The 72,089-nt window shown below is 37.6% G+C and overlaps 4 protein-coding genes across 4 annotated transcripts; 1 reads left to right on the top strand and 3 right to left on the bottom strand.

The window, feature by feature from the left end:
- Positions 1-16,342: 16,342 nt before the first annotated feature.
- Positions 16,343-21,957, bottom strand: LOC138884988 (uncharacterized). Its single transcript, XM_070165869.1, has 5 exons — positions 21,877-21,957; positions 21,684-21,804; positions 21,341-21,537; positions 20,248-20,776; positions 16,343-16,872 (listed from the first exon to the last, which is right to left on the bottom strand). Exons 1-5 carry the CDS (start codon positions 21,955-21,957, stop codon positions 16,343-16,345), a joined length of 1,458 nt encoding a protein of 485 aa, XP_070021970.1.
- A 972-nt stretch (positions 21,958-22,929) lies between these two features.
- On the top strand, positions 22,930-25,921 carry LOC104247764 (probable zinc transporter 10). Its single transcript, XM_009803858.2, has 3 exons — positions 22,930-23,583; positions 24,483-24,632; positions 25,406-25,921. Exons 1-3 carry the CDS (start codon positions 22,972-22,974, stop codon positions 25,709-25,711), a joined length of 1,068 nt encoding a protein of 355 aa, XP_009802160.1. The 5' UTR covers positions 22,930-22,971; the 3' UTR covers positions 25,712-25,921.
- A 7,642-nt stretch (positions 25,922-33,563) lies between these two features.
- LOC138884989 (probable zinc transporter 10) lies at positions 33,564-54,146 on the bottom strand. The gene is made up of 4 exons (XM_070165870.1): positions 54,107-54,146; positions 52,146-52,390; positions 44,791-45,040; positions 33,564-33,721 (listed from the first exon to the last, which is right to left on the bottom strand). The coding sequence occupies exons 1-4, from the start codon at positions 54,144-54,146 to the stop codon at positions 33,564-33,566; spliced, it is 693 nt and encodes a 230-aa protein (XP_070021971.1).
- A 537-nt stretch (positions 54,147-54,683) lies between these two features.
- Positions 54,684-57,302, bottom strand: LOC104223184 (probable zinc transporter 10). Its single transcript, XM_009774558.2, has 3 exons — positions 56,639-57,302; positions 55,216-55,365; positions 54,684-55,135 (listed from the first exon to the last, which is right to left on the bottom strand). Exons 1-3 carry the CDS (start codon positions 57,263-57,265, stop codon positions 54,830-54,832), a joined length of 1,083 nt encoding a protein of 360 aa, XP_009772860.1. The 5' UTR covers positions 57,266-57,302; the 3' UTR covers positions 54,684-54,829.
- Between the last annotated feature and the right edge of the window lie 14,787 nt (positions 57,303-72,089).

The raw sequence follows: 72,089 nt of genomic DNA on the forward strand, positions 1-72,089 counted from the left end.
GGTCGAAAATGCTCCTGATTTGGATGCAACGAGCATCTTTGACGAGGCTCATCGACTCTTGAGTCAGGTAAGCCTTAGCTCAATATTAATTTTGTCTTTTTGTTTTTCTCTTGTCTGACTTTCCTTTCTTTCTTCATAGGCTTCGACGCTTTATCGGGAAGCATTTTCAAAATCCCGAATGGATCTGGATCAGTGCGAGTCCGAGCTCAAGAGGCTCACTGAGGAGAAAATTTCCCTCGAACTTCTTAGTAGGCAGAGAGAAAAAGATCAAGGGCCTCTGAGCTGAATTGGTAGTACCTCACAAAGAACACACAGTCTTGATGGAGCAGGTAGTAAGAAACGTTTATAAATTTTATGTGCCCATTCGGAGATAATGACTCACACCTTCGATTCTACAGGTTAAGTAACTTCTTGAGGCAGCCAAGGTGAAAGAGGCGGAGACTTTGGAGTGGAAGCAGAACATGAACCGCCTTGCCTCCGAGAAGGATGCCGCTCGAGCTCAACTATCTTCGGTTGAGCATCAGCTCCAGAGCATGAAAGAGGAAAACTTGGTCGGAACCAAGAAGATCGAGGAGCTTGAGGCTCAATTGTCCATCGAACTTACAAAGACCTCATCTGAGGCAAGAAGGGTAAAGGCCAATACGGAGAAAGTTGTGGCTGTCTACCGAGTTGATGCTGAAGCTGCTCATGCTCTAGCAAAGGAGATCTCCGATTTTTCTCAGGCTCGGGCACTTTGAGTTGCTGAGCACGCCGAATGTCAATATCGGAGAAAGATCTCGAGAAGATCCACGCTTGTGGCTTTGACCTTGCTACTGAGATCGAGAAAGCGAAGGAGATAGAAGCCGAGGATGAAGCTTTGTCTCCGACGATAGTGACTCCGAGAGCGCGAGCGGATCTGAGAATGGAGAAGATGAAGAGTAGGCACTTAGGATTTTTTTTTCTTTTTTCTATTTTTGTGTAAGGCCCTTGCCGGTCCTTTGTACATGTTTTTTCATATAAAGAAATCTCTTTTTTAAATGCCTTTTTCAAACTTTGTTTCCAATCATGTTTCGTGCTTTGCAAAATTTCAGCACATTTTTATGCTTTGAATGATACGTTCGAGACTTTGACTTGATCAAAGTCATAATATTACCGCTTTTATAGCCGGGTTCGAGTGAAACCCGAATTCGGAGCCAAAGATAATGGACCCTCGCTCCGTAGCCGAGTAGGTTCTTGTTCGAATCCGAGATAGTGAGATCCTTAGGTTCAAATCGAGTGAGAATATGTTCTCAGACACAAAGTATGTTGGCCCTTAGGCTCATTTAATTGGGCCGGTATGGCATCAAAAGAGTGGCTTTTTTCCCCCTTTTCGGCTAAAAAAATTTAATTTATTATGCCTTAGCAAGAGATAACTCATTAGGATTTTCAAGGTTCAAAGTTATCGAAGCTTTGTTATGCCTTGACACAAGTTTGTTCGAGAGTTTGAACAATTTAGTACCCCTTAAGGTTTTCGAGGGTTGATATTATCGAAACCCATTGTAATTTTGTCGAGAGTAGCCTTGTTTAACCGGTTTTTCAAAGAATTCGAAGGCCTATGTTTATAGCGGGATTCGGACGTCTTCGAGCCGTATTAATTTGACCATAGCCTTTGGCTATTCCTCTTGGGCTTATTTCCCAATAACACTTTGAACTTGTTCAAAGTGTTAGTCCCCGAGAATGGTGGCCTTGGCCTATAGATCAAGGGGTGCCTCTTTGGGGTCTTATGAATTTGAGTTTAGATAACTCGAATATGTCGATTGTTGACGGCAGTCCCCGAGTGTTCGATGCGTGTTTGTGCTTGTCTCTTGAGCCATTTCTCACAAAATCATAAGTATGGAGCTTGTATAGTAGAAAATTTTCTTTGAGACACAAGATGTTTGATATAGAAAGAATGCTTCTTTGAATAGTTTATACATGTGTACATGTTTGCCATCGGGGTTCAACTAATCTATATGCGCACAGTTCATTCGACTGTTTGGCCCGTTACAAAGTTTTCCTATCGAGACCCTTTGACACGAAGTAGTACTTTCCTCGAAAATATAACATTCGAGGTTGATGCCCCCCAGTATTCAAGGTTGATTGTAAAGAAGCCCTGGATACTATTGAATTTTCCTTAGGTAGCACATAATTGTTGCCTTGTTAAAAACCTCACCAAAAAAATCCATTTGGGATAAAAATCGATCTTAAGGGAAAAAGAGTTCAACGCGTGCTTTCAAAGCTAAGGTCCTCGTGTCGAAGAGCTTCTTCGATTGAATATCTGCAATAAGTTAGTACAAAATACAAATGGAAAAGGGAGAAAGTCATACCTTAGTAATAATATCATTTGAGGAGTCAAATATTCCAATTATTTGGCAATTGTTCACCATCCATCTTGCTAAGCTTATAAGATCCCTTTCCAATGATGTTGAGGAATCGGTAAGGTCCTTCCCAACTTGGGCCGAGCTTCCCTTCATTAGGATCTCGAGTGTTGATGGTGACCTTCCTTAGGACTAAGTCCCCGACTCTAAAGTGGCGAAGGTTGGTCTCCTATTGTAGTATCTTTCGATTCGTTGCTTTTGTGCGTCCATTCGAACGATTGCGGCTTCTCATTTTTCATCCAATAACTCGAGGCTAGTATTCATAGTCTCATGATTTGATTCTTCTGTGGTATGCCAAAATCTGGTGCTAGGTTCCTCGACTTCGACTAGAATCAAGGCCTCAGAGCCATATACTAAAGAGAACGGAGGTTCCCCCGTACTGAACTTCGATGTTGTTCGGTACACCCAAAGGACCTCGGGTAGAATTTCTCTCCATTTTCCCTTGGCATCGTTCAACCTTTTCTATAGATTTAGAATGATAGTTTTGTTTGTTGACTCAGCCTGTCCATTTTCACTTGGGTGATATGGTGTCGAAAAGATCCTTTTTATTTTATGCTCTTCGAGAAACTTCGTTACCTTGCTGCCAATGAACTGCTTTCTGTTGTCGCATATGATCTCGGTGGGCATCCCGAATCGGCATGCGATATGATCCCATATGAAGTCTATAACTTCTTTTTCTCAGAGTTTATCGAAGGCATGTGCTTCCACCTATTTAGAGAAGTAGTCGGTCATAAACAAAATGAATTTAGCTTTACTTGGGTCGATGGTAGAGGGACGACGATGTCCATCCCCCATTTCATGAATGGCCATGGGGACAGGACTGAATGAAGTTGTCCTCCGGGCTGATGGATCATTGGTGTGAACCTTTGACATTTGTCACATTTTCGAACCAACTCCTTAGTGTCTTTTTTCAAGCTATCCCAGTAGTATCCTACTCTGATGGCCTTGTGAACTAGTGATTCGGTGCTAGAATGGTTCCCACAATTGCCTTCATGGACCTCTCGTAAAACGTAATCGGTGTCTCCTGGTCCTAAGCATACTGCCAATGGTCCATCGAATGTCCTTCTATATAGTGGTCCATCTTCATCCAATATGAATTGAGCGGCTTTAGTTCGTAGGGCCCTCGACTCTTTGGGGTCAGATGGGAGCTTTCCACTCTTCAAGTATTCAATATATTTATTCCTCCAATCTCAGGTTAAGCTTGTAGAGTTTATCTTGGCATGACCTTCCTCGATCACTGATCTCGAGAGTTGAATGACAGTCCCTGAGCTGATCTCATCTTCCTCGACCGATGACCCCATATTTGCAAGTGCATCGGCCTTACTATTTTGTTTCGAGGTACGTGTTGTAAAGTTTATTCCTTGAAACAGTGCAAAGTTACTTGCATTTTGTCCAAATATCTTTACATTTTATCCTCTCGAACTTCAAAGGTTTTGTTTACTTGGTTTACCACCAGTAAAGAGTCGCACTTGGCTTTAATGACTTCTGCTCCTAAGCTTTTAGCTAGCTCGAGGCCTGCAATCATGGCCTCATACTCGGCCTCGTTGCTATTTAACCTAGAAGTTTTGATATATTGCCTAATAGTGCTACCCATGGGCGGCTTCAAAATGATGCCTAGCATGTACCCCTTCACGTTCGCAGCACCGTCTGTGAAAAGGGGTCCATACCCCCAATGATGTGCCCGATTTTAACACAAGTTCCTTTTTAGCTTTGGGTATGAGGGTTGGCGTGAAATCGGCCACAAAGTCCGCTAGAATTTGAGACTTGATGGTCGTTCGGGGTTGATACTCGATATCATACCCACTGAGTTCGACGACCCATTTGGCCAATCGGACCGATAGTTCGGGCTTGTGTGGAATATTACAAAGTGGGTAAGTGGTTAACACGCATACGGGGTGACATTTAAAGTATGGTTTTAACTTCCTAGAAGCACTTATCAGTGCAAGTGCCAATTTCTATAAGTGTGGATATCTAGTTTCTGCTTCTTCTAAGGTTCGACTTACATAATAAACGGGAAATTGTATACCTTGATCTTCTCGAACTAGTACATCATTTACTGTGATTTTTGATACCATCAAGTACAAGTAAAGTTTTTCATCTGCTTTTGGAGTGTGAAGTAGTGGTGGGCTCGACATGTATCGCTTTAATTCATCCAATTTCTATTGCCATTTCGGGGTCCAGACAAAATCGTTCTTCTTTTTTAGTAGAGAGAAAATTCTGTGGCTTCGATCCGACGACCTCGAGATGAATCGGCCCAAAGCAGCTATCTATCTAGTCAGCCTCTGTACGACTTTTATACTTTCCATGATGGTGATGTCTTCGATGGCCTTGATTTTATCGGGGTTGATCTCGATCCCCTGATTTGATACCATGAAGCCCATGAACTTGCCCGAACTGACCCTGAAAGCCCATTTCTAGAGGTTGAGCTTCATGTTATATTTCCTCAAAATCTTGAACGTTTCCTGCAAATGAGTCAAATGGTACTCCGCGTGCAGGGACTTAACTAACATGTCATCGAAATAAACTTCTATTGATTACCTATTTGTTCTTTGAACATTTTATTTACTAGGTGTTGGTAATTAGCTCCTGCATTTTTTTAGCCTGAAGGGCATTACATTATAACAATAAGTTCCATACTTGGTGATAAATGAGGTATTTTCCTGGTTTTCCGGGTTCATTTGAATTTGATTGTGCCCGGAAAAGGTATCGAGAAAGGTAAGGATCTCGTGTCCAGCCGTGGTGTCGATCGTGCGATCGATGTTAGGCAGTGGAAAATAATCTTTGGGGCATGCCTTGTTTAAATCTTTATAATCTATATATATTCTAAGTTTGTTCCCTTTTTTAGGGACTACGACTATATTAGCTAATTATTCAAGATATTTTACTTCCTGAATGGACCCTATTTTGAGAAGTTTAGTTACCTCGTCCTTTATGAATGTGTGCTTTACCTCGAAATGGGCTATTCTTTTTTGCTTCACCCTTTTAAACCTAGGGTCCACGCTTAGCCGATGCATTGTTATCTCCGATAAGATCCATGTCATGTCTAAAGGGGACCAAGAAAAACAATCTATGTTATCAATAAAAATTTTAATATGCTTTTTCTTGAGTTCGGGGGTTAATCTCGTTCCCAGGTACCTTTCGCTAGGGCAGGTACTCGATCAATATAACCTGGTCCAGCTCTTCGATCGTTGATTTGGTGGCGTCAGAATCTTCGAGAACAATAAAAGTTCAAGGGATCAGAAAATCCTCCTCTTCTTCTTCTTCTATCTCCTGCTTCCCTGATTCGGTAGAGACTGATGGTTGTGATTGCTATTTGGCTTCTTGTTTATCTTTGGTGATCGGCTTTTCCGAGGTTGATAATGTCGATATCTGTGTTACCTCTTCGACTGCAAACAGTTCCTTTGCAGCATGCTTCTCCCCGTATACCATTTTAACACCGTCTAGCGTCGGGAATTTCATCATTTGGTGGAGAGTTGATAGGACGACCCTTGTATTGTGGATCCAATGCCTTCTAAGTAGGGCATTGTACCTTATGTCACCTTCGATTACGTGGAAATTGGTATCTTGAATGGTTCTAACCACGTTAATTAGTAGAATAATTTCCCCTTTAGTTGTTTCACTGGCCATATTAAAGCCGTTTAAGACCCGAGCTACGGGCACGATTTGATTTTGTAGGTCGAGTTTCTCCACAACCCTCAATTAGATGATATTTTCCAAGCTACCTGGATCCACTAAAACACGCTTAACTTGAACTTTATTCAATAAGATAAAAATTACCAGAGCGTCATTGTGGGGCTAAGAAATGTCTTTCGCTTCTTCTTCGTTGAATGATAAGGAGTCTTTTGGCACATAATCTCAGGTCCGTTTCTCCCTAGTAATTGATACCTTAGTGCGTTTGAATACAGGCCCTTGTGAAATATCGACCCCTCTGACGATCATATGAATTACATATTGCGGCTCCTCCTGCTCATTTTTCCTGTTGGCGTCCCTTTCCTTGAAATGACTCTGTTCTCGATCACTTAAGAATTCTCGAAGGTGGCCCTCATTGAACAAACAGGCTGCCTCCTCTCTCAATTGCCTGCAGTCCTCGGTCTTTTGACCATGCGTACCATGATATTTACACATTAGATTGGGGTTCCTTTGGGAAGGATCGGTCTGTATAGTCCTGGGCCATTTGGTATCTTTGATTCTTCTAATTGCCGATACAATGCCTGAGGCATCGACATTAAAATTATACTCCGACAATCGAGGTGCCTCTACGGGATGGGCATACTTATCAAAACCACTTTTTCTCATGAATCCTCGAGGATTCTGTCCTCGATCGTTTCTTCGATCATTCCGTGCGGAATTGTATCCTAGACCACTCTTCCTGTGATCTGAAGTGTACGGTTGATATAGATCTTTGTTTGACCTAGGCTCTCTGTCGATGTCCCTCTGATTTTTGGTTGCTGACCTGTTCGAGTGTACCGAACCGAAATGGGCTCCTAATTGGTCATCCTCGAACATGATCTTTAATTGATATCGATTGTGCACCTCTGCCCAAATTATAGTTGGATGCTCGATCAAATTTTGTTTCAACTGGCGTATTGTTATCGAGCTCTACTCATTCAACCCTTGGGTGAAAGCCTGAACGGACCAATCATCCATGACCGGTGGCAACTCCATGCGTTCTATTTGAAATCGGGACACGAACTCTCTCAACATTTCATTATCCCTTTGTTTTACTTGAAAAGGTCTGATTTCCTTGTTGCAACTTTTATGGGCTCGGCGTGTGCCTTTAAGAAAGAATCTGCTAACATAGCAAATGAATCAATGGAACTCGGTGGCAGGTTGTGATACCAAATTATTGCTCCCTTCGAAATGGTCTCTCCGAACTTTTTCAACAGCACAAATTCGATTTCATCATCTTCTATATCATTACCTTTGATGGCGCATGTATATGAAGTAACATGCTCATTGGGATCGGTGGTCCCATTGTATTTAGGTATGTCCGGCATACGAAACTTCTTTGGAATAAGTTTTGGGGTCGCACTCGGAGGGAATGACTTTTGTGCAAATTTCTTTGAATCCATCCCTTTCAAGATTGGTGGTGACCCCGGTATCTGATCAACTCGAGAGTTGTATGTTTCCACTTTTTTATCGTTAGCTTCAATTTTCTTCTCCCCTGACTCGATTCTTTTGGTGAGCTCCTCGAACATTTTCATTATTGCAAGATCGATCCCCGATCCGTATCATTCGACCTTTCTGGCACTGACTCAGTATGGCGAGTGACTTCTGGACCAACCCCACTCGGAGTCCTATGCTGATTTTGTAGCTGAGCAATAGCGGCTTGTTGAACCTGTATCATCTCGAATATAAGTTGGAGACTAACTCCTTCGTCTCCTCCGCCCTGTGTACCTTGGCCACTAGATCGGTCTTCTCTGCGTACGCTCCCTTTAGGGTCTGAGTTCAAAGCAACGCGCGAACTGACATCGACTAGGTTGACAATCGGTGCTCCCCCGAGATTAGACGGTGGTACTTCGACCCCTGGAGCAATTACATTGTCGTTTTTCCCGTGAAACTCGAGGCCATTGTCATCATGTATGGGTGTGTTTTGTGATTTTGACATGCTTTAACCTGAGAGCAAAAATACTTGACAAGAACAAGCGTGAAATAATGTGTGTTATCAGAATCAGCACTGAACAATCACTATTAACCTTAGCCCCACGGTGGACGCCAAACTGTTTACCCAAAAATTCGAGTAACAATTAAACTTATTTTGAATTTAAGGATATGTGATTTAATCCAATGCCAATAGATAAATAAGGAATTAAATAGATAAATTAACTCAAACAAGTGTGCAAGCCAAATCTCTACCTCGACCTATGATAGTCTCGAGGTATGATAATAGGAATAGAAAATGATAATGCAACTTTGATGAACAGTAAGTGGAATAGCAAGAAAGTAATGAACGTGTATTTTCTTATCAGTGAATAATGATCCTTCCAAATGAATGGAATTCTTCTTTATATAATAGATGAGTCCTAATTAAGGTACACTTCTAACTATAGTAGAAAATCACGTTTACAACTGATTAACCGTCATAGATTGAACCGTTCCGAGATTTACGCTACGATCCTCGAGCAATCACGGATATCTCGCCCTTTCCGTTATAAAACCGACCCCGATGTTATTCGGAGTTCGTCCCTTTCTGTACTCAATTGATATCGACCTCGATTTAAAAAGAGGCTTCGATCTCGGACGCAATGCGCTAGCTCTTCGACGTGCCATTCTTATCTCGACCAAATAGTAAAATCGATATCCCCAATTTCTACCGTATACATACTCAAAATCATATATAAATTCAATTGTTATATGTTTTTAAGGGTAAACAATTGCATATTTGCACTTTAAGGATCCGTTGTCTTTTCAAATATCTTAAGAGGTGAAAGGGACGAAAATCAAGACATGCAATGCTAGAATAGGCTAGTGCCTAAAATTATGGGCGTGACCAAAGAAAAGTACTTAAAGCTCAAAATGGTACAGTAGGAATTGGGATGAGGCACGTGAATGTCTTTCATGCTCAAGAAATATAATGCTAACGGTCAAAAGTTTCCTAGCTTATCGCTACAAGGTGCGGGGCACGGGATTCGCCCTGTGTGATGGTAGGTCAGGAACTCACATTTTTTATTATATTCTGTATTATATTGATGATATTTTAATTGTGTTTGAGCTTAATTGCTAGTATTTTTTATTTATTATGTGTTATATTGTGTAGGATATAGTTCCGAGTTAAGAAACAATTTTGGAGCTAAAACTGATGAATGTGAGCTTTGAAGTATGAGTAGAAGCTCAAAGTATAAAATCAGGATCGTGTTCAGAGTTCCAGTACCAAGTTTGAATATAAAAAACTGAAGAAAAATCCGAAGCGTATAAAATTATACTACCGCGTCGCACCGGCTCTGAAATTTTGCAATGTGGCACATGGTGGCGCATGGTATTCCGCGCCTGTGCAATATTACCGCTCAGTTTTTTCACTTCAGCTTAGAGGGGTAATTTGGTCCGGATCTGTTTCTACTTGGTATAAATATACTCAAAATACGTTTTTCAATGGACTTCTGACCTATGAAAGATTGAGAGAGCATTGGAGACCTCAAGATACAAGAATTCATCATCCTTCCATCAATCCAATACGCGAGTTTAGATCGTAATGTTGGATTAATATTTTCTTATTTTACAACTTCATATGTGATGATTTCTCCTACTGTTATGGAATAGATTACTTTAAGGTTTGACATGGTTTGATGACTTGATTGTTATTTATGGATTTGATCATTATTTAATTGCTTGAATTTGTTGGAGGAGCTTTAATTTTATTTGTGATTTTATTCATTATCGTGTATAATTGAAAGAGGAATAGTAAATATTATCACAACACATACGTTAATTTATTTTAGTAGTTCTTTAAAATAATCGAAAGAGCTTTGTGATTCACTATTTGAATTAAGATTGAGAAATATTCGCGAGACATTTCTCTTAGACTATTCTTATAAATTACACGGCTTGGGTTTAATTGAGAGAGGGATCTAAGTTAGAAGAATAAAATAATAACCTATTGTATTCATGAGAATCAATAGAACCTATTCAAATCCAGGATAGCAATCTTGCACTTATCATGCCATGACCCTTATTTCTCATATTGATAATAACATGTTTAGCTCAACTCTGTAGTTTTTCTGTGATCGAATTTGCCAATCACAGTTTTAGCTTAATAATTATAGTTAGTAATCATTCAAAATTAAAGTGTTGATCATCTTGAATAGTATTTAAGCAAGAGATTTACTTGAATATTATTTAATCAAATCCCTATTATGACGATAAATAATTTATATTATCTTTGGCCAGCGTACTTAGCTTTGACATATACTGATTTTGTGCTAGTCAGTGGGTGATCAATCAAGTTCTAATTCTGGAAGGGTGAAAGTACTTGGTTATAACTATAACGCTGATGGTTTACTTTTTACTAATTAAGCCAACCTCCTACCAAAAATAGAGAAAGAGAATTCAACTATACTAAGATTAAAAATGTGTTATTTGGATGAGTTTAAAGATTCGTTGACTCCACATATTGTTCCGTGCGTGCTAATATGAAAGGTCCTTTTCTTTCTTTTGCCTTGATGTTATGAATTGTACTAGTTGATTTACACTATGCTCCTTAATCTCTACAGTAGACTGTAGATTTCCGTTTTGTATTTGATAGGACTTAGGAGTTGAATAGTTTATTTAATTAGCTGTATATTTTATGTTATGTTCTGGATTATGATGAGCATTATGGAAAGGGATTTTAAGCAGTAAGCATGTTGTGTTGAATTATTTATAAGGTTATGGAACGAGTTTAGATTGGACATATTAAGTTGATTCGACTAGTAGATAAACCCACTACGTACCGGTTTTTCGATGCGACGTAAATCAGGTAAAGTAGTCGTTTATCTATTTTAGCATTCATCTCTTAATATCGATACTAAATGTAACCTCATAATCATTAATTAAATGCTTGTATTGTTTTCGTTGCTGCTTCCAGTTGCATTTTGTTTTAATAATGAAAAGGTTGTATTTTGTAAAGTCCTCTTACTATAGGGATATACCAAGTCAACATCAAACCTCGTTCCAAACACGTGCCTGCCTAATTCAGCTGAACTGAAAACTCAGTTCATCACTTCACTAGTTATCAGCTTGTTTGGATTGTTGTTGTATCGTTTTGTATTGTTATTCTAAAATAATATTTATTTTGATTATTTTATTAAAATTGATTGTATTGTATTGTTAAATCTATTGTTTCGGAACAATAAAAAGTCTTATTTTTTGAAACAATCAATTTGGTGTGGTGGAATTGTTTTCTATTTTTCTTTCCAATTATGCCCTAACTTATTACTCCGTAATTTTATTTTACCCTTTTCCTTTTTTTTTAATATTTTTAAAATATTTTAACTCCAAATCCCTCACCTATAACCCAGTTTGTCTTCATTCCTTTTTTTCTAGAACTTCTGTCACTTCCAACTCCAACGTAAAATTGCTAATTTTGTTAGAATTTGCATGAATTTAATTGCTTAATCTATTTACAAGACATATTTGGTGATGAATTAGTAGAAAGGGGTTTCTTAAATTATTTTTATGCGTACAAATTTAATATTTAAGCAATTGAGGGTATTTTAGTAAACTTACCAATTACAGTACAGTACGATACAGTACTATTTAACAACAAAATATTATCCAAACGTTATATTCATAAAACGATACAATACAATATATTTTATAATGATGGCTAACAACCATCCAAACAAGCTGTAAATAAAAGCACAACTTAAATTAGAGTTTGGATAAACATGTTGTTCGTATTTGTAAGTACAATGTCCACTTGTACTGATTTAAGTTTATAGAAAACTATGGTCCAGTTCATGCCTTAATTTGCTAATAGCGTTTACTTTTATTTTTCTGTTACAGAAAACTAACTAATTTTGGCTAAGTTATTGAATTGCATCATTTTAACATACTCTATTAAATTGTTTATAAGGTTATGGAATGAGAATGATTGGGCATGTTCATCACATTCGCATAGTCGGTGAACCCACTTAATGCTGATATTTCTCTTGTGACATAAATTAATCAGATAGACTAGTTTATCTATTTTAGCATTAATCATTTGTGGATATTGAATGCAATTTCACAATCATCAAACTAAATATTGGTTTTATTTCAATCTAATAGAATAGTAATTGCATACAAGATTGAATCCTAGAATCTAGAGAATTCAGAGAAGAAGAAGATGAAGAAGGAAGAAGAAAATTTTCATTTCATTTTTTGTTAATCCCTGTTACAAGACTTGAACAGTATTTAACAAAATAACCGACCTACACATGACTCTCACGTGTGGGTATGTATTGATTAAAATGCCCTCACTTAACTAACTTAACTCTCAATACTCTTCCTTAAGCTGGAGGGTGGAAGATGTCTAACACACCAAGCTTGGACACTAGAAAAGAATGTTGTGCTGTAGTGAGTCCTTTTGTTAGAAGATTTGCTAGTTGTAAGGAGGAAGAAACATGACATGGAGTAACAAGCCCTGTCTTGATTTTCTCTCCGACAAAGTGGCAATCGATCTCTATATGCTTTGTCTGCTCATGGAATATTGGATTCCCTACTATTTGTATTGCAGCCTTATTGTCACAGAACAATGTAACAAGTGTAGACACTTTAACTCCTAAGTCCTCCAGCAATCCTGTTAACCATGTGATCTCAGCAGTTGCAGCAACCATACTTTTGTATTCAGCTTCTGCTGAACTCTTGCTTACTGTAGGTTGCTTTTTTTATTTCCATGATATCAAAGAATTACCTAATTTAACAATAAATCCTGTCATAGATTTTCTTGTATTAAGGCATGATGCCCAGTCTGAATCACAGTAAGCAGTTAGATGATCAATAGGTCCTGCTTCCATCAGCAATCCCATGTCTGGTGCTCCTTTGACGTATCTCACTATTCTCAATGCTGCCTCCATATATGACTGTTCGGGTCTTTGCATGAACTGGCTCAAAGTTTGCACTGCAAAACTTATATCAGGTCTGGTGATAGTTAAGTAAAACAACCTTCCTATCAATCTTTGATAAGCTAAATTATCTTTCAGCTCTAAATCTCCTGTCTTCCCAACACATGTATCATACTCCACAGTTGTCAATTTTTTATTCAACTCTATAGGAGTTGCAACTGGTTTTGCACCACTTAAGCTACCTCTAAAATTAATTTCAAAGCATACTTACTTTGATTGAGCAAGATTCCTTTCTTTGATCTTGATACTTCAATTACTAGAAAATATCTCAGCTTGCCTAAATCCTTAACTTTGAATTTATTGTGTAGAATTTTCTTGGTATTATTGACTAAGTTGGAGGAGCTACCAGCAATCATCAAATCATCTACATACACAAGTATAATGACTATCTATCCCCTCTTTGCTGCTTTGTGAATAAGGAATGATCAAAAGGACTTTGTTTGTAACCACTCTGAACAAGTGCATCAGTGAGTTTTATGTTCCACTGCCTAGAAGCTTGTTTAAGACCATAAAGGGATTTCATAAGCATGTTGTCACGACCCGAATTTTCCACCCTCGAGAGTCGTGATGACGCCTACTAGTGAAATCTAGGCAAGCCAACCATTTGAATTATTTACCTTTTTCCCAATTTTAATCCTTTAACAATTAAGAACCAACATTATATAATCAACATACTTTAATAAACGGAAGACTGATTTATAATATTTTAATAAAGATGTCAGTACCAATCCATACATACGCTACGAACGACTAGTGTCACAATTTTACAGACTATCTAAGAGTTCTACAAACAAGGTCCAAAAGATTTATTACAATACTGTCTCTGAAATACATAAAAGAAACAGAATAAAAGGATATAAGGAGACGCTAATGCCTGCGGACGCTTGCAGGACTACCTCGGATCTCTGAATGGACTGAAGACAGCAACCCCAAAGCTAAGGTCCGAAAGCTGCTGCACTGGGATATGCACACAGTGCAGAGTGTAGTATCAGCACAACCGACCCATGTGCTGGTAAGTGCCTAGCCTAACCTCCGCGAAGTAGTGACGAGGCTAGGACCAGACTACCAAATAAATCTGTGCAGTAAATCATATACAGCAAAAAATAAAAGCAAGAATGTACAGTTAAGGATAGAAGGGGGAAATCAATAAGGGCAAGGAAATCAACAAATTTACGATTAAATCCCGGCAAGGGAACAATAGTACAACAGTTATATCCCGGCAAGGGAAAACAATATCAACAATAACATCCCGGCAAGGGAGACAACATTAAACACCAACATCCCGACAAGGGAGACAATATCATAATCCTCTTTTCTATTTCACCTTTACTTCACAACTCGATTCACAATTTGAACCAATGCTCTATAAGGTTCAATTTTCAATTATACTTCCACAAATCACTTTATAACTTGAGCCAACACTCTTCAATGTTCAAATACAAATATCACTTCCACAAGTCTTGCTCAACAATAGAAATCATCACATAAAGCATAAACAATACAAACGGAGTCACATTAATCATAATATAAGACTCATGGGCATGCATGACACCAACGTATAGATACCTGTCACCATGCCTATACGTCGTACTCAACAACTAGCACATAGCAAATAGGACACAACTCCTAATCCCTCAAGCTAAGGTTACACCAAAGACTTACCTCGATGCCACGAACACAATTCAAGCCTCAACTACCGCTTTACCTCTTGATTCCACCACCAATTCGCTCGTATCTAGCCACAAGTTACTTAACTATATCAATAAATGCTAAATGAATCAATTCTAATGCATGAAAATAGGTTTTCTAAAAAATTTCCCAAAAAGTCAAAAATTTCCCCCAGTCCCACATGGTCAAAACCCGAGGTTCGAACCAAAACCCAATTACTCATTCCCACACGAACCCAAATATATAATTTATTTTTAAATCGGACGTCAAATCGAGGTCTAAATCCCCAAAATTTGAAAAACCTAGGTTCTACCCAAAACACCCAATTTCCCGCATGAAAAACCCTTGATTTTGAGTTGAAATCATGTGAAAAGATGTTAAATATTGAAGAAAACGAGTTAGAAATGACTTATAATCGATTTGGAGAAGAACTTTTCTTTAGAAAATCGCCCAAGAGAGTTTATGTTTTGAAAGGGTTTGAAAAATGAAAGATTTTCGGCTAAGTCATGAATTTGCAAGTCGCAGATGTCGCAATTGCGACCAGGGTTCGCAAATGCGAACCCTTCAGAACCTGCTAACTTCGCAAATGTGAATATTTTGACGCATTTGCGACACTGAAGGAAATCCGGTCCATATCGCATTTGCGATGGACGTTTCGCATTTGTGATATCGCATTTGCGATGAACAGGTCGCATTTGCGACCAAGGCAGCCCAGGTCTTCTTCGCATTTGCGAGCCAGGCTTCACAAATGACCTGCAACATACTAGCTGAAAACCTGCAACTTTCGAAGTTCAATTCCACTCTGTGGCCTATCCAAAACTCACCTGAGCCCTCAGGGCTCCAAACCAAACATGTACACTAACCCAAAAATATCATACGGACTTGCTCGTGCAATAAAATCATCAAAATAACATCAACAACTATGAATTTAGCATCAAAATCAAAGAAATCTCAAGAACGTTCAAAGTTTCAAATTTTACAACTAAGGTTCTGAATCACGTCATATGACCTCCGTTTCTTACCAAACTTTACAGGCTCAACTTAAATCACATATAAGACTTATACCGGGCTCCAGAACCAAAATACGGGCCCGATACCATAAAATTCCAAACACATTTCATTTCCAAAACCTCATATATATTCCAGAAAATAATTTTCATTAAAAAATTTATTTCTCGGGCTTGGGACCTCGAAATTCGATTCCGGGCATACGCCCAAGTCCCATATTTTTCTACGGACCCTCTAGGACTATCAAATCACGGGTCCGGGTCTGTTTACCTAAAATGTTGACCGAAGTCAACTTAAATTTATTTTAAAAGCAAATTTATCGTTTTTCACAGATTTTTGCATAATGGCTGTCTTGATAAGTGCCCGGACTACGCACACAAATCGAGGTGAGACAGAAAAAGGTTTTAAGGCCTCGAAATATAGAATTTATTTCTAAAATAAGTAATGACCTTTTGGGTCATCACACTTGCACATTTGCAACTCCCCCTGTTTATGAAATCCTTGAGGCAACAGTATATAAACTTCTTCATAGAGATCCCCTTTTAAGAAAGCATTACTAACATCTATTTGAGATAAAGGCCGACCCCTGGCAGCTACTATGCTGATAATGGTCCTGACTGTGACCATCTTTGCTATAGGTGAGAATGTGTCATGGTAGTCCAGCCCTTCCTTTTGATTATAGCCCTTAGCAATCAGCCTTGCCTTGTATCTTTATACCTCTCCATTAGCCTTGTATTTGATCTTGTATACCCACTTGGAACTAATAGCTTGCTTCCCTGCTGGTAAGTCCACTATCTCCCAAATATGATTATTTTCAAGAGCTTGGATCTCCTGTTGCATAGTTGTAACCCATCTGCTATCAGTGGAAGCCTGCTGAAAAGTAGTAGGTTTAACTTCAGCTGAAAAAACCTGCAAGTATGTATGATAACCTGCTGTGAGATTAGCATAAGTAAGGGTGTCAGTTAATAGATATAAGCATTGGCTAGAGAACTTCTGAGTAGTTTGGTAGTCTTTCAACCAAACTGGAGGTTTAGATGTCGTAGTAGTCTTCCTAGGCTCTTGATCACTTCTAATCACAGGTATGCTATTGTCTGGAGTAACATTTATCTCTGACTCAGTGTTTGGAACTAAGTCAGTGTAGGTATCTTGCTTATCATGCTCAACCTCTGTTGTTTCTATGTTTTGATCTTTGTGATCAAGGTGTTGGACATTTGTAATAGGTGTATTGGTGTTCTTTGTGACTGAAATATTATATGTAGGTGGAATGTGAGGGTCTGTGGATGTAGGCAATGAGGAATCAGGATATGGTGGTGTCACGACCCTAAACCCGGATTCGGTCGTGATGGCGCCTCTCGCGAAGACAAGGTCAGCCGACACTTTTCCATTTCAGTTTTAAGCAGTTAAACAATAAGATTGATGTCTAAAACATAGTAAATAATCCAAGAGTAAGCAGTGAACGTTACAGTTTGCGGAAATAAAACCCAACACAGCCCAATATCGGGGTGTCACTAGTCACGAGCATCTACCAATTCAAATACAAGTCTGAAAAGTCTACAAAGCTATTAAAAAGCCACTAATAAGAGAAAAGAAATGAGATAAAGGGGGAGAAGCACGGGACTGCGGACGCCAAGTAGCTACCTCGTGAACTTCGAAGTCTACCAGGAGCTCTCAACTCGCGCTAGCAGGATCAGCAATGCCTGAATCTGCACACTAGGTGTATGGAGTAAAGTGAGTACTCCAACTCAGTGAGTAATAATCATAAATAAAGACTGAAAGCAAGAAATCACGTAAGACACATTACATGCTATAATGAAGCAGTAAAAGTCGGTAAAACAGTGAAGTAGTAAAGATGTGCAAAATTACTGAGTTCAGTTTAAAACTACATAAAAGGCCTTTTTAATAATTAAGCAGGTAAATAATAGGCAATAAAGAAGATAAGCACATAAAGGTTCGCCCCTCGAGTACAATGTCAACAAATCCGCCACTCGGGCAATATCTCAGAACAATATCAGCCCCTCAGGCTATATCTCACATCATAATGGTTACCCGCGCTCACTAAGGGTGTGCAGACTCCTAGAGGGGCTCCTTATGGCCCAAGCGCAATATCAAGCCATCTCGTGGCATCACTACTAGGCTCTCGGACTCATATCATCAAGCCACCTCGTGGCGCACAAATATCAGGCCCTCGGCCTCATAATCACAATTAGTGTTTCCTCACAATATAAGCCCTCGGCCTTACTCAATCAAAATCTCAAAGTCACTCGGGCAATAGTAAAATATGATGCTTAGCCCAAAATATCATTTAAAAATTATTATTTAAGTGTTAAAGCAGAGTAAACATGGGTGAGTCATACAAACAGTAGAATATAGCATGACTGAATTCAGGTATAAAGTCAAAACAGTGAGAAAATATCAATAAAACCCCCAAGGGTTCAAATGGTTGGCACGAAGCCCAAATATGGCATTCAGCCCAAAACATGATGATAGCAAAGAGTTTTCAGTCAAATACGCGATAAAACAGTCATTCGGGATGGACTAAGTCACAATCCCCAATAGTGCACGACCCCACGCTCATCATCTAGCGTGTGTCACCTCAATATAGCACAACGATGTGCAATCCGGGGTTTCATACCCTCAGGGCATCATTTACAATCATTACTCACCTTAATCCAGTCAAATCTCTAGCCCGCGATGCCTTTGCCCCTTGAATTGGACTCCACTCACGTCGAATCTATCCAACATCAGAATCACGACATCAAAATATGCTAAGGAAACGAAGCCTAAGGGAAAATAATCAATTTACAACTTAAATCCCGAAATTACCAAAACCTGACCCCCAGGCCCATGTCTCGAAATTCGATAAAATTCACATCAATAGATTGCTCATCTCCCCGCGAGTTCATACATATCAAAAGTACCAAAATCCGACCACAAATGGTCCCTCAAATCTTCAAGTATAGGTCTCCAATACCAAGCCCTAGTTTTCCCAATTTTAACCCTTAAATTCCATTAACTATAGCTCTAATCCGTGAAATAATACCATAGGAACGAGTTTTAGGTCCAAAATCCTTACCTCAATGAAGTTCCCTTGAAACCTTCTTCAAAATTGTCCAAAAAGCTCCAAAGCCGACTTAGAAATGGTGGAATAGCTCAAAAATCGTGAAAGAAACAATTTATATGTTCTGGCCCAGGGTTTTTGCATATGCGACCCAATTCCCGCTTCTGCGGTACCGTATTTGCGGTCAACGAACTGCTTCTGCGGTTTTCACTTATGTTACCAATATCGCATTTGCGATGCACTAACCGTACCTGCACCATCGCAGGTGCGGTTCACTAACCGCTTCTGTGGTCACAACCCTTCCATCCTATCTCCGTTTTTGCGACCAATCATCTGCATATGCGATGTCGCACCTGCGGTCCCCACTCCGTAGGTGCGAAAAAAACAGAAGTAGCAAATCTGCAGCTTCACCAAAATTCCAAGCTTCTCCATCAACCATCCGAAATCACCCTTAGGCCCCCGGAACCTCCACCAAAAATACAAACATACCCCATAACCCTATTCAAACTTATACCAATCTTCAAAACACCTCAAACAACATCGAATCAACCGAAATACATCGGATTCAAGCCTAAGTTTCCAAAATCTTTTGAATTCCGCTTTTGATCAAAAACCCAACCAAACCACGTCCGAATGACCTGAAATTTTGCACACACATCCCAAATGATACAACGGAACTACTGTAACTCTCAGAATTCCCTTACGACCTATCAAAATCTCACCTATGAACCAGAAAATGCCAAAAATCCAATTTCGCCAATTCAAGCCTTAATCTATTCCGGACCTCCAAAACACATTCCGATCATGCTCCTAAGTCCCAAATCACCTCCCGAAGCTATTCGAATCATCGGAACTCACATTTGATCCCTCTAATACCTAAGTCAACATCCGGTTAACTTTTCCAACTTAAGCTTCCTCAAAAGAGACTAAGTGTCTCAAGCCTTACCTAATCCTTTCCGAACTCGAGCCACCTAACCCGATCACACAAAGAACCAAAGACAAAGCAATAAGAAGAAGAAATGGGGGAATCGGAGCGGTAACTCATGAGACGACTGGTCGGGTCGTCGCAGGTTGATAGAAGCTTGTGTGGGAAATGGATCTTGTGGAATGGTTACATTTTCCTTAAAAGGGAAAGTATGTTCTCTAAAGCTAACATCCCTACTTACAAAGATAGTTTTAGTTTCTAAGTCAAACAATCTATATCTCTTTTGAACTTCTGAGTAACCTATGAGGACTAATTTTCTTGCTCTCTTTGCAAACTTGTCTCCGTTTGGTAGGTTGCTAGAGAAACATAAGCATCCAAACACCTTTAAATGATCAATAACAGGTGTTTTATTATACAAAACTTCATAAGGAGATTTTCCTTGCAGTATGGGTGTAGGCCACATGTTGATGAGGTAAATAATTGTCTTGATGCTATCTCCCCAAAATTTACTAGGAACATAACTCTGAAATTGCAATGCTCTAGCCACTTCAAGTATATGTATGTGCTTTCTTTCCACCACCTCATTCTGTTGGGGTGCAGCTGCTTTGATGCACAATGCCTAAGAATGCTAACAGTTCATTACAGTTGAATTAAAAAACTCTCTTCCATTATTAGATCTTAACACTTTCACATTCATGTCAAACTGAGTCTTTACCATTATAAGAAAGTCTTTCAACACTGTTACAACTTCACATTTAGACTGCAACAAGCACACCCAGGTATATCTACTAAAGGCATCCATAATTGTAAGAAAATAATGTTTCCTATAATATGTAGGAAGCTTGTGAGAACCCCAAACATCAAGATGAATAAGCTGAAAAATACACTCAATCTTACTGCCACTGAGAGGAAATTTCAATCTACTTTGCTTAGCTAAAGGACATACTTCACAGTTATGCTGTAAACTATCCACTACTTTATTTTTTAAGGCAAATATATGATTCATTGCCATTATTGATGGATGTCCCAATCTTATATGCCAAAGACTACACTCATCAGTATCCTTGGTGACCAATGCTGCTACTGGATTGTCTCTCCATTTCAGAATATAAAGTCCACAGTTCTCTCTACCAATCCCCATCACCTTTCCATTATAAAGGCCCTGCAATACACAAAAATCAGGGAAGAATAGAGCACAACACAACAGCTCCTTGGTCAGTTTGGAAACTGACAATAGATTGAACTTAAAATCTGGAATATATAACACATCTTTTAGTTCATATTCCTGGAGAATTGAAGTATTTCCTTTGTGTGTTACTGAACATTTGCTACCTGTTGGAACCTATACTTTATGATTCTTGTGTTGCTCAATGTTCTCTATGTTAGATAAAATTTCTTTATGACATGTGATATGGTGAGATGCTACTGTGTCTACTACCCATTCACATAAAGATGCATCAGACAACAATGTGGTTATACCTGCCATTAGTGTATGACAATCACCTGCAGATGTTTTGTTTAGAAGCTCCAGTATGTGTTTATCAGTGAACAGTTGTCCCATCTGTTGGCCTTGAGATGAGCTTGTAGTTTCTTCTGTCATCATGGTAGCATAATTTTTGTATCCTTGTCCTTGTTGTTTCTTCTTACTCTTGAAGTCAGGAGGCTATCCTATAATTTTGTAGCAGTTTTCCTTGAGGTGTCCATTATACCCACAGTGTTCACAAACAATCCCAATCTTCTTAGCCTTATATCCTTGATTTTGTCGTGCCATCATAGTTAAAAGTTCCCTAGTTATCTCAAGCGCACTTAGTTCACGATGGCTTTCTTCTTCAATGACCAAAGCATAGGCCTGATTTACAGTCAATACTGGCGTCTTAAGCAATATCTGACTTCTCACCTGACTATAGCTTTCATTAAGCCCAACTAGTAATTGTAACAAACGTAAATTCTTAAATTGTTCAATGAAAGGTCTAGTTTCTTCATAGTTACAACCAGGCCCTGGAACTAATAGGTCAATTTCATCTAGAGGCCTTCCATTTTCGTATAATATGATGTAACAGAATCAGTACCTTGCTTTAATGATCCAATTTGTATCCATAAAAAGTAAGAACGAGTGAGATTAGATTTATCAAACCTCTCCTTGAATTCCTTCCATATTGTTTTTGCATTTGAAGCATAAATGATGCTCGACTGCAATTATGCAGATACTGTACGTCTTATCCATGAAAGAACAACTGCGTTACATCTTTCTCATTGATTCGCCAATTCTCCTTTGTAAGAGCTTTTCAAGCAAGTTCCTTCTATGAAACCTAGCTTGTTCTTCACCAAAAGTGCCATCCGCATCGATCTACTCCACAAACCATAATTTTCAGGTCCGGTGAGCTTGATATCGTGCAAAGCAACTCCAAGTGTATCTGTAGCTGCTAAAAAACAGAGGATGATTGTGATCAATTGGTAGATTTCCTATTTCCGCCATGGTTGATGAAATCAAAGCTTCTAATCAGTGTTCGATGTTCAGATCTTGCAGAATTTCAACTCGATTGCAACAACCTGCTCTGATACCATGATAGAATTGGAATTGCATGCAAGATTGAACCCTAGAATCTAGAGAATTCAGAGAAGAAGAAGATGAAGAAGGAAGAAGAAAATTTTCATTTCATTTTCTGTTAATCCCAGGGATAAAAGACTTGAACAGTATTTAACAAAATAACCGACCTACACATGCCTCTCACACACGTGTATTGACTAAAATGCCCTCACTTAACTGACTTAACTCTCAATACAATCATTCATCCTTTCTTTCAGTTGCATTTTAATTTATTAATCATGAAATGGTTGTATTTTGTAAATTCCACGCACGACTTGAAACCACAAAGTCAACATCAAAACTCGTTGCAAACACGTGCCTTCGTAATTCAGCACAACAAACAACTCCTTAAAAACACAAACCCTTTGTCCGTATTTATAAGTATAAACTCCATTTGTACTGAATTAAGTTTATAACACATTTAGGTGCAGTTCGTGCCTTCCCTGATATAGCGTTTACTTCTATTTCTCTATTGTAAAAATATTCTTGTGGCTGATGTCAACTATGGCATGCCATTTTCATGCCGCCACATGATTTGGGTGAAGAAGTGTTATACTTTCAAGTTTCTTTTTCGCCTCTTGATTTTAACAAAAATATTTGGATACTGAATATTCAATATGATTTTCTTTCTGCTTAACTAATTAATTCCATTAATTTTTAATCCTAGCACACGAAATCAAAAACTTCTACTTATATATATAGTTGCTCCCATAACTCATAACACCAAAAAAAGAAAAACACATTATTCACTCAAACCAAGTAAGAAAACAATGGCTTGTTATAAGCACAATATTGCCATAATCTTCATTCTCATCTCAATTTTCACACCTCGAGCTTTATCAGTAGTAGAAGATTGTGGAGCAGAAGAAGACAACTCATGTGTCAACAAATCAAAAGCGTTTAGCTTAAAAATCATAGCCATAGTCTCTATCTTAATCACAAGTATGATCGGAGTATGTCTTCCACTGGTCACACGTTCAATTCCGGCCCTAAGCCCAGAACGTAGCCTTTTTGTGATCGTCAAGGCATTTGCTGCCGGAATTATTCTAGCCACCGGTTTCATGCACGTGCTTCCCGATTCATTTGACATGTTGTCGTCCAGTTGCTTGAAAGAGAACCCTTGGCATAAGTTTCCCTTCACTGGATTTGTTGCAATGTTGTCTGCTATTTTTACTTTGGCTATTGACTCCATGGCTACTAGTTTGTATAGCAAGAAAAACAAAGCTGGTGTAATTCCAGAAAGTCAAAGTCAAGATGGAGATCAGGAAATGGGAGCGGTAAATGCTGGAAACCATGTTCATTCCCATCATCACCATGGTTCCTTTTCGACTAAAGATGGAGTTGATGGCGCGAAACTACTTCGATACAGAGTGATTGCCATGGTTAGTTTTTTATTCTGTTACTCCCTCCATCCCATTTTATTATGTGATATATTTTACCTTTTAGAATGTCCAAAAAATAATTTAACTTTAAACTTTTTATTTTACCTGTTAATATAATTTATAGTGGCTACAAAAATATCACGGTAAGATCAAAAATTTCAAAAATCTTTAGCTTCACTGAACGGAAGGAGTACTGATAATTAATTTGCTTTATGTCATTTTTAATTTCAACATGGTAGAAATTTTGAAGCATGTCGTCACAATAGTTTGGAGATAATTAACTAACTTATCAAAGTGTAAATAAACTAAAGGGAATTAGAAAAGATTGGATTCGTTTGTAAACTCTTTGAATATGTTATTATGTTTTGATAGAAACCAACTTAATTATTGTTCACTGTGTTGCTACGTTGTTGACGTTAGATTGTTATGTTATTTTAATTAGAATATTAAAACAGATTGATATCATCGAACTAGACAGTGAAGGATGGGAGAAAAACGAACACGGATATTGTTATCTAAGCCATGTGGATCGACTCAATGTAGGATGGTCGTTTTAAATATTTTCCGTATTAAGTCCAGTTGTCTTATGAAAATAATACTCCCATTCGATCGATATTCATAAAATATCCACACTCAAAAAAAACAGCTAGTTGGTTATTTGACCCTTGGGAATTGAAATGGCTCCACTAGCATGAGATAGGAGTATATTTTCATTCAGTAGCACTCTAATGTGTGAGTGATTTGTGTTCAAAGGATAACAATAGTATGTCAATTATTATGGTACAGATAAATAATTGACAACTAATGCCTTATTCTTGAAACATTTTATGCCAACATTTTCTTATAGTTATGTTGAGTTCCGCTAAATAATTTAAAATTGCGGAAACGTTTTTTGGCAGGTATTAGAGCTGGGAATCATTGTGCACTCAATAGTGATAGGACTATCTCTAGGTGCTTCAAACAATACTTGCACAATTAAAGGACTTGTCGCTGCACTTTGCTTTCACCAAATGTTTGAAGGAATGGGACTTGGTGGTTGCATTCTCCAGGCAAGTTTTCATTTCATGACATAGAATTAAAATAATCCTCAGTCAATTTCAGCAATTCATGTTTATATTCACTAATTCATATACTCTTCAAGGGGTGGCAAATGGGCGGGGCGGGTCAAATATGGTTCTGATCGAAAACGGGTAATGAAAAAACGGATCAACTATCCGACTCGATCCATATTTACTACGGATAAAAAACGAGTTAACTGACGGATAATATGGGTAACCATATTATCCATGACTTCTTGCATGTGATCACTTTTGGGAGAATTCTTAGCTACGTTTGGCCATAGATTTTCAAATTTATTTTGAAAAATCTGATTTGGGTGAAGTTTGGTTTGAAGATGAAAATGTGTTTGGACATATATTTTCAAAACATATTTCCCAAATTTATTTTGGAAAAACATGTATATTATTAGTGTTTGTAAAGATTTTGGCCCAAAACCCGCTATTGAGCTGGTTTGGGGATTTTGCCAAAATATAGACAAAATCTATGGCCAAACATGTGTTTGCCAAATAAAACCCAAATTTATATTGGCAAAATCTATGGGCAGACGGGTCCTTAGTCTCCCTAACTTGAGGAACCTCCAATTTGAGACTTTACAAATGTAAAAGTTAGACACATTGGTTATCCATTTTCTAAATAGATAATATGATTCTTATCTTTTTAAAAAGTTCATTATCCAACATATTTTTTAATGGATAATATGGGTGGTTAACTAACTGTTTTCTTTTAACCATTTTGCCACCACTATACTCTTGTTTTAATTCAGGCTGAGTACAAGTTCTTGAAGAAGGCAATAATGGCATTCTTCTTCGCAATAACAACTCCATTCGGTATAGCACTTGGGATAGCACTTTCAAGCACTTACGAGGAGAACAGCCCTCGGGCATTAATAACCGTTGGATTGCTCAATGCGTCATCTGCTGGCCTTCTGATCTATATGGCTTTAGTAGATCTTCTTGCTGCAGATTTTATGGGTGACAAGTTACAAGGCAGTATTAAGCTACAGATCAAGTCTTACATGGCTGTTCTTCTTGGTGCCGGTGGCATGTCTCTTATGGCCAAATGGGCCTAAGATTCGTTTCCTTGATTGTTTTAGGAAATAAGTTTTTGTGTGAATCCTCCCCTTTTTTCCCTCCCTCCTTTCCTCCAATTTTAAAATTGTAATTTGGTATCCTTTTCAATTTCGTGACTCATTGTGAGCTTCAAAATATTGTGTAAAATATGCCCTCTCTTTTTTCCTATAATGTTTATCAGTGGCAAAATCGACATATCTTATATAAGACTTTCTAGCGAGTGAATCTTAACAATATATACTCTTTAGAAAGCACAAGAAAAAGTCTACTATTTAACTCGTAACATCTCCTAGCTACATAACAATGCAGCCCCTTTTTGTATGGTGTTATGCGCACCTGGTCCTAGATCATCAATAATCTCTTTTAATATTTGTCTTCTAGGTTAAGTATTATATGTTTCCCTCTATTATACTTATTCTTGCGATCTATATCACATCAGGCCAGCATAGCCCGGTTGAATGGTTTATAACAAAAAAAAAAAAAAAAAAATCCTAACAATATTTCCCTTGTGTATTTCTTAGGTTTAGAAATGGAGGGTACACCAAAAATTTGCCCATCAACTTTTCCAATTCCTCTAAAATTGGGGAAGGAAAAAAGAAGAAGTGGTAAAGTTATTTATTTAAATTCTTCCCAAGTGATAGTGTTAGTTTATGTTTAGTCAACAATGACATGTCAATTGGAAGAGTTGGTATGGATGCTAGGAGGAAACTTCCTCCTTTGATGTCACCTATGACATCAAGAGGAGGTAGTTTGATGTCACTAATGATATCAAGAGGCTTTACCTCTATAAATAGATGCACTCCTTCATTTGTAGAAACCATCCCAAAAATAATACAATACATTGTAGTGAGTAAAGAGTTAAGAGAGAAATTCTCTTAAGTGTAATTGGGAACCCTCCCCTTCCTTTGTTAATAATAAAAAGGCAACTATTCTTTAGTGACGTAGGATTATTTTGATCCGAACCACGTTAAATCTTGTGTTCTTTCTTTTACGTTTCCGCTAACAATTGGTATCAGAGCAACAGGATTCTTTAACGATCCAAGGAGGAAGAACAAGCAAAGATGAGTTCCATGAAGTTTGAAATTGATAGATTCAGTGGACGCAACAACTTCAATATCTGGAAGATCCAGATGATGGCGTTACTGCGGAGGGAAGGTTCAATCCATGCTATTGACGGAAAGTACGTCATGTTCCTGATTTTAAGAAGAATTTGATCTCCCTGAGTACTCTGGATGAATAAGGCTACAGGTACATGAGCGAAGCAGGAACTATAAAGGTGACTAAAGGTTCTTTAGTCATGCTGAAAGGCAAGCTGGAGAACGACCTTTACACATTGGCCGGAAGCACCATTGTTGGCTCTGCAAATGCATCTACAGTGCAGTTATCTAATGATGACAAGGCAAGACTATGGCACATGAGACTAGGTCATATGAGCGCACGTGGACTGGAGATATTGAGCAATCGTAACCTTTTGGAAGATGAGAAGATCATCACACTTGACTTATGTAAGCACTGTGTTCTAGGGAAGCAGATGAAGGTCAACTTCAGCACTGGCAAACACAAGACAAGAAGAGTGTTAGACTACATCCATTCAGATTTATGGGGTCCCTCTAAACTTCCATCGAAGTTCAGAAAGAGGTATCTTCTCACTTTTATTGATGATTTTTCACATAAGGTTTGGGTGCATTTTTTGAAGGCAAAAAGTGATGCTTTTGAAGCATTTAAAGAGTGGAAGATTTTGGTTGAAAATCAAATGGAGCGGAAAATCAAGTATCTTCGCACAGACAATGGCTTGGAGTTTTGCAATGAAGAGTTTAATGAATTCTGCAAGGTTCATGGGATCTCAAGACATAGGACTGTCAGGCATACCCCACAGCAGAATGGAGTTGCCGAGAGAATGAACAGAACTCTTCTTGAAAAGGCTCGTTGTATGCTCCTACAAGCCAAAATGTCCAAAGTATTTTGGGCTGAAGCAGTTCACACTGCTGCTCATATTGTCAATCGATCTCCAGCATCGGCAATTGACTTTAAGACTCCGAATGAGGTATGGTCAGGTGAACCCTCTAACTATTCATACTTACGAGTATTTGGGTGTCCAGCTTATTATCACGTTAATGAAGGAAAGCTTGAACCAAGGGCTAAGAAGGCCATATTCGTAGGGTATGTGGATGGAGTAAAAGGGTACAAACTTTGGTGTTTGTCTTTACTCAAATTTATAGTTAGTAGAGATGTCACCTTCGATGAATCCTCTATACTTGATCCCCGTAAAGTTTCCGTGGAGTTTTCAGGAAACAAGAACAACGAGCAGGTGGAGCTTCCGGTGGAGCTTGCCAAGGAAAAGGATCAAGAGACTCAGGTTAAAGATGAGTCAGAAGATGTAGGCGTTGAAGAACTTGCTGTCAATGAACCATACACAATTGCGAAGGGGAGGGAGAAGAGGCAGACACGAGAACCGGAACGCCTTATAAATCAAGCAAACTTGATTGCATATGCGTTCGTAGCTGCACAAGAAGAGATTAAAGATCTGGAGCCCTCCTCGTATATTGAAGCAACTTCTTGCAAGGATGCCGCACAATGGCGGTTAGCCATGACTGAAGAGATGGAGTCTCTTCACAAGAATCAGACATGGGTCTTAGTGAAAAGACAAAAGGGGAAGAGGACAGTTGGATGCAAGTGGGTCTACCGAAAGAAAGAGGGAATTCCTGAAGTGGAAGATGCTAGGTTCAAGGCGAGATTGGTTGCAAAAGGATTCAGTCAGAAGGAGGGAATTGACTACAATGAGATTTTCTCTCCAGTCGTGAAGCATAGCTCAATTCGCGTGCTACTAGCATTGGTTGCCCAATTTGACTTGGAGCTTCAACAGCTTGATGTCAAAACTGCTTTCTTACACGGTGATCTAGAAGAGACAATCTATATGGATCAGCCTGAAGGTTTCCTAGCTGAGGGAAAAGAAGATCACGTATGCCAACTAAAGAAGTCTTTGTATGGTTTGAAGCAATCCCCTAGACAGTGGTACAAGAGGTTTGATGCATTCATGACTACACATGAATTCTCAAGGAGTGCATTTGATAGTTGTGTGTATCACAAGAAGATGTCTGGTAACTCAATGATTTATTTACTGTTGTATGTTGATGATATGCTTATTGCTGCTAACAACATTACAGAGATAAATGCTTTGAAGAAACTGTTGAGTAAGGAATTTGACATGAAGGATTTAGGAGCTGCAAAGAAAATCCTTGGTATGGAGATTTCAAGAGAAGACGGTGTTGTACATCTTTCTCAGAAGAGGTATATTGAAAGGGTTCTCGAGAGATTCAATATGCATACGTGCAAGCCTGTAAGTACACCATTAGCTCCTCATTTTAAACTTTCAGAGTTACAAATGCCTCAGTCCAAGAATGAGGTGGAGCATATGTCAAAGATTCCTTATGCCAGTGCAGTCGGTAGCATTATGTATGCTATGGTATGCACACGTCCAGATATTGCTCAATCTACAAGTGTGGTAAGTAAATACATGTCCAGCCCAGAAAAGAGGCATTGGGAAGCTGTCAAGTGGATATTGAGATATCTCAAAGGAGCTTCTGCTGTTGGTCTGACCTTTCGAAAAAGTGGTGGAGGTATTTCAATTCTCGGTTATGTAGATTCTAACTTTGTAGGATATCTTGACAAAAGAAGGTCCACAAATGGATACATCTTTACCCTCGTTAGCAGTGACGTTAGTTGGAAGTCGACTCTGCAGTCGATTGTCGCTTTATCTACGATAGAAGCAGAATAATGGCAGCAGCGGAGGCGGTGAAGGAAGCTATATGGTTGAAAGGTTTAGTAGCGGAATTGAGTTTGGTTAAGTTGGAATCAACTCTTAGATATGATAGTTAGAGTGCTATTCATCTAATGAAAAATCAGAGATTTCATGAGCGCACTAAACACATTGATGTCAGATTTCATTTTATTCGAGATGTTGTTGAAGAGGGAACTATCAAGGTCGTTAAGGTTATCACAGACGATCATGCTGCAGACATGTTGTCCAAGATAGTCCCGCTCGCTAAGTTTGCACACTGCAAGGACTTGGCGGGGGTGTGCATCAACTGATGCAACTCCGAAGAGAACAATTGTTAGGTAGAGGTGGTATGTCCAACAATGGTTTGATTCTTCTTGTTTCTTACAACGGGGTTGCCCAGTAAGCTTAGAAGTTTTGGCCAGAGTTGTTCACACGCACGCTCGAAACGCAAACCAAAGTGGAGATTGAAAGTGTTGGTTTATGTTTAGTCAACTATGACATGACAATTGGAAGAGTTGGTGGAAAGAGTTGGTGTGTATGCTAGGAAAAAGCTTCCTCCTTTGATGTCACCCATGACATCAAGAGGAGGTAGTTTGATGTAACCAATGACATCAAGAGGAGGTATTTACCTCTTTAAATAGATGCACTTCTTCATTTTTAGAAACCATCCCAAAAATAATACAATGCATTGTAGTGAGTAGAGCGTTAACACAGAAATTCTCTTAAGTGTAATTGGGAACTCTCCCCTTCCTTTGTTAATAATAAAAAGGCAACTGTTCTCTGGTGGACGTAGGATTATTTTGATCCGAACCACGTTAAATCTTGTGTTCTTTCTTTTACGTTTCCGCTAATACCAAGTATGAACGAAAAGAAAAACAAGTACACTATTCAATGAAGGTATGTAAAAAATTCGTCTCTCATTAATTAATCTTATATTCATCTTTTAGTTCAATGATTGAAGAACCAATTACCGATCAAGAAGCAATAAACTCAGTCAAAGGGAAAAAGTATATGTGTGGGACTTGAAGGCTATTTGGCATCTGGGCCTCGGCAGAAATAGGCCCAGTTGTGTATAAGTTAATTGTATAGGCTTTTATTTTGTTAAGCTTTGGTTTATAATTTCCGGGTTTAAGACATTTGGCCCAATGTATATATAGTATAGTTTGTACACATTTGGACGGTTTTGCCATTCGAATATACAGAAACATCTAAAGCTCTCTTTCTCTCTCATTTTTGTTCTCACGAACCCTAGTTAGATTTTCATGGCGATTTGGCTTATATTCAAAGTTATCATGGTATCAGAGCATGCTAGTTCTAATACTCAGTCTGCTTCCCCTTAATCTCTGAGGAGGTCTACTAGGGATCATAATCCTCCTGCATATTTGAAAGATTATCAATGTACTTTTTCTTCATCTCTTTCTTGTTCCACTTCTATTTTTAAGCATGTTGAATTTGAACCTAGTACCTATTCTCAGGCAGCCTCTATTCCAGCTTGGCAAGATGCCATGAGAAAGGAATTTGAGGCTTTAGAAGCTAATCACACTTGGGATATTGTAGAGTTACCTAAAGGCAAGAAGCCTATTGTATGTAAATGGGTTTATAAGGTGAAATACAAGGCTGATGGTAGTGTAGAGAGGTATAAGGCCAGACTTGTAATTAGGGGTGATACACAAGTGGAAGGTGTTGATTTTAATGAGACTTTTTCCCCTGTTCTGAAGTTGTCCACCATAAAATGTTTAATAGCAGTTACTGTTAAAAGACAATGACCCTTGTTTCAATTAGATGTTAATAATGCTTTCCTCCATGGTGATTTAGATGAGGAAGTCTATATGAAATTACCTCATGGTCTTTCGGTTTCTGGTTGTTCTTCTTCAGCTCCTCCAGTGCGCAAATTACAGAAGTCTCTTTATGGTCTTCGGCAGGCATCAAGACAATGGTATGTCAAGTTATCTCAAGCCTTATGTTCTAAGGATTTCTCTCCCTCTGTAAATGATTATTCTCTGTTTGTTAAGGGTTCCCCTGGTTCTTTGACTATATTAGCCGTTTATGTTGATGATATCATACTAACAGGGGATAATGCAGTTGATATCCTTGATTTGAAATAATTTTTAGATACTCAATTTAGAATCAAAGATCTGGGTACTTTGCACTACTTTTTGGGCATTGAGGTTTCTTATTTTTCCTCTGGTGTTCTTTTGAATCAAAAAAAGTTTGTTTCTGATTTGTTATCAGCATACCATTTTTCTGATGTTTCTTCTGTGGTGTGCCCTCTCGAACTTCATGATAAATTGTCGGTTGATTCTGGTGATATTTTGGACAACCTTGAGGCTTATAGGTCTTTGATTGGTAAATTGTTGTTTCTCACACACACTCGACATGATATTTGCTTTGCAGTCCAGCATCTTAGCTAGTTTTTAAAGTATCCCCAGTCTCCTCATATGTCTGATGCTTTACACATTTTGAGGTATCTTAAGGGTACTTTTGATGTTGGCTTATTTTACTCCAATTCTCTTGATCTCAAAGTGACTGCCTATAGTGATAGGGATTGGGTTGCTTGCGTTGATACCAGACGCTCTGTCACTGAGTTTTGTATTTTTTTTGGGTGATAGTTTAATTAGCTGGAAATCTAAAAAGCAGCCCATTATGTCCCTTTCTTCGGCTGAGGTTAAATACCGAGCTATCAGTAAAGTTGTGGCGGAATTGACTTGGCTAGTCCGGATTTTCTCTGATTTGCACGTTCCTGTTTCCCTTCCTATCTCTGTATTTTGTGATAATCAGGCCGCTATTCACATTGCCAAGAATCCAATTTTTCATGAGCGTACCAAGCATATAGAGATGTATTGTTACTTTATTCGGGCTAAGTTGGCTGACGGACTGATTTATTTATCTCATGTCTCTACTCTTAAACAGTTTACTGATGTCCTCACCAAGCCATTAACTGGGTAGCTTCATCATCAGTTTCTCTCCAAGTTGCAGGTGGTTTCCCCCTCCAACTTGAGGGGGGTTGTTGGACTTGAAGGCTATTTGGCATCTGAGCCTCGGCAGAAATAGGCTCAGTTGTGTATAAGTTAATTGTATAAACTTTTATTTGTTAAGTTTTGGTTTATAATTTCCGAGTTTAAGATATTTGGCCCAATGTATATATAGTATAGTTTATACACATTTGGATGGTTTTTCCATTCGAATATACAGAAACATATCTGAAGCTCTCTTTCTCTCTTATTTTTGTTCTCATGAACCCTAGTTAGATTCTCATGGCGATTTAGCTTATATTCAAAGTTATCAATATGAATGATAAAAATGATAGTATAACAATAATTAACAAATTATGTTGCTTGTAAACAAATAAGACCAGATCCCAACTATGCAACTTATTGAATCACTATCAGGCAAGTCTCTAATTCAGCCATGGTGCTTGAATCACTATCAGGAAAGTACACCAAATAATTGATCGTTTGACTTTCACCTTCTTGAACGGTTTCTTTTCTTAAAAATGATGAATGCATGCAAGATTATTTATTATATTAGGATCCATAAGTTATCATGGACAACTATTTGCCACTCCATTTTATCTGATATAGTTTTTTCCTGTCATTTTTAAATACTTGATACGTTACCATTATTTATAAATGATGACACGATAATGATAAAAACAAGATAATCATCATCATCAATAAATAAGTAAATAGATAAAAATAAATGAATTAGACGAGTAATGATAATGAAAAATACGACCACGAGAACAACGATTAAGTGGTTCGCTATATATCGAAACATACTGCCGATATATTCAACAAGTTTTCAAAGTAATCCAGTCTTTTCTTTCCTATTTCAACTAGATATTTCAAATAAGATTATTTAATTATCTTCAAAATATTTGTGAGTGCTTAGCCAAACTTCTACCACAATAATATTAATTAAAATTATGATTTAATTTGTGTACACCAACCGCGTAAAAAAATTAATAGCATGTAACTTTATTTTTTAGGTTATTACTAATTTTACAAGCAATTCTACTTGTGAGGGATAGGGCATAGATGTTAAAAGAAAATAAGAGAGAAAAGTCATGACCACTAATAGATCGAAGAGAAAACTAACCATGGCATCACTCTGTATCGCAGTAATTTCGTGCCATCAACTCCAACTTTAGTCGAAAATGATCCATGGTGATGATGGTCATGAACATGATTTCCAGTATTCACCGATCCCATTTCCTGATCACCAGCTTTACCTTTGTTTAACCAAAAATCTGACTCTTTGGTCAAGGCTAAAAAGAAATTCGGGTTACTGATAATCAGGAGACGAAAACAAAATACTTTTAAGAATGATAGTAAAGCAGTAAATAGTTTTGTATTTCAGTAAGATCCCAATAATATTTCGTCTCCTTACAGATGGTGAGTTCTTCTCCTTTTATAGCTAATCCTAGGAGAAGAGGTAATGTCTTTGTCTTAATGAGGCAATTATTAGCAATAAATGACATTAAAAGAAACGTTACACAATCATTTCTTTTTAAAACAAATATTCTAACGTATTTGATATTTAATGCTATATTTAAACTCTTTTACGTCATCATATTCGTATCTTCAACTTCTTCCGATCTTCGGTCTTTAGATGACTTGGATAGGTACGAGACTCGTACCTATTTTAGTAACGGTCTGCACCAATGTTGCTTTCTTTTTCCCTTATCTGTTGTCACCCGTGCCTCTTGGCTATTTATTGTGTTTTGACCGTTTGACCAGTCCACGTGTCATGCCACGTCACCTACAATGTAAATTCAGTTTTTTCCCAATACAGATAGTCCCCCCACTTTCCATTTATTTATCAAGTAAATAATTGGGAAGTGGATTTTCATAAAAAAGGAATTTTTGCCGTAATTAATATTATGACAAATACTGACGCTTCAATTGTCCCTTCCATTTAATGATTTACATACGTGTCACCTTCTGATTGATTCTGCAATTCTACCCCCTTTTTTCGAGACTTCTTCATTCATACTATTCACGAAATGATAGTTGCCTTTATTATAGGCTTTCCTTCATTGCACTTCTAAGTTTGATGGTTGTTAATATAAGTATTTTTAACCCTCTTTCGTTTACCTTCTTCTTCATAAATCTTCAACAATCAATTTCTTACTTACTTGTATTTTCTCTCCCTTTTAGTACATCTTTCTTCAACAATGTCATCTCCAAACCCTAACCCTAGAAAAGTTCCAATTCTTGATCACTTCCCCAATGCCCCTAGAAGACATAGGAGAGACAGAGGAGGTAGGCTTCGGATCTTGGGCCTAGGGTCCGCTCGTGATGGTTTATCTGGTCCTGCTTCTTCTTCTCCTAATATCGGGAGTTCTATTCCGAAGACCCCTTCTTCTAAAGGTAAAGAAATCCTTGATTCTTCTCAAGAACCTTTAGTCGATGAAATTGTTCCAAGTGATTTGTCTTTTGGGAGTGATAGAACGTCTCTTCAAAGGCAAATTGCAAATTTAGAAAAAGCTGACACTTATCCTTCATTAGTAACCGAGCTTACAATCCCTACCATCAGAAGGGATTGTAACTGGAGCAATAGTCTACGAATGTCAATTCCTTCCCCAAATCAAAGAGTTTCTTCCTTTAGAAATGGTTATTCTTTCGTTTATACTTACCCATTTACTTTGGGTTTTAATCCTCCGGTTGACCTAGTCATTATTAACTTTTGTAGTTTCTTTAAAATCAGTTTTGCCCAAGTTGGTCCCCTAGTGTGGAGAGTAGTGGCTTGTCTGAGATACTTATCTGCCAAAGCCAATGTCGACTTCACCCTTTCTCACCTTATTCATTTATACCATCCCAATTTAATGCGCCATGGGGTTTTTACCTTAACTGCAAGAAGCAAAAAGGTTTTGGTAAACCCTGAAGATGACAGGGATCGTGGATGGTACACCCGTTACGTTGTTGTACGTACGGTGGAGTTGCTTGGTGAAACAAATATTCTCTTCCCTGAGAAGTGGAATTTTGCACGTAAGTTTTCTTTTATTTACCGCACCTATTTTTGAGAATTCTGATTTTTTTTCTCACTTCGTCTCTTTTTGGTTTTTTGTAGCAACCATGGGAGATGTGGAACTTATTCCTAACTTCCGTGGTTGGGTAGATTCAATTTTGAAGATTACTCCTAAGGATCAAAGAACTTGGAAATCAATTTCTTCTTTACATGGCTGGAAGGTGAAAACACATGGTATGTCCCTTTTTACACGTTTTGTTTACATGCCAAGCACCTTTTTCTCAATGTTGATTATGTATCCTTCTTTTGATCAGGATTTGGTGTTAGAGGAATGACAACTGAAGTAGCTATGGCCATTCGCATGTCTGCTAATGCTTCACTTGATTTGAACAAAGCTCGAGCTTCGCTTCCCAAAAGGAAAGCTATAGGAGAAAGTTCTGAGAATGAGGAAGAGGAAGATACCTCTTTAATTGCCAGGCCAAGAGTTAGGAGACAAGTCACTAATAATGATGAAATTGAGGATACCCCTGCTCAAACTTCGTCCACCGAGCCTGTTTTGATTCATTCTGACGAGGACACTGTGCCAAAAGATACTAATGAATTAACTCAGCGTCTTTTTGATAGTGGTTTTGAGAGTGGCGAGCCCGGCCCTGTTTTTGATGAAGCTCCTCTTTCCTCATTCGTTCCTAGTTCCTCCATTCCTTTGCCAGTTTCAACTGCACTTGCTTCCCTTCCTGTGTCAGTTTCTTCATCTTCTCCTTCCATCCCTTCTTTGACTCTTATGGCTCCTGCTGCTGTGTTTTCCTTTTCTACTACTCCTCCTTCCATGGATCCTCCTCCCTTCGTTCAGCATACAGAGGCGGGTTCTAGCAGTAGAACCATGGCTATGAGAAGTGTTACTCTTGAAGTTCCTGCCAACCATAGCCTTTTGAGAAAGACTGGTAGAGCTGATGTTTGGCTCGAGCCTCTAATTGGTGATATTGAGAAGAAGAATATGGAGAGCCACAACTGCCTGACTCTGATGAATGACATAGTTCATTCTACTTTGAAGGTATTTTTCCTTTACCAACAAGTTTTTTATTTTCGATCTACAAATCCTCATTTCTATGAGTTGTCTCTGTAGGCTAACCTTATTGGTACCGAATTGATGGGAAGAATTTCCCTTCTGGAAAGAAAAACCCGTGAGTCTGAAAAATCCATCCATGAGGCCGAGGAAATAGCCAGGGGAGCCCAGCTTGAAGCAGCTAATTGGAAAGAACAGTTTGAGAATGCTCAGGGGACCATAGAGGAGTTGCAAGAAAGTAGAAATATCCTGGAGCAGCAAAAGCGTGGTTTGACTTCTGAACTAGCGACTGCCAAGGCTTCTTCAAGCCAATTTAAAAGAGATAAAGAGCTTTTGGAGTGCTCAATATCAGAACAATTATCAAAGGCTAGTGAAGAAGTCAGGGAGCTTAAGGCACTTTTAGCCAAGAAAGAAGAATATGCAGGAGAGTTAGTGCAAAGCTTGACTCAAGCTCAAGCTAACTTACATACCTCCTCTGACGAGATTCGAGCTTTGAAGAGCTCTCATGCCTCCCTTGAAGCTTCCCTTGATTCCCATTTAGCTGAACATCAAATATTGAAGAATGATCTTGCTATTTGGGAAAGGGAGTATGGACTTCTAGAGGAGAACTTCAACATAGAGGTGAGTTGGGCTTTCCTGAAATCTCGCCGTGATGCTCTGATGGAAGCTGCTCAGGAAAGCTTCGATTTGCAATCTGAATTAGCCAAAGTCTTAGACACTATCGAGAAAAGTCAACAACCTGTTGATATTCCTTCTCCTGCACTTGAAGCTCCTGGAACGGAAGAGCTTTTAAATGAAGAAGTGGCTACTGCAACAATTGAGGTTGCAATTCCGACTCCCGAGGGTGAAACTTCTATGACACATTCCATGGAAGCTGAAGCTCCTGTGATTCTTGCTCCCCTCGGTGATTTCAATATTCCAAGCCCAATTAAAATTGCTCTTGAAAATGAAATTGCAACTTCTGATGTTCCAACCCCTTCAGTGACTAGCTGAAAATGAAATTGTTGTTTTTGTTTTTATTAATTGGTGGTGTTATCCCTTGGCAACTTTAAGGGATCTTTTGACGAAATCCCCAGTTATCATAATGGGGAATTTGTAAAAAACAAATATTTTGCTGACTAAGTTTGTACTTAGTCTTTTATATTAAGAAGTTTTTATTGGTACTTCCGTATATTTTATTCTTGCCCATTTATCTAGGACTTATAGAATAGATTAGCATTTTTGTTCTTTTAAAATGCTTTATGATTCTTCTCATGGATTATCAATATGAGGCTTATAAAAGAGGACCCTTTTATTTTATCGACACTTAATGAAGAAGACGTCTCAACTTCATAATGGTGTTTATAATACGATGAAAGAAATAGGAATACACACGTTTTGTATGAAACAACTTTGGCAAGTTTCTATTCATGAACTTTAACAAGTGTTTGACTATTATATTATTACAATACATCTACAACTTTCTCGTAACTGTTTTTGTTTTGTAACAGATTTGTACATAACATAGAATAAACAAGGTTTTTCTTCATAACCTGTTTCAGTACATAGTCATGACCCTATCTTTATATATTAAGAAGGGTTTGAGAGGTGACTTTGTTTATGAGTTTTGAGAGATGACTTTGTTGTTCTCATGAATGCTGAAGACTTCGTAACTTTTTCTCAACACTTGTCTCTTTGTGGCCGACTTTTGTTCGATATTCGTATCTGCACTTCTACACGTATATGTGTACAATATGTAGTCCCCCAAGTGTTTGAGCGGTGAAGTATGAAGCCTCGAGCACTTGTTTATTTCTTTTACTTTGGCCCTTTTCCTGAAATAGAAAGATATACGGGACTCGAAGGTGCGATTATAGATGAAGACTGCCTAACTCGTGTGTATTTCCATCAGATTAATTGTAACCCTGGGCTGGGAATTTAAGAATACTCCATTTTGCCTTACAGGTTGTGACTCATCATTTGGCACGAGTTAGGGTGTTTTGCCTAGCATCTAAAATCGTTAGTAAAACATTAATAATCCAAGAGAGAAATTTTAACATGGTGATACCTGACCGTAGGTACTTTCTCAAAAGTAATATCTTTTTAAGTGGACGGCATTCCAATGTGAGGGTAAAACTTTGCCGTCCATTGTCTCCAACTGGTATGCTCCTTTTCCCGCAATTCACGGACTTTGTACGGTCCTTCCCATGTTGGACTTAGCTTTCCTGAGTTAGCAGCCTTTGCAGATTGGAACACCTTTTTAAGCACGAAGTCCCCAATTTTGAAAAATCTGAGGCGTGCTTTCCTATTGTAATATCGTTCAATTACTTGCTTTTGTGCTGCCATCCTTATCAATGCAGCTTCTCTTCTTCCTTCAAGTAAATCAAGGTTGACCCGCATCTCTTCATCATTAGATTCCTCCGTTGCCTGATCGTACCGTGTGCTTGGCTCACCTATTTCAACTGGAACTAAGGCTTCCGCACCATAAACCATTGAAAATGGTGTTTCTCCAGTGCCTGTTATGATCGTTGTACGATAAGCCCATAATACTCCAGGTAACACCTCAGGCCAATTACTTTTTGAATCCTGTAACCTCTTCTTCAAGTTGTTGATAATGACTTTGTTAGTAGATTCCGCTTGTCCATTACCTACTGGATGATATGGCGTAGATGTTATCCTTTTGATCTGCCAACTTCGAAGAAATTCTATGATTTGAGCTCCAATGAATTGTGGTCCATTGTCACACACGATCTCCTTTGGTGCTCCAAAGCGGCATATTATATTTCACTATATGAAGTCTTTAACTTCCTTCTCTCATACCTGTTTAAATGCCCCTGCTTCTACCCATTTAGTGAAATAATCTGTAAGTACAAGTTGAAACTTTACCTGACCTTTTGCTTGTGGAAGTGGACCTACGATATCCATTCCCCATTTCATAAAGGGCCACGGGGCTATAACAGGATGTAGTAACTCAGCTGGTCTGTGCATATTGTTGCCGTACCTTTGACATTTATCACATTTGGACACAAAACTGGTCGCTTCTTCTTCCATCTTAGGCCAATAATATCCTGTGCGAATTAATTTTCTTACCAGTGACCGCCCCCCTGCGTGATTCCCACAATGGCCTTCGTGCACTTCTCTCATCACATATTCTGTTTGAGAGGGTCCGAGACACCTTGCTAGTGGTCCACCGAACATCTTTCGATAAAGATTTCCTTGATATAAACAATATCGAGCAGCTTTTTTGCGAAGCGCGTGAGCCTTTCCTTTGTCATTAGGCACGGTACCGTGCTGTAAAAAGGCAACAATTTCGTTTCTCCAATCCCATGTTAAATGATTAAAATTTACCTCATTTTTATCAGATTCGAGAACGGAATGAAATAAATGTATGACTGAAGCATTTGTATCGTTTGCTACGTCTGCTGCAGATGCGAGATTTGCTAAAGCATCTGCCTCTACATTCTCATCTCTTGGGATCTGCACTACTTTCCAAGTTTGGAATTGCTTTATTAACTCCCGTACCTTTGCGAGGTATTCTTGCATTCGCGTCTCTCTGGCTGTATAAGTCCCCATCATTTGATTGACCACGAGTTGAGAATCACTCTTGATTATAATCTGTGTTATGCCGAGTTCTCGTGCCAATTCTAAACCTGCAATTACAGCCTCATACTCTGCTTCATTGTTAGTTATAGAATGACATTTTATAGCCTGTCTAATAGTCTCACCCGCAGGTGGTACGAGGACTATCCCTAGGCCTGCCCCTTTTACATTAGATGAACCATCAGTGAATAAAACCCAAGTCCCCGGGTTTGCACCATTAAAAACTAGTAATTCTTTTTCTGCTTCTAAATGCATCCCCTGGCTAAAATCAGCCACGAAATCAGCTAGTACTTGAGATTTTATAGCGGTCCTGGGTTGATAAACAACTTCATATTCACTTAGTTCTATAGCCCATTTTGCTAATCTTCCTGAAAGTTCGTGTTTATGCAAAATATTTCGATGCGGAAAAGCAGTAACTACATTAATGGGATGACATTGAAAATAAGGTCTTAATTTTCTAGATGTCATGATCAAAGCTAATGCTAATTTTTCTAGCTGTGGGTATCGTGTCTCAGCATCCAATAAGTACTTACTTATATAATAAATAGGAGATTGTTTACCTTGGTCCTCGCGGACTAAAACAGCACTCACCGCGACTTCAGATACGGCCAGATAGATGAGAAGTTTTTCCCCACCTTTGGTTTTGCCAACAACGGTGGTTTTGACAAATAAGCTTTCAAATTTCTAAGGGCTTGTTGACAATCTTCATTCCATTCAAAATGATCTTGCTTTTTGAGTGCAGAGAAAAACTTAAAACACCTTTCTGAGGATTTGGAAATAAATCTCCCCAAAGCTGCAATTCTTCCCGTTAATCTTTGTACTTCCTTTTTATTAGTAAGGATATCAGGGATTTCTTCTATTGCTTTGATCTGAGAAGGATTCACTTCAATACCACGGTTAGAAACAAGAAAACCCAAAAACTTACCTGATGCAACTCCAAATGCACATTTTTCTGGGTTGAGTTTCATATTAAATTTTCGCAAAATTTCAAATGTAACAGATAGATGAGAAATATGATCATGAGATCGCTGGGTTTTGACGAGCATATCGTCTATATATACCTCCATTGTTTTTCCCTAAATGTTCTTGGAACATTTTGGTGACCAACCTTTGATAGGTTGCCCCAGCATTTTTGAGACCAAAGGGCATTACTTTATAACAGTAAGTCCCCCTGTCTGTGATGAAAGAAGTTTTTTCTTCATCACCAGGATCCATTTTAATTTGATTATATCCCGAGTATGCATCTAAAAAACTTAAAAGTTCATGACCTGCGGTTGCATCAATTAGTTGGTCTATATGCGGTAAGGGAAAGGAATCTTTTGGACAGGCTTTATTTAAATCGGTATAATCTACACAAACACGCCACTTACCATTTTTCTTGGGTACAACCACCGTGTTAGCTAACCAAGTAGGATATTTTACCTCACGGATTGATCCGATTTTTAATAATTTTTGGACTTCATCCTGAATCACCTGGTTCTTGAAAGCACCTTGTTTCCGTTTCTTTTGCTTTATTGGTGTGAAAGAAGGGTCCTCATTGAGTTTGTGAGTCATCACATTTGGTGGTATCCCTGTCATATCAGCGTGGGACCAAGCAAAGCAGTCTAAGTTAGCTTTTAAAAATTCGATTATCATACCTCGCATGTTTAAGCTTAAATTGGCTCCGACATAAACCTTTCGTTCAGGCCATTGCTCAAATAATGTCACTGCCTCGAGCTCTTCAATTGTTGTTTTGATGCTTTCATTTTCTTCAAGTTCCTGAATTGTGTCAGGCCTTGAGTCCAAATCTGTCTTTTCTTGTTCAGCTGAAGTTTGATCTTTTTTACCTTTAACTGTTTCCTGTAATTGCTATTTTTCTTTATTTACGGTGCTCGTACTTGTTATAGCATTGACACTTCTAGCCATCTACTGATCCCTACGAATTTGGCAAATTCCCCATGGTGATGGGAATTTAATAACTTGATGTAGAGTTGATGGGACAGCATCCATATCATGTATCCATGGTCTCCCCATGATCATATTGTAGGCCATTTCCATATCAACTACCTGAAATTTAGTTTCTTTAACAACACCCGTAGCAAAAGTTGTTAGAATTACCTCTCCTTTTGTTACCACACTTGAATTGTCGAAGCCTGACAAGGTGTGCGCCTTGGGTATCATTTTGTCTTCAGCTTGCATTTCACGTAATACCCTTAGTAGTATAATATTTACAGAACTCCCTGGATCAATCAAAACTCGTTTTACATTAGTATCATGTACAAGTAAAGATATTACCAGTGCGTCATTATGTGGAGTTGTCACTCCTTCGGTATCTACGTCATCGAACGAAATATTTTCATTTTTTAGGACCTGCCGCACCCGTTTCCCGTGTGTAATTGTTACCTTAGAAACCTTGTTGGAGGCTGTGTAGGTTATGCCGTGAATATCTTCTCCCCCACTTATCACATTCACTGTCCTCTTGGGTGAAGGAGGTTGTGGTGGCTCTTGCCTGTTTTTCATATAAGCTTGTTTTCCTTTCTCGCTAAATAACTCAGTGAGGTACCCTTGCTTCAATAGATGATCCACTTCACTCTGCAAGAATCTACATTCTGAAGTTTTGTGTCCGTGATCATTGTGGAATTCGCACCAATGATCTGCATTGCGTCTATTTGGATTTGACCGCATCTCTTTTGGCCACCGTACCTTATCTCCCATGCTTCTTAAAACAGCTACGAGCTCGGAGGTAGAGACATTAAAATTATATCCGCCGAATCGTGCCTTTAAACTTCTGTCATCATCTCGTGATTCTTGTCTGTTCCGATCATTCCTGAACTTTGAAGAAGAACCAGAGTCCCTGTTCCTCGATTTTTGATCATATTGCTGGCTATCTTGTTTCGACCGTGGGTCTTTTTCTGCAGGTCCCATATATGGATCATACCTGTTTTCACCTGATCTTTTTTTTGGTTTCTGATCTTCGGGGACCACCCCTTTCTTCATGATGAAACTTAGGTACGGTATCTTCTTCAATTCGCAGCTTCGTACTATACCTGTTGTAAACATCATTCCATGTGGTTGCAGGAAATTCTTGAAGGCTTTCTTTGAGTCGTCTCGTGGCTTCAGAACTTTTGTCATTTAAATTACTTGCAAAGGCTATTGCAGCCCAGTTGTCAGACACACGAGGTAGAGTCATTCTTTCACGCTGGAATCTATCAACAAAATTTCTAAGCAACTCTGAATCCCCTTGTTTGATTTTGAAAATATCTTCCATTTTTTTCTCAAACTTTTGTGCTCCCGAATGTGCTTTAATAAAAGAATTTGCAAGCTCAACAAAAGAATTAATAGAATTTTCAGATAAAAGAGAATACCAGGTTAATGCACCCTTGGTGAGTGTTTCTCCAAATTTCTTGACCAGTACTGATTTAATTTCTTGTTTGGTCAAGTCGTTGCCTTTCACGCCTGTTGTAAATGCAGTCACGTGGTCACGTAGGTCTATAGTACCATCATATTTCGGGATGTCAGGCATTTTGAACTTTTTCGGAATTGGAAGGGGAGCAGCACTTGGCTTCCATGGTTGTTGTGAGTATTTGTCCATGTCTACTCCTTTTGTTATAGGCGGAACTCCAGGTATTTGCTCAATACACTCATTTTGTTCCTTAATCTGTTTCTGCAAGGTTAGTACTAAATTTTGCAAATATGAATTATTTGAATTACCTGGTCCCCCTTCCTGTGGTTCACTGGGGGTTGTTCCGTTTCCAGAATTATCAAGACCAGAACGGGGATTCTCCAATGTATTATTATTAGGAGTTGGTGTGAGTGGTGCAGCAGGCAATCGACTAACAAGTGCCTGAAGAGCTTTGCCGACCTGTGCATCAATTAGCTTTTGTAAAGCTTCAGTTGTAACTCCTTCAAAGTGTTCAGATTGTTCTTGTTGATCAGCACGGGATTCAGTAACAGGAGTGCCTTCACGAGATTGACGTGGTGAATCTGGAGGGGAGGGAACCACGTCACCTTGATTTTGATGGATTTGATTTTCATGGTTTCCCAATGTGTTATTACTGTTATTGTCGGTGTTGTTGTTTGACATAGTGACGACAATGGACAAGATATAGTTTAAAAGAAAAGATTATCAGATTCCCGGTAACGGAACCAATTTGTTTAACCAAAAATCTGAGTCTTTGGTCAAGGCTAAAAAGAAATTCGGGTTACTGATAATCAGGAGACGAAAACAAAATACTTTTGAGAATGATGGTAAAGCAGTAAATAGTTTTGTATTTCAGTAAGATCCCAATAATATTTCGTCTTCTTACAGATGGTGAGTTCTTCTCCTTTTATAGCTAATCCTAGGAGAAGAGGTAATGCCTTTGTCTTAATGAGGCAATTATGAGCAATAAATGACATTAAAAAAACGTTACACAATCATTTCTTTTTAAAACAAATATTCTAACGTATTTGATATTTAATGCTATATTTAAACTCTTTTACGTCATCAGATTCGTATCTTCAACTTCTTCCGATCTTCGGTCTTTAGATGACTTGGATAGGTACGAGACTCGTACCTATTTTAGTAACGGTCCGCACCAATGTTGCTTTCTTTTTCCCTTATCTGTTCTCACCCGTGCCTCTTGGCTATTTATTGTGTTTTGACCGTTTGACCAGTCCACCTGTCATGCCACGTCACTTACAATGTAAATTCAGTTTTTTCCCAATACAACCTTGACTTTCTAGAATTACACCTGCTTTATGTTTCTTGCTATACAAACTGGTCGCTATAGAGTCAATAGCCAAAGTAAAAATAGCAGACAACATTGTAACAAATCCAGTGAAGGGAAACTTGTGCCACGGGTTCTCTTTCAAACAACTGTACGACAACATGTCGAATGAATCGGGAAGCACGTGCATGAAACCGGTGACTAGAATAATTCCGGCAGCAAATGCCTTGACGATCACGAAAAGCAGGGGTGGCTCAAGGGGTAGGCTAGTAAAGCATTTGCTTTAGGCGTTGGACTTTAAGCCATTGGGCTTTAAAGTAGAAGAAGTGTGAATTGGAAATGGAGGGAAATAAAATGGAGGGAAAATGAAAATTTAAAGAAGTGAACTTTTATCTTGCACTTTGTCCCTCATTGGTGAGGGACAATTACATTTGTGTGCTTATATATAGATTCACTTCTTAAAGCTCTTAAAAGGAGTTGAAGAGAATGAACCCTCGCGCCATCGTCGTCGCTCGCTCGGCTTCGGCTTCGGCTTCGGATAATGATCTATAGATAAGATTATTTTTTGGACAAAATTTATTTAATTATTTAATAATTAATTAAATGGCAAATTACTGCTGAAACTACGCCAGAACCCTGCTGAAAGTTCAGAGGGCCTCACTGGCCGCGGTTCTGCCGCGCCCGCGGTAGAATCGCGGCAGTCAGATTCAGAGAGCCTCTTTAGCTGCGTATTTTCTGAAAAGGCACATTTCCAGACACCTCTTCTGATATTTGCCTATAAATTCTGAGGCAAGGCTGCATCTTCTACACACGAAAAACACTCCAGAACTTCTTTCTTTCTGAATATACTGCATCCTAATTCGCAGTCTCTCTCTCTCAAATTCGTAAGTGTGATTTTGCTCCGTTCTTTGAGTTTGTTGGTATCCTGCAGTTTGTATTGCCACTATTGTAGGAAGGTTTATTCCGTTTTATCCTGGGAGGATTTAATCCATTACCTTGGCAACGTGTGAGGGGGTTAAAATTCCTTAAGGACGCACAAGAAAAATTGTGGACTCGGAATATTTCTGATTCTTTACTATTTTATACATTTCTTTATTCTTCTAACAGTTTTCTGATTTTTGTTTTAACACAGTTACGCTCATAAGCTTAAGGAATTTTATTTTACTAACGTTTTTGTGTTGATTATTAAACTGTTTTCTATATACTTTATTGGAGACTAAAGCCTTGTTGCTTTCTACTCCTATAATTGTTTCTGTCCGGTTTAAAGTACATAAAAACTTTGCCGGAATAATAAACGTACGAATTTGAAGTATATAAAAACTTCACCATTGTTACGTGTTCTATGTTTGGTTTGGTATTCAGTTTGAAGATATCAAAACTTTACTGATTTAACAAGTTCTGTATTGTTTTCAACTTTACAGAAATATGACGAATGAAAACCAAACTAATGGAAGTGTTGCGGGAACGGGTGCTACTGTTACGAGTGCTGCTGCCTCGTTAAGCCGTTCTACTCCTGCTCATGCTATGGCACCGGCAGAAAAACCCGGAAAGTTTTCCGGTATTGACTTCAAATGCTGGCAAATGAAGATGCTCTTCTATCTTACTACGTTGAGTTTGCAACGTTTCGTCAAGGAGGATCCTCCGGTCATGGCTGAGAATACTCCGGATGATGAACGACTTGTTGTAACTGAAGCATGGAAACATTCTGATTTCTTGTGCAAAAACTACATATTGAGTTGTTTGTAAGATGACTTGTACAATGTCTATAGTGTCATGGAAACTTCAAAAGCGTTATGGAATGCACTTGAGAAGAAGTACAAGACTAAGGATGCCGGACTTAAGAAGTTCGTGGCTGCAAGGTTTTTGGATTTCAAGATGATTGACACTAGGTCCGTCATAACTCAAGTCCAAGAATTACAAGTCATTGTGCATGACCTCCTTGCTGAAGGTATGACCCGAATCAATAATTTTATTAATAAGATTTATCTTATTATTAATTATGAATTTGTTATTGAAGGTATGGTCATAAATGAGGCCTTTCAAGTCGCTGCTTTCATTGAAAAGTTACCTCCGTTGTGGAAGGATTTTAAGAACTATCTTAAACACAAGCGGAAGGAGATGACACTAGAAGACTTGATTGTTCGTCTGAGGATAGAAGAAGACAACAAAAATGCTGAAAAGAAGTCACGTGGAAACTCGACAATAATGGGGGCAAACGTTGTTGAGGAGGCGCCACAAAATAAGAAGAGGAAGAAGGCTTCCGGACCAAAGAATTACCCAAGCAAGAAAAAGTTCAAGGGTAATTGCCACAACTGTGGAAGATCTGGGCATAAGGCCGTGGATTGTCGTGCGCCCAAGAATGATAAGAAGAAAAAGAATCAAGCTAACATGGTTGAAGATGAAATGGAGGACTTATGTGCCATGTTGTCTGAATGCAATTTGGTAGGAAATCCAAAAGAATGGTGGATAGATTCTGGAGCCACCCGCCATGTTTGTGCTAACAAGGAGTTATTTTCTTCTTATGCCCCCGCAGGACCCAACGAGACAATCTTTATGGGAAATTCATCTACGGCCAAAATTGAAGGAGTTGGCAAGATTGCGTTGAAGATGACGTCGAGAAAAATAGTGACTCTAAATCAAGTCCTCCATGTTCCAGAAATTCGCAAGAATCTTGTGTCTACCTCACTTCTTGTCAAGAATGGATTCAAATGTATTTTTGTTTCTAATAGTGTTGTACTTAGTAAGAACGATGTATATGTAGGAAAAGGTTACCTAAATGAGGGCCTTTTTAAGCTAAATGTAATAGCAGTTCCTATCAATAAAGTGAATGTTTCTTCTTACTTACTTGAGTCAAACACTTTATGGCATTCGCGTTTAGGTCACGTAAACTTCAAAACATTGCGGAAGATGATAAATCTAGAAGTATTGCCAAAATTTGATTGCATTAATTCCAAATGTCAAATATGTGTGGAATCAAAGTATTCTAAGCATCCTTATAAGTCCGTTGAAAGGAATTCAAGTCATTTAGACTTAATTCACACAGATATTTGCGACATGAAGTCAACACCATCTCGCGGTGGGAAAAAGTATTTTATTACTTTTATTGACGATAGCACGAGATACTGCTATGTTTATTTACTTAATAGTAAAGATGAGGCAATTGATGCTTTCAAGCAATACAAGAGTGAAGTTGAAACGCAACTAAACAAAAAGATCAAAATGATAAGAAGTGATAGGGGTGGCGAATATGAATCTCCTTTTGAAGAAATTTGTTTGGAAAATGGCATTATTCACCAAACAACTGCCCCTTACTCTCCACAATCTAATGGAATTGCGGAGAGGAAGAATCGAACATTGAAGGAGATGATGAATGCATTGCTAATAAGTTCTGGCTTACCACCGAACTTGTGGGGGGAAGCTATACTTACAGCTAACCGGATAATCAATCGTGTACCTCATAGTAAAACACAGTCCATTCCTTATGAAAAGTGGAAAGGAAGGAAGCCTAGCTTGAAATACTTCAAAGTGTGGGGGTGTTTAGCTAAGGTACAAGTTCCTAAACCTAAAAGGGTTAAGATAGGTCCAAAAACGGTTGATTGTGTGTTTATTGGATATGTAACCAATAGCAAGGCATATCGTTTTCTGGTTCATAAATCAGAAAATCCTGAGATTCACATTAATACGATAATAGAATCAGATAATGCTGAATTCTTTGAAACTATTTATCCGTATAAAAAGGAAAGTGAAGTGACCTGCCAAAAGTCAAAACGACCTCGGGAGGAAATAACAGATGGTATGCCTAATGAAGAAAATCCAAGAAGAAGTAAACGTCAAAGGATATCTACTTCATTCGGTCCAGATTTTCTGACTTTTCTTTTAGAAAATGAGCCTCGTACCTTCAAGGAAGCAATGTCTTCCTCAGAAGCACAATATTGGAAAGAAGCTGTCAATAGTGAAATAGAATCCATATTGAGCAACCATACTTGGGAATTGGTTGATCTTCCTCCGGGTAACAAAACGTTGGGTTCTAAATGGATTTTCAAGAAGAAAATGAAAGACGATGGTACTATTGACAAATACAAGGCAAGACTTGTTGTCAAAGGATTTAGACAACGAGAAGGTCTTGACTATTTTGACACATACTCGCCGGTAACAAGAATTACATCTATTCGGATGCTAATAGCGTTAGCCGCCTTGTATGGTCTTCAAATCCATCAAATGGATGTAAAAACAGCCTTCTTAAATGGTGATCTTGAGGAAGAAATTTACATGAACCAACCTGAAGGGTTTGTGGTTCCGGGAAAAGAAAAGAAGGTGTGTAGACTTGTTAAGTCTCTTTATGGACTAAAACAAGCACCCAAACAATGGCATGCGAAATTTGACCAAACAATGTTGTCAAATGGTTTTAAGATTAATGAATGTGATAAGTGTGTTTACATTAAGAACGTTCAAAATCATGTAGTCATTGTTTGCTTATATGTTGATGATATGCTAATAATGAGCAAAGACATTGCCGACATTCAAGCTACTAAGCGTATGCTTGCTAGTAAGTTTGATATGAAAGACTTAGGAGTTGCCGATGTAATTCTAGGAATTAAAATCCAGAGGACTCCTCAAGGTCTAGCTTTGTCTCAATCACATTACGTGAAAATGGTACTTGAAAAATTCAAACACTTGGAATTTAGAAGTGCAAGGACTCCAATTGACTTAAACCATCATCTTATGAAGAATAAAGGCGAAAGTACGTCTCAATTGGAGTATGCTCGTGTGTTGGGAAGTCTAATGTACATCATGAACTGTACACGACCCGATATAGCTTGTGCAATAAGTAAACTTAGTCGATTCACAAGTAATCCCAACAAGCATCACTGGGTGGCTATGAAACGAGTTCTGGGATATTTGGAGTATACCCAAGACTACGCTTTGCACTACAATAAATATCCACGGTTATTGAAGGATATAGTGATGCTAATTGGATAACCGGCTCATCAGAAACAAAGTCCACAAGTGGATATGTGTTTACTGTTGGTGGAGGAGCAGTATCTTGGAAGTCTTCCAAACAGACATGTATCGCTCGCTCTACAATGGAATCAGAGTTTATAGCATTGGATAAAGCCGGTGAAGAAGCTGAATGGCTTCGGAATTTTTTAGAAGACATTCCGTTCTGGCCAAAACCTTTGGCTCCTATTTGCATACATTGCGATAGTGAGGCTGCAATAGGACGGGCAGGGAGCGTTATGTATAACGGAAAGTCTCGTCATATACGACGAAGACATAATACCGTTAGACAACTACTTTCTAGTGGAATTATCACTATTGATTATGTAAGATCAAAGGATAATGTTGCGGATCCACTTACAAAAGGCTTAACTAGAGAGGGAGTTGAGAAATCATCTAAGGGAATGGGACTATGGCCGAGGACAAGTCAACATGGCGGTAACTCTACCTAGAATTTTAGATGTTCCGAGATCTAGGTTCAAGGAGCTCAAACAAAGTTGTGATTGACCGGTTCAACATTGTCAAAACAAAATCTTTGGTCCATTCACGTGATGAAGACAATGTTCAGTAACAAGGATAGAACTTTACACGTTCTTTAATGATTACCAAAGTTTGATGAGGTATCTATCAAATAGTGTCGATCTAAAGGATTACACGTTTAGGAATCACCTACGTAAGTGTGAAGTGTAAGCCGCTTCAAGGAGAATTCTGTAAGGCCAATTCTTTACGCACTTATGAGACCAGGCGGTGTTCATGGCTAAAACGAACATAACAATGAGAACCAAAAGACAGTTAAGGGTTGGTTGTGTGGCATATGGCTGTCTAGGTATACACTAAAGTTCGACGGTTCAAAGATATAAAATCTACCGATTGACCGAGTATATCCGACATATGTTCACTACGGAAAGTTCAAAGAGAAACCTACTTATCCAGATGCAATTAATCCTTACTTGCAAAATCACATAGCTTTCATCTATGATCTTTCTTGATACAGCCATTCTCATTCATGTGGGGGATTGTTGGACTTTAAGTCATTGGGCTTTAAAGTAGAAGAAGTGTGAATTGAAAATGGAGGGAAATAAAATGGAGGGAAAATGAAAATTTGAAGAAGTGAACTTTTGTCTTGCACTTTGTCCCTCATTGGTGAGGGACAATCACATTTGTGTGCTTATATATAGATTCACTTCTTAAAGCTCTTAAAAGGAGTTGAAGAGAATGAACCCTCGCGCCGTCGTCGACGCTCGCTCGGCTTCGGCTTCGGCTTCGGCTTCGGATTCGGATTTGGAAAATGATCGATCGATAAGATTATTTTTTGGACAATTTATTTAATTATTTAATAATTAATTAAAGGAAAATGATCGATCGATAAGATTATTTTTTGGACAAAATTTATTTAATTATTTAATAATTAATTAAATGCCAAATCACTGCTGAAACTATGCCAGAACCCTGCTGAAAGTTCAGAGGGCCTCGCTGGCCGCGGTTCTGCTGCGACCGCGGTAGAATTACCTTTCCAGACACCTCTTCTGATATTTGCCTATAAATTCTGAGGCAAGGCTGCATCTTCTACACACGAAAAACACTCCAGAACTTCTTTCTTTCTGAATATACTGCATCCTAATTCGCAGTCTCTCTCTCTCAAATTCGTAAGTGTGATTTTGCTCCGTTCTTTGAGTTCGTTGGTATCCTACAGTTTGTATTGCCACTGTTGCAGGAAGGTTTATTCCGTTTTATCCTGGGAGGATTTAATCCATTACCTTGGCAACGTGTGAGGGGGTTAAGATTCCTTAAGGACGCACAAGAAAAATTGTGGACTCGGAATATTTCTGATTCTTTACTATTTTATACATTTCTTTATTCTTCTAACAATTTTCTGATTTTTGTTTTAACACAGTTACGCTCACATTAGGCACCCTAAATTTTGGGGCCCCAAAAATAATTGTGAATTTTTTATCTTATTTTTGCTTAGACAATATTGAAGTTTATACAAACTCCTTATATATAAAAGTAGAAATAAAGACTGCCTATTTTTAACAATAGAAATATTTTAGACCTTTGAATTAAGATACTCAAATTTTCATATATGTAAATAATATTTTTTACAATAAGATTCAAGGTAACACATTGTAAATACGTGGCTAACATCTTAGTAACTTGAATTTTCTTACCAATATAAATATTAGTACTACATATTATATTTTGTAAGATAACTAAATTACAGACAAAAAGAAAGGAAAAAAATAAAGTAAATATTAGTATTACATTTTGTAAGATAACTACAGTATAAACAAAAAAAAAAGGGGGGGGGCCCTTTTTAAAATTTGGCTTTAGGCCACGAATTTTATTGAGACGTTCTTGACGAAAAGACTACGTTCTGGGCTTAGGGCTTGGATTGAACGTGTGACCAATAGAAGACATACTCCGATCATACTTGTGATTGAGATGGAGACTATGACTATGATTTTTAAGCATAATGCTTTTGATTTGTTGACACACGAGTTATCTTGTTTTGCCCCACAATCTTCTACTACTGATAAAGTTTGAGGTGTGAAAAGTGATATGAGAATTAAGATTATGTCTATGTGCTTCAAAACCTTATAATTAGCTATTGTGCAATAGAGAGGTTTGAGTGAATTTGTTTTTTTTTTTTGTTTTTTTTTTTGTTTTTATTTGTTTGGGGTTCTGACTGATGATATCTAGGAGCTACTATATATATCTTAGAAAGGTATGCAAGTTGGGACTAAAAAATTGTAGTAGTCGCGGAGATTTTGAGATGAAGGATTCTAATGGAGGACTGTTTTGGACGTTATACATGCATGAGGAATGTTAGCATTTTGAGATTAAGGATTCTAAAGGAGGACTGTTTTGGACGTTATACATGCATGAGGAATGTTAGGATTTTGTGACAAAGGAGGAGAAAAATAAGGAAATGTGTAGGAGCTAAATTTTGATGGACATCGGAAAGAAGACGTTGGGGAGATTAGTGGTGATCAAGTAGATATAAGATAAGGATAAGGAAAACAGTTCTCGTCAAATCAAATATGTCTCGAAATATAGACTTTGTCGGTAATCGGATCAAAACATCGAAGTCTCTTATATTTTTTAATGTAATATTGATTACATAAAATTATTTTTTATAAATATAAATTTATTTTATGATAAGTTAAAATACAATCGTAACCTATAAACAAAAACTAATAATTTGACTAAAGTATGTTAGTAAAATATATACTTAAATAGTACATGAAATATTAAGTTCAAATTAAAATTTACAATCATAAATAGATCATCTTCTTCGATTTTTTCCAAATATATCATTCTGATTTCTTCATTGTTATTTCATAGGCAAAAGTTCTCATAGAATGAAAAATAAAAAGTGTTCATATTTGGATAGCAACATAAAGAACTTAAGAGTCTGGGAAACAAGCAATCACAGAAATAACTATATTTCAAATGAATCTTAAAACGTTAAGGAGATGAAGATCGAAGGGTGATTTACAAGAGAAAGATTTCTTATCCAAATGGAAATTTGATCCCAGTCTATGTAGAGGAGCCGTAAGAAATCTTAACTGTTAGGCTAAGAAGAATAGGTTGGGATTGATCCCACCTTTGAAAGAGTGGTTTTGTTTTGTCAATACAGCTTATCGAGTTATCAAGCTGAACTGCCTTCTGTAAGGAGCTTGAATCGTTCGTTTACTCTAAGTCTTATTACCGACGCGATGGATTGCTATTTGAAAACACTTTCAATACAAAAAGAGCTCCTTCCGGCTATACCTCTAGTTGGACAGTCTTAGTTCAGTTTGAGAAGTCAAGGAGGCACGAAGAACTAACAAAGAGTCTTTATATTTGACTGTCTGAAATCAAGTGGGAGATTGAATTGAAAAGGCCCATTGCGGCGATGATGTTGTTGCGTCTAAAAGAAGTAATAGAAGGTGAGAGAGAGGTCTAGGAGAGGGTTAGAGGATTTCAGTACGGGTATTTGGGGACGACAAAATAATATTAGGAATAGTATAGTAAAATATTTGGTCAAAGCGAAAGTGTTTATAAGTTGAAAAATTATAAGTTGGGGGTGACAAACTTATGACTTTTTGTTTTTTTTTTTTTACTTATAAGCACTATGTATATTTACCAAATGCGTAGATAAACTAAAATGAGTTTATAAGCTAGTTTGACCCGCTTATAAGCTTAACCAAACACCCTCTTAGACCGTCTACTATTGATCAAGGTTTATATCCTGATCTATAATAAATTTTAATGGTCATACTTCAATTTAATTCATAGTATCATATGTTTGAATCTGAATTGATCTTCTAATCATTACTGTCCAATTGAGTCTTGTAGATCTGCTCTAATTTAAACATATGGAATGATATGAAGTGTCATCAGGTGGTAAAACAAATTGGGTTTGAGAAAGAAAAAGGGTGTATAAGAAGAGAAGGCTAAAGTTAAAAGCAAAGGGTTAAAACTTAGAGTATTTGTTAAATGTATAAGATATGTTATACCACTATATATGCACTATATAACATATTATATACTTGGATGATTTGAGATATGAGTTTGTTGTGCATCGTGTGTTGTATTATATATTGATGGTTTCAGAATTAGTATGTCCAAATCAAGTCTTGGATTGGATTACTACTCACTTAGTCATGCAGACTGATCCCTCAATCGTTATGTCTTTCAAGTATAGATCTGGGCAGACGTGCTGATAAATAATTGTAGAGGCTGACACCTTGTGAGCGCCACATACATTCGTGGATGCTGGATGTTTGCAAGCTTTGTTTATGTTCTAAATTTTAGAGTGATGTTTATCACTCACCGGTTAATTTTACCAAAAAAAAAAAAACGCTTGACTAATTTGACAATGAAAAGCTCCAAATAGACACGCAGTAAATGAGGGGAAAAAAGAGAGAAGACACATTTTACAGAATATTTTACGAAATTACAATTTGAAAATTGGAGGAAAGGAGTGATGGAAAAAGGGGGACAGGTTTCACACAAACTTGTTTTATTAATTAAAACAAATTAAGGAAACAAATCGATCTTAGGCCCATTTGGCCATGAGAGACATTCCACCAGCACCAAGAAGAACAGCCATGTAGGACTTGATTTGTAGCTTGATACTGCCTTGTAATTTGTCACCCATAAAATCTGCAGCAAGAAGATCTACCAAAGCCATGTAGATCAGAAGGCCAGCAGACGATGCGTTGAGCAATCCAACGGTTATTAATGCCCGAGGGCTATTTTCCTCGTAAGTGCTTGAAAGTGCTATCCCAAGTGCTATACCGAATGGAGTTGTTACTGCGAAGAAGAATGCCATTATTGCCTTCTTCAAGAACTTGTACTCGGCCTGAATGTGCATTTGAATTAGTGAAAGTGAACCGATCGAGAATTATTTTTATTATTATATGTTGTAAAATGAAAACTTGCCTGGAGAATGCAACCACCAAGTCCCATTCCTTCAAACATTTGATGAAAGCAAAGTGCAGCAACGAGTCCTTTAATTGTGCAAGTATTATTTGAAGCACCTAGAGAAATCCCTATGACAATCGAGTGAACAATGATTCCCAGCTCTAACACCTGCAAAAACGTTTCGCTTTAATTATTTATTTATTTATTTATTTATTTATTTATGATGTTGCATGAATCAACAAAAATTATCAGTGTCGCTTATCTAATTTGATTCAGATTTATAAATGTATAATTTGCTACAAACAAATATTGATCTAGCTCGTATATTAATGTTTTTAGGTTTCGAAATGGAGGATACATCACTACAGCGCCCATCGACTTTTTCAATTCCACTAAATTAAAAAGACAAAAAAAAAAAAAAAAAAAAAATGTAAGAGGCAAGGTTATTATTTATTCCTTCGCAGGTATGAACCAGCTGCAAGCAGAAAAGAAAAACAAGTACCCTCTTTAATGAAGGAATATAAAAAGTTCCTCGCTCATTAATTAATCTTATAGTATTGGTTTTTAAGTTCAATCATTGATGAAGAACTGATTAACGATCAAGAAGAAATAAACTCAGTCAAAGAGACAAAATAATAAAAAATGAAAGTATAACAAAAATAAACAAATAGATAAGTTGCTTGTAAACTAAGAAGACCAGATCCCAACTATGCAACTCGTCTCTAATTCAGCCATGGTACTTGAATCACTATCAGCAAGTACACCAAATTAAATAATTGATCATTTGACTTTTACCTTATTGAACTGTTTCTTTTCTCAAAAATCTTGAATGCATGCAAGATTATTTATTATATAAGGATCCATAAGATATCATATATAACTCAGGACAACTATTGCCAACTCCATTTTATCTGATATAGTTTTTTCCTATCATTTTGAAATACTTGATACTTTTCCATTATTTATAAATGATGACACGATGATGATAAGAACAACAAAATTAACAATAACAATGTTATAATCATCATCATAAATAAATAAGTAAATAGATAAAAATAAATGAATTAGACGAGTAATGATAGTGAAAACTACGACCACGAGAATACCGATCAAGTGGGTCGCTATATATCAAATATGAAAACCAATCCAGTCTTTTTTCCCCTATTTCATCTACATATTTCACAATGATAAGATTATTTCACTATCGTCAAAATATTTGTGAGTGTTTAGCCAAACTTCTACCTCATTAATATTAATTAAAATAATGACTTAATTAATTTGTGTGCACCAACCGCGTAAAAAAATTAATAACATGTAACTTACTTTATTTTTCATGTTACTAATATTACAAGCAAAGAATTCTATTTGTGAGGGATAGGGATGTTAGAAGAAAATAAGAGAGCAAAGTCATAACCATTAATAGATCGAAGAGAAAACTAACCATGGCAATCACTCTGTATCGAAGTAGTTTCGTGCCATCAATTACTCCATCTTTAGTGGAAAAGGATCCATGGTGATGATGGGAATGAACATTGTTTCCAGCATTTACCTCTCCCATTTCCTGATCACCACCTTGACCTTGAGCTTGACTTTCTGGAATTACACCAGCTTTGTTTTTCTTGCTATACAAACTAGTAGCCATGGAGTCAATAGCCAAAGTAAAAATAGCAGACAACATTGCAACAAATCCAGTGAACGGAAACTTATGCCAGGGGTTCTCTTTCAAGCAACTGGACGACAACATGTCGAATGAATCCGGCAAGACGTGCATGAAACCGGTGGCTAGAATAATTCCGGCAGCAAATGCCTTGACGATCACAAAAAGGCTACGTTCTGGGCTTAGGGCCGGAATTGAACGTGTGACCAGTGGAAGACATACTCCGATCATACTTGTGATTAAGATGGAGACTATGGCTATGATTTTTAAGCTTAACGCTTTTGATTTGTTAACACATGAGTTGTCTTCTTCTGCTCCACAATCTTCTACTACTGATAAAGCTCGAGGTGTGAAAATTGAGATGAGAATAAAGATTATGGCAATGTGATTGAAAACCTTATAACTAGCCATTGTGCAATAAAGAGGTTTGAGTGAATATGTTTTTTGTTTGTTTGTTTGGGGTTCTTAGTTACAATATCTGAGAGCTACTATATATATACTTAGAATTTTATGATATGGTATGCAACTTGGGACTAAAATATAGTACTAGTAGTATATATATATATATATATATATATATATATATATATATATATATATATATATATATATATATATTTAGCCCAATATCTAAATATTTTTTGTTATACAACTATAGATCTAGTGATCAATTAATTAGTGGTTATTTTCCATTTAAGAAAATTACGAAATCACATAGAAGCCAAAGGGCAGTGCAGCCAAAGCATGTGGTGGCATGTATGATTCATGCCATAGCTGGTGGAATCAGCCAAAAAGGACATTTACAATAGAAAATTAGAAAGTAAACTCTATAAATTTAAATACATACGTACGTACAAGTGGGTACTTGCGCGTACGTACCAATAAGGGCATGTGTATGTATGTGGTTTTGACCAGTGAATTGAGTTATTTAGCTTTGCTGAATTACACAGGCACGTGCTTGGAACGAGTTTGAAAGTTGACTTTTCCTAATTTCTTTTCCCGCGCGGAATTTATAAAATACAACCTTTCATGTTTAAAAGAAAAGGCCAATGAAGAGAAGAATTCTATTTGTGAGGGATGTAGTTTCTTAGGTGGTAGTAATGTAATTATTGTCCTTTTTCACCGCCTATTCATATTTTTTACTTCTTCATGTACATAAATGATCATTTTACTTTTCTATATTAATCTAAAATAAACGTCCATTTAGCAAAAATTGATATTTAATTGTTTCAAACATTTTAGCAGATTATAATGCATTGGAAGAATAGTTGGTAGAAGGGAAAATCATAACCTCTTGAATTGTGACGACCCGGCCAGTCGTCTCATGAGTTATCGCTATGTTTCCCTCATTTCTGCTTCTTATTACTTTGTTTATCGGTTCTATGTGTGATCGGGTTGGTTGGTTCGGGGTTGGAGAAGTTTTGGTAAGGTTTGAGACACTTAGTCTCTTTTGAGGAAGCTTAAGTTGGAAAAGTCAACTGGATGTTGACTTATGCGTTAAAAGGCTCAGATGTGAATTCCGATGGTTTGGATAGTTTTGGGAGGTGATTTGGAACTTAGGAGCGTGATCAGAATGTGTATTCGAGGTCCGGAAGAGATTTAGGCTTGAATTGGCGAAATTGGAATTTTGGTGTTTTCCGGTTGATAGGTGAGATTTTAATATAGGGGTCGAAATGGAATTCCGGAAGTTACAGTAGTTCCGTTGTGTCATTTGGGATGTGTGTGCAAAATTTCAGGTCATTTGGACGTAGTTTGGTATACTTTTTGATCAAAAGCGTAATTCGGAAGATTTTGGAAACTTAGGCTTGAATCCGATGTATTTTAGTTGATTCGATGTTGTTTGAGGTATTTTTAAAGATTGATATAAGTTTGGATGGTGGTATATGATGTGTTTGGGCTTTTGGTTGAGGTCCCGGGGGCTTCGAGTTGATTTCGGGTGGTTGGCGGAAAGTTTGGAAGTTGGTTTTGGCAGCTGAAGAAGTTCCATTGCTGCCATAACCGCACCTGCGGCTAGGGGACCGCAGGTGCGGTCTCGTAGAAGCGAGATTGGAGTCGCTGAAGCGGAAAGAGCGTAGGAAGGCAGAAACTACAGAAGCGGTTGAGGGACCGCACCTGCGATGACGCATGTGCGGATTATGCATCGCAGATGCGGATTTTGGCCACTTAAGTGTGGACCGTAGATGCGGCACTTGGGACCGCAGAAGCGGTCTCGCAGAAGCGATATCTGGACCGTAGGTGCGAAAAGCCTGGGCCAGAAGGTATAAAAGTATTCCTTCGGGATTTTTGAGTTGTTCTTCACCATTTCAAGTCGGTTTTGGAGCTTTTTGGGAGATTTTGAAGAAGGAATCAAGGGATATCGTCTGGAGGTAAGATTTTTGAGTCTAATAATCGATCATATGGTATTATTTCACGGATTAGAGCTGTAATTAATGGAAATTAAAGGTCAAAAATTGGAAAACTAGAGCTTGGTATTGGAGACCTTGACTTGAGGATTTGAGGGGCCATTTGTGGTCGGATTTTTGTACTTTTGATATGTATGAACTCGTGGGGAGATAAGGAATCTATTGATGTAAATTTTATCGAATTCCGAGACGTGGGCCCGGGGGTCGAGTTTTGGTTATTTTCGGGATTTATGCTATAACTTGATTATTTTCGCATGGGTTTCATTCCCTTAGCATATTTTGACGTCGTGATTCTGATTTTGGATAGATTCGACGCGAGTGGAGGCCGATTCGAGGGTCAAAGCCGTCACGGGCTAGAGTTTGACCGAATAGAGGTAAGTAATGATTGTAAATATTGTCCTTAGGGTATGAAACCCCGGATTACACATCGTTGTGCTATACTGTGGCGACGCACACGCTAGATGACGAGCGTGTGGTCGTGCACCGTTGGGGATTGTGACTTAGTCCATCCCGAATGACTGTTTTACCGCGTATTTGACTGAAAACTATTTGCTACCAACATGTTTTGGATTAAATGTCATATTTGGGACTCATGCCAACTATTTGGACCCTTAGGGGATTTTTACAGATATTTTCTCACTGTTTTGACTTTATACTTGTACTCAGTCATGCTATATTCTACTGTTTTCATAACTCAGCCATGTTTACTCTATTTTAAAACATTAAATGATAATTTGGGCTGAGCAACATGTTTTACTGTTGCCCGAGTGGATTATGAGATTCTGACTGAGTAAGGCCGAGGGCCTGTGTTGTGAGGATACACTGATTTATGACTATGAGGCCGAGGGCCTAAGATTGTACGCCACGAGGTGACTTGTTGATATGAGGTCGAGAGCCTAGTGATTATGCCACGAGATGACTTGATATTGCGCTTGGGCCGTAAGGGGCCCCTCCCGGAGTCTATACACCCCCAGTGAGCGCGGGTACCTATTGTGATATGAGATATTGTCCGAGGGGCGGATTCTGTTGACACTGTACCCGAGGGGCGAATTTTATGTGTTTATATGTTCCAGCTGCTTTTCATTTTATTGTTTAACTGTTAAAAAAATATTTTAAAGAAGCTTCTTCTGAACTAAGTGTTTTTACATATTTCCACTGTTTTATTGTTTTACTGGTTTTTATACAGCTTCTTTATAGCATGTTGATGTGCCTTTACATGATTTTTTATCGCTCAGTCTTCATTTATTATTATTACTCATTGAGTTGGAGTACTCACTTTACTCCTTGCACCTCGTGTGCAGATTCAAGCGCTTCAGGTCCTGCTTGCGAGGGTTGAGAGCTTCGAGCAGACTTCGGAGATTCACTAAATAGCTGCTCGGCGTTCGCAGCCCAATGCTTCTCCCTCTATCTTATTTTCTCCTGTTTTAGTTATGTAATAGTTGTGTAGACTCTTTCAGACTTATAGATTTTATGATAGATGCTCATGACTAGTGACACCCCGATATCGGGCTGTGTTGGTTTTATTTCCGCAAATTGTACTGTTTCATTGCTTATTTGGGATTAAATTATATTAAAGACTTAAATTGTGTCCTTTTAAATGCTTTAAATCGAATTGGTTGTTGTGTCGGCTGGCCTGTCTTCACGAGAGGCGCCATCACGACCGGATCCGGGTTTAGGGTCGTGACATTAATATAACTTCAAGATTTCTTGATTGAGCAGTATTGGAACTCCACATGATAATTCCAATACCTCATTTCACCATTATCCCTTCATTATTAGCACCAAATAGACAAGAGGGGTTCGATAGTAAGCAACCCCCACCTCCAACTAAGAGGTTGTGAGTTCGAGTTACCCCAAGAGCAAGGTGGGAAGCTCTTGGAGTAAAGGATGAAGATGATCTATTGGAAACAAGTAACAACCTCTCTACCCTATGGTGGTAGGGGTAAGATCTGCGTTTACACCACCCTCCAAGACCCCACTAGTGAGGTTATCGTGAGTTGCTGCTGTTATTAGCACCAAATAGCCCTATCTGTTTCAAACTTAACAAAGGAAACACTTCTTAAGACATTATTGTTCCTTTCTCTTCATATTCCTATTCCTAAATCCCGCTTTACCTTTGATTAAATACTTCCTTAGTCCATATAATCTTTTGCACATTCTTTAAAAACGATATTTAACCGCTTTAATTATAAAAGTAATTGTGTAAACTATCATTTACCTCTTCTTAAATGTCTCTTTATTAAAACTCCACGAACTATTGATAAGTAATTTTATGTTTTTTCTAAAATATTAAATATTTTGAAACAAATTTAATTTGTCAAAAAATCTGGTACAAATTTTAGGACCGGATGGAGCAATTTTGAAAACAATTCTCCAAGTCAACTACCAAAACAGGGGAAAATTAAAATTGATTAAAATAAACAAGGAGAGATTCCCGGAATGCAGATGGTACTGTTCAGAACAGTGTTATTGGTGATTTTTTAAAGCAACGACGGCATAGATAAATTTATTTATTAATAAAAAAGATTTGGTATAAAACAGAAAAACTAAAGAAAGTTGGTACTATATTTATACCTCTTGTCTCTTGACAGTAGAGTGGAATAATTCTCTCTATTAAAAAAAAAAAGAAAGGAATAATGAGAAGTCATCTTTGAGATATAGTTCTTTGACTTTTAAATGAGACACTTATAGTTATATTGGTACCATTTGGCTTGCTGTTGCTGAAATGAAAAAAACCTATCACCAAAAATTAAAATGAACCCAGTTTGCTGGCCTTGATTTTCGACAAAATTACAGAATAATGCACTCCATAAGTTGACCTTGCACTATTTTAGTTCAATTATAAGTTTGCAAATGAATAACCAAATATCAATAAGATCTTTTCTTTTCTCATTCTCTCCAATTATAACAACCTCATTTATTCCTACCTACCTCTATTGTAGCTCTCTCCTCATTTTTCACCCATAAATATTTAATTTAATTAATGAAAAAGAATCATGTGCAGACAAAACTGAAAAGAAAAATTAGTTCTCCATTCAGTCAACACTCATTCGTGTCTTTTTCCATAACCAATACTTCTCTGTTTTTTTTTGTATATCTTCAGGTTTATACATACCTATCACAACTGCAAAACGCAAAAACAGACGCGAGAAACCTAAAATCTCATTTCCTTTACTAATCTTGTTAAATTTCGATTATGATTCTATGAGAAATTTGGAGTGAGTATTGTTTGAACTTATTAGAAATAGTCTAAGTAGGTTGTATACAAAGTTTGAAGTTATTTGCTGGAGATTTGGACTAGTTTTATACTAGAATTGCAAGTGAAAATCGTACAAAAATTTCGTCAGCGATGCTTATACACTTTTATACAATGTTATACACTTTTATACAAAGAGATACAATATGTATATAGTTGTATAAAAGTGTATAATCACAAAGTGAAGATAATCTTGATACACTATGTATATAGGTGTATAAGAAGAAGAAGAAGAAGAAGAAGAAGAAGAAGAAGAAGAAGAAGAAGAAGAAGAAGAAGAAGAGTCAAGCCCACTCTCTTAGGTGACCCATATTCAAATTGCAACACATATATTTCACTACCAAATACCTGTAAATAATGTACCAACTTTGGATATAATAGTGTATAAGTTGTTACACTATTATATTCTATTTATACAATATTATATATTATTACACAAATGAATCCTACCAATGGAGCTTCACGTGTTCTTCTTCTTCCTTGGGCATCTTCTGAAATTTAACTCAAATATAGCCTAAAGCTACTCCAAATCACTTGAAATTTAAGTTTTGAACTCATCTTGATGATTCCAATCAATTGAGACAACACACATTCCAAACAACTAACAAATCAGAAAACTCAATTTTTGAAATTTAACTCAAATAAAGCCTAAATCTACTCATCTTAATGATTCCAATCAATTGAGACAACACCCATTCCACAAAACTAACAAATCAGAAAATTCAATTTTTGAAATCGAATCTTCGAACCACTTGTAATAATGACTTTTATTTTCCAAATCCTTAGTTAACCATTGGAATCCGGAAAAGAATTGAAGGAGAATAACAATAGTAGAGAAATTTTGTAGTGCAAAGGCTGACATGGGAAGTAGAAGAAGAACGAAGAAAAAAGGGGAACGAAGAAAAAAAGGGAACGAAGAAATAAGGGGTGGACTAACTGATGAAAATTAATTTTCAGATTATGTACAACATGGGCTAACTGGATAAGGGCTTCAAACATGGGTCATTTTTTGATGGGTTGTTGGTCCAAGTGACAATGGAGATAATTCTCCCTTGATTTTCGACCACCAGTCTATTTTGGAGTAATATTTGCTTTTTCAGTTATTCAGATGGTAATTTAATTTTGTGTTAATTAACTAAATTAAAGTGGGGTTTGCAGATCATTCATATACATCTTTTCTTTTTCTCATATTTATTTATTTATTTATTTATATCTTTTTACTTTATGGCATGAGTTGTTTTGATTTTGATGATTGACGAAGGAACACATATACGAAGGTCGGAAAAATGTATAAGTACCCCTTGACCTATACCCGAATTTTCAACTACACACTCTATCTTTGCGGTGTTTTTATTACCACTTAAATTATTTTAAAGTAGAATTATTTGCACCTTTAAAGCTGACGTGGCAGAGTGTGTGTATTTCACTCTCCCTGGGAGAGTAAGAAGCAAGAAAAAACGATATTCAGATTTTTCTTTTTGCTTTTTTATCATTTTTCTTACTTTTCCCCTTTTCCTTTTTCTTTGTCATTTTCTTTTACTTCTTTTTTCGTTTCTTCTCTAATTTCGGCGGATATTCATTCACCGGCGACTTTGTCTAACTATTTTCTTCCATTTATTCTGTTTTTATTTTTCCTCTCTAAAAAATATCTATTCATAAGCAAAGCAAAATATACTCAGATCGAGATAAAAATCTGTCGTCGAAAAAAAAATTCGCCGGAGAAAATGGTATTCTTGAAATTTCCACGACCACCATTTTATGTCGCCGGCGACCAAAACAAAAAGAAAGAGAATGAAATTGCCAAAAAAATGAGAATAATAAGAAATAAGAAAAAAGGATAAGAAAAAGAAGAAAGAATAAAAAAAATACTAAAAATACATGTGGCAGCGCGTGTACTTCACCACTTGTTAAGAGTTTGGTTGTCTAGTTTTAGGGTGGTATTTATTCTATTTAAAAATAGTTTAGGGGGTAATAGGATTTCCGCAAAGAAAAAGTGTGCAGTTGAAAATCCGAGTTTAGGTCAGAGGGGTACTTATGCATTTTTCCCATGAAGGTCCATAGACAGTGTATACAGAACACGATTAGATTCAAGTAAAAAGCATGTATGTGAAAGGGATAAATATAAGTGGTTATATTTTATATTCCCTTAACGAAAAGGTTGCATAATTGATAAGGAGAAGGACTCATTATTTGAAAGAAACTCTGTCCTAAATAAGGAAAGAGTTAGAGATTGAAGTTAACTAGAACTCTTCCACCAAGGAAGAGTAAAATATTAAAACTCTAGTTAATTTTTATTCTACTAATTCTATAAATATCAATTGTGTTCTCTTTTACAGGTGACACACATGTACTGAAGTAAAAGTAGAATTGAGAGCAAAATAATAAGACATTTTGTGAGTAATTCCTATGAGATTCAAGAGTGTGATCCTGAAGCCACTAATGCTAGGCTAGAAACCCGTATTTTAGTCATAAATTGTATTCTAATTACTGTATTTTACTTGTGGTTGAGCTTAAATAATTGTCATTTGTGCTTATTACATGTTTTATGCCTTGCAGGAAATGATTCCGAGCTATTAAAATAATTTGGAGCTAATTTATGTAAGTTGGAACTTTGAAGTCTGAGTAAAAGTCAATGAAATTAATTCGGGATCATGTTTGGGGGTCGAGGACCAAGTCTGAATGTCAAAAAGTGAGAAAATAAAATTACTGTGAGAAAATTGCACTACCGTGTCGTGCCATGCGTAGCAGGGCACGGGGCACTAGTGAAAAGTCATGTAGAGTGAAAAAATTGGCCTCTGACCTTTCCCACTAATGCGGCACATAGTGCACCGCCCGGTGCGCCGCGGTAGTTTATTTTCTCGCTCAACTTTTTTCACTTCGGCTTGGAAATTATAGTTTTGTCTGGGATCATTCCTACATGATATAAATACATTAAAACACGAATTTTAAAGGACTTTTGACCTTGGAAGCTTTGGGAGAGCATTTGAGGCTACAAGACACAGGATTTCGTCATCTTTCCATTAGTTCAATACAAGAGTTTGGATTATAACGTTAGACTGTTGTTTTCTTATTCTTTAATTATATTTGTGATGATTTCTTTCATGATTATAGAGTAGCTTCCCTTAGGGTTTGACGGGTAAGGTATTTTAATAAATATTTATGGATTCTAACTCTAATTGTTTGCTTGAATTCGTTTATGAAGCTTTGAATTATTGTAACTTTATTCACCGGTTCATTTAATCTATAGAGGAATATTTTGGTGATTATCTTTACATTATTTTGTTTGATTTAATTCATTGATTCTTTTAAATAATCGAAAGAGCTTGTTGAATTGTTGAAAAAATCAAGTTAGGAGAATATTCGAGAGAGGTTTTCCTAAAGACTTAGAAACCAACTCTGCTAATATCTAGTTCTTTGCAATCAATTGTCAATTGCTTTACTGTAGTAGTTAATCGTAGTTTGTAATCACTCCAAATAAAATTTTGATCATCCTGAATAACAGTTAAACCATAAATTACTAGAGCATTATTTAAATCCAATCCAGTGGAGACAATAACTTAACTATACTATCTATGGCTAGCGAGTATCAATTTTGTGTTGTGTTTTGCGCTCGTCAAATTTTGGCGCCTTTGCTAGGGACTGACAATCAATAGTGTTCAAATTAGTTTTTGTGCTAATTCAGGAACCAATTTTATTTTATTCTTCACGTGTTTTCTCTTTCGTGTGCAAGCAATGGGTTAAGCTCTTTGGTGTATGACTCGATCTTCTTCTAAGGAGGTGATTCAATACGATCCAGAGGTGGAAAAGCGTCTGCGACAGTTGAGGAGAGAGAAAGAACTCACTGGAAAATTCTTGGGGCAATCTTAAACCAAAGAGAACAAGGCTATGAACAGTGAGGAGATAATTGATTTGGTTGTATGGGAAGCAACCACACAAGCAATTACTGAAGTAGATCTCAGAGCTGATGAAACAGTTGATAGGAATAGAGGACGAAGATTCAACTTGAGTTTACGTCTAGTTGAAGACGAATTTGAAAATAATATGCCCAAGCCTAGACGATCACTAGGAGACTATGCCAGGCCAGTCTACTACCAAAGTGTATCTAGTGTGCGACCCCCTCCAATGACAACAAATAATTTTGAGATCAATCAAGGGATACTTAAGACTATTTAGAATAATTGTATCTTTCATGGCAAACCCAATGAAGGTCCAAATACTCATTTGATGGATTTTGATGAGATTATGAATAACTTTCAGCATAATGGAGTATCGAAAGATGCTATCTACTTAAGGACATTTCCTTTTTCACTGAAGGAAGATGCTAAACACTGGTTGCGAAGTTTGTCGAGTGGTTCAATTCAAACTTGGGAAAACATGACAAAGAAGTTCCTTGAAAAATATTTTTCACCTGCAAAAATAGGGAAAATTCGAAGAGAGATCCACAACTTCGAGCAAAAAGAGATAGAAATGGTGTTTGAAACATGAGAAAGGTTTAAGGAGATTGTGAGAAGATGTCAGCATCATGGAGTATACTTATGGATGCAACTCCAAGATTTCTTGGATGGTTTGACACCCTCTAGCAGGAGGACGCTAAACAATGCAGTTGGAGGTCCTCTTATGAAGAAAACTCCTGATGAGATTATTTCAATTCTAAATAAATTATTTGAACATGCAAATTAATGGCATGCAGAAGATAACCATAGAATAAAATTAGTTGGGTTGCACCAGATAGACTCTAACACATCAATGCAAGCCCAGAGAGACACCATGGCTAGAGAGATAAGAAAGTTGACATTGGCCAAGGTACAAAGTGAGCCACTAGAAACATATGACTTTTGTGGAATGAGACACCCTACACACGAGTGTCAAGCTTCAGCTGAAGTAGTAAATGTTGCATGGAGCATTGACAGAGGAAACTATCAAATTGAAAACAATTTTAACAATTTGGAACAGAGGCACCCAAGTTTTTCATGGATTTTACCAGGTGGTAGTGCAAACGCATGTCAGCAAAATAACTCCAGACCCCAGGGGTAGGGAGCTACATTTTTCAAAAACTAGTAGAGTCAACAATATCATCCTCCATAGTCTAATCAGTCTAGCATGGAAGATCTGATGAAGGCCTTTATTATTAAGACAAATAAGAGGCTTGAAACCCATGGCAAAGCTATCAGAGAACTGGGCACGACTTTTCGAAACTTGGAAAGACAGGTTGGGAAACTAGCAAATCTATTGTCTGAGAGGGTTCCGGGAACTCTCCCTGCTGATACTGAAAGAAATCCAAAAGAGACAATAAATGCAGTGTCTTTGAAGAGTGGGCACATATTGGAGGATCCCGGGGCAAAACAAAAGGATGAGCTGATTGAAAGATAGGTGGAGATTGTGGAGGAGCAGAAAAATGATATTAATTAAGAAGGTGTAGAGATGGTGGATGATGGTTTGAAGAAGAAGGGGAAGACTATATCTCAAATGAAGAAAAAAGATGAGAATGCAAAAAGTGAGGAGACTGAAGAAAGTAAATATATGCTTGCTCTACCTTTCCCGCAAAAGCAGAGAAGAGAGAAGCTGGATAAACAATTTGGGAGCTTTCTAGAAATGCTCAAGCATGTGCAAGTGAATATACCTTTCATAGAGGTGCTATCATAGATGCCAACTTGTGCTAAATTTTTGAAGGAGACTAGTATGAAAAAACAAAAAGTGGAGGAAAAATCGGTTGTCAAGATCACAGAGCATTGTAGTGCCATTCTGCATAACAAACTCCCTCAAAAGTGTGGAGATCCGGGGTGTTATTATACCTTGATCTTTAGTAAGTACTAAATTTAAAAAATCTTTGTATGATTCAGGTGCTCCTATTAATTTTATGCCTTTGTCTATTTTCAGGAAATTGAAGGAAGAGATTGGAGAAGTCTGGTCGATACCTGTGTCCTTATAGCTGGCGGATCAAACCACAATCATACCTGAAGGAATAGTGAAAGATGTGCTAGTTTGGATGGACAAATTTGTGTTCCCTATGGACTTCATTGTTTTGAACATGGAGGAAAATATGGAGGTCCCCCTGATTTTAGGAAGACCCTTCTTAGCTACTGGCAGAGCAATTCTGGACATTCAAAAAAGGCAACTCATGATCATAGTGGGGGAAGAAGGGGTGATCTTCAAGATGGAAGGAGCAATGGAGGCTCTAAAGGAGCAAACTGGAGAGAGTAATAATGATAAGTATGGGGTGTACCCAAAGAAGGTCGAAAAGAGGCTCTCAACATGGATGTGTGCACTAGGTCGGGCATGTAAAAGTGATCCCGACTTCAATTAGATCTCGACTAGATGAATCTGGAAAGTTTCCTTTACCTCTTGATTTTTATTTGTATATCATGGGGACATGTCACAATTTAAAGTGTGGGGTGGGGGATGATGTAAATATGTACACGTGTGTTTGTTTTCATTTCTTTTGATTCTTTTGAAAAGAAATTGACTTTTCCTGACGATGGATTTCCTTTTTTTTTTGGCAATCCGCTAGGCAAGAGCCTAGGGCTAATTTTTTATATAACAATATTAAAAAGCAAAATACAAAGTCATGATATCCTACAAAATGAAAGGAATAAAATTTGAACTTAACAAATAGCCTATTATCAAAATTGAGCATTCCACTCAAAATTGATATCACATTAATTCTAGGACAAAGATGTCCTTTGCTTCCTTATATTTCCAGTCCATTGAAGCCCAATTCAAATGTGTAGTATGCTGAAAAGTAGCCATAATCTGCGTCAAATTGGTTGCAGAAATGGCCTATTTCCTTGTGTTTCACTATCAGATGTTTTTGGACTTGTCATTCCTTCCACATACCCATGTTACTCATGCCATTATTATATTGAATAAACAATCAAAGTTGGCAGACATCTGTCTTCCATGTTGTCTTTGTTTATTACAATATTATATTATTTCTCACTCTTCTCATGTGCTTTCGTAGGTTATCACCTATGTTCCTTGTTATTTGCACCCACGCATGCTTCGATCCTGGCATTCTTTAAAAGTAATTTGGGGCATCCTTTTTCCTTTGTTTATGTATCATTTCCAATGTTTCTTTTTCAGCATGCAAACCAAACATTTTTGTCTTCCCATGTTCATGTTTTCAGTAATGTGTGCATCTCCAGCAACGTGAGAATTCATGCACGACCAAAATTGTAATTGCAATTCATTATCCAGCCTGCCTTAAAGGCACCAGGCGTGAGCTGACTCTTCTGTCTCCATTGCTTAGCGCTTGAAGCATTGATGGAAAAGCATCCATTGAAAATTGCAGCAATCCCATTCCCAAGTCAGTCGTGAAGGAGGCAGTCGTGCATCCAGTTATAGAATACTGCATTTCATCTGTTCCCAAAAAAGCACGCCGCATGTGCTTTTGTTTTCAAATCTACCAGCGTCCATGCGTGCATCAATATTCCTCAAGATTATCTCCCACATGTTGGTCGCATAAAGTTGCTGGATTCTCTCACGTTTGAATGACTGCGAAGCGTGCATCTCCAACAAAAGATGCGTTCAGCGTACATCTGCTGCCATGCGTGTTCCGCAGGAAACATGCATTGTCGACCTACTTTTGTATCCTAGTAAACTGAAAGCATGCGATGACTCTTCTGTCGAAAAGCATCTGTTGAAAATTTTCAGCCTCATGTTTTTCTTTATCTAAGATAAATTTCTTTTTTCCATGTGATACTTTTGTTGACAACATGTGTTTTCTTCCATGCGTTCCACAGTAAACCATGTGTGCACATGAACAGATTTGTAGGAATCTGTGAAGGCTAAATTGTACAGTGCTTTGTATTAAAAGAATACCCTTTCGTTTGCATCATCCAAAATGTGAGATTCCTGCATTTCCTAGAAATTCCCTAGCGTGCTGGTGCACTCTCCAAGCATTTTGGCATCTGTTATTGTCCATAACTTCACGTGCCCCTCTTGTTTTCCCATGCTATGTTAATACTTCCCTTTGATGTGAATGACTGCCATGAAATGAACATTGTAAAAGTCGCCAAAGCTCACCTTTAATGTCCTCCCAGTGGATTGAATGCAATGCATTAATACCACCACTTGAGATTCTACTGTAAGATTAGGCTTTAGCTTCGATGAAATACCTGCAAAAAAGTGAACAAAGTTATCCGAAAAATTGCTAGCCAAACTCTCCTCAAGAATGATTCGAGTGGGGTAACAAAATGAATCCTCTTTTCCTCCTAATTCCTTGCAACCTTCACTCTTATGTATGGACATTGCATCTTATCTTCGTTAATAATCCTCCTTCCTATTGAGTCCATATCCCAGAAACCATGACATTCAGTATTTCCTTGATTTAGAGCATAATTGGCAAAGTGGTCTACTAATGTATTCCTTTCTCTGAATATGTGTGTGACCTTGATGATACTTTGTTCCTTCAATCTTAAAATCTCCGCTACATGTTCAGTAACATACCAAGAAGGCTTCCATGATTCCTCTATGATGTTCTTTAACAGCATTGAATATGTCTGCAGCCATATCTGGAAATAATTAAGATTTTTGCACATCTTCAATGCCTCCACAATAGCTACAGCTTCTAATTCATTGTTGGTTCCTTCAGAAATTTTCCTTCCTTCTGCATATATCAAATCACCTACCTCATCCCTTATGCAGAAACCAATTGAACTCCTCCCTGGGTTCCCTCTACATGCTCCATCCGTATTAACTTTGATCCATCCTCTTGAAGGAAATTCCCATAACACTTTATCATATTTCAGTCGAGGTGTGTATTGCACCATCATTGTCAGTAAGTCTAGCCACTTCTGAGGCACACGTAGTCCAGGCTTTTTCAGTTGGACAAGTGCTTGCACAGTAGACGACACCTGGTAAATAACTCTGCTCACTAACACTGCTTCTCCATATTTCAAACTATTTCTTCTCTTCCAAAGTTCCCAAACGATGTATGCAGGTAAAGCTTGTAATACTGGCTTCAATCTAGGTACAATTGGTGTTGTCCAACACTTTGTAATTGCGTGATGTAATGACAACCCATCTAATGCAATTTCTGCTCTCCTCAGGAAATAAGTCCAAACACTTCTAGCTGCATTGGATGTGAAGAACAGATGTAGTAATGACTCCTCCTTAGGATCAGCACAACACCAACATTTAGATGGCATTGAGTATCCTAGTTTACGCAATAAATCATCAAGTGGCAGTTTGGCTTTCCACACCTACCACAGGAAGAAGGATATCTTGAAAGGTAAACCTTTTATCCATATTGTGAGCACGTGATTTTTGCCCTATATATGAATAATTCCCAAAAAATTCCAACAAAATAATTTTTCTTTATTTTTTACAATTTTTGTGCATTTCGGTGTCATTTCCTTGATAATTATCGCATTTTAGTTTATATAAAATACAAAAATATGCATTTTGCATTTAGGTTTTAGTTTTATATTTTAGTATCAATTAAGGGTTAATTTATTTAGACAAAACATGAAAAATCACAAAATTAGTTCACTTTTGCATTTTAATGATTTTTATTGTGAATTTGTCATGAAATAGTTTTTTTAAAACAATTTTAGGAATTAATTAGTCTTTGTTTTGA

This window comes from Nicotiana sylvestris, chromosome 2 (genome assembly GCF_000393655.2).
Source record: "Nicotiana sylvestris chromosome 2, ASM39365v2, whole genome shotgun sequence".
In the NCBI taxonomy this organism is placed as follows: domain Eukaryota; kingdom Viridiplantae; phylum Streptophyta; class Magnoliopsida; order Solanales; family Solanaceae; genus Nicotiana; species Nicotiana sylvestris.

Excerpts from the sequence above, each read along its gene's own strand:
- LOC138884988 (XM_070165869.1), bottom strand. The coding sequence starts at position 21,957 with ATGCGGATGGCACTTTTGGTGAAGAACAAGCTAGGTTTCATAGAAGGA. Across the intron at positions 21,538-21,683 it reads AATTGGATCATTAAAGCAAG|TTGGGCTTAATGAAAGCTAT; the intron begins GTACTGATTCTG and ends TACAATTACTAG. Across the intron at positions 20,777-21,340 it reads AGGCTAAGAAGATTGGGATT|GGCCTTTATAATGGAAAGGT; the intron begins GTTTGTGAACAC and ends TGTGTATTGCAG.
- LOC104247764 (XM_009803858.2), top strand. The coding sequence starts at position 22,972 with ATGGCTTGTTATAAGCACAATATTGCCATAATCTTCATTCTCATCTCA. Across the intron at positions 23,584-24,482 it reads GATACAGAGTGATTGCCATG|GTATTAGAGCTGGGAATCAT; the intron begins GTTAGTTTTTTA and ends GTTTTTTGGCAG. Across the intron at positions 24,633-25,405 it reads TTGGTGGTTGCATTCTCCAG|GCTGAGTACAAGTTCTTGAA; the intron begins GCAAGTTTTCAT and ends GTTTTAATTCAG.
- LOC138884989 (XM_070165870.1), bottom strand. The coding sequence starts at position 54,146 with ATGTTTAAATTAGAGCAGATCTACAAGACTCAATTGGACA. Across the intron at positions 52,391-54,106 it reads CTACAAGACTCAATTGGACA|CTAATTATAAGGTTTTGAAG; the intron begins GTAATGATTAGA and ends ATTGCACAATAG. Across the intron at positions 33,722-44,790 it reads TGTAATTCTAGAAAGTCAAG|GTAAAGCTGGTGATCAGGAA; the intron begins GTTGTATTGGGA and ends GGTTAAACAAAG.
- LOC104223184 (XM_009774558.2), bottom strand. The coding sequence starts at position 57,265 with ATGGCTAGTTATAAGGTTTTCAATCACATTGCCATAATCTTTATTCTC. Across the intron at positions 55,366-56,638 it reads GATACAGAGTGATTGCCATG|GTGTTAGAGCTGGGAATCAT; the intron begins GTTAGTTTTCTC and ends ACGTTTTTGCAG. Across the intron at positions 55,136-55,215 it reads TTGGTGGTTGCATTCTCCAG|GCCGAGTACAAGTTCTTGAA; the intron begins GCAAGTTTTCAT and ends ATGCACATTCAG.